Below are 72,089 nucleotides of genomic sequence, written 5' to 3' on the forward strand. Positions count from 1 at the left end.
CAAAGCCGACTCATCCAGCTCTGGATAAGATTTGCTCTCATTGTCTTCGCTCGAAGACATAGGATTTGGGTTGAGCATCACTTCAGTCACTCTGACTTAGTTCACTTGGACCCCACTTAACAGTACGGTGGTTCCTATGACTCAACAAAGAAGAAAGGAAAGCAACAAAACCACACAGTCTTCGCGCTCCATAGTCTTCACGTAATGTCTTCTCATGTCATAGTCTTCAATATGAATATCTTCTCATACCACCATTGTCTTCAATGTCTTCATACAATTTTTAGGGGTCATCTCCGGTAGGTAAACCGAATCAATGAGGGACACTACCTGCGTTATCCTGCAATTCTCACAAACGCATTAGTCCCTCAACCAACTTTGTCGTCAATACTCCAAAACCAACTAGGGGTGGCACTAGATGCACTTACAATCTCCCCCTTTTTGGTGATTGATGACAAACTGGTTGAAGTTTTCAACGGGGATAAAGTATGTGAAATTGTAAAGGATAGGGTATTGTCTTCATAAGTAGCAAGGGCTCCCCCTGAAGATGTGCATATAAGTAATTTGCTTTTGGAATGCAAATGCACATGGCAGGTTGTACTTGTGGAGATCCTCTTCAACTTATGAAGATAATTCATCATGCATGAAATGATATAGCAAGTAGAATGACATGCATAATGAAAAATGGACGTCTTCAGAATGATCTAAGTGCGGAAGTTATCATCGCACATGCGGAATTTATCATCGCATCACAGTAAAGCAAATAAGTAGCAGACGACCATCGAGTTTAGGTGTTACAACTCAAAGAACCAACTGTTTCGAAAGCAAGAGTTGTAAGCACGAGGCAAAATATAATGCAACCGCCCATATGAACCCGCTTGAAGACTATCAACTCATACACTTCTCCCCCTTTTGTCAGTAATGACCAAAAAGGTTTGAAGACATAGAGCATCTACTCGTCCTCATGAGTAGGTGAAGCAGCAGGGTTGTCGTTGTTGGTTGGCGGTGCAGACGTACTTGGCGCAGTGTCAATGCGTGCAATAGTAGGAGGCGGTAAAGTAGCATCATCTTCATCATTGACCACTCTGGCATTCACAGTTGCCGCGGAGGAAGAATAGTCAGAGTCTTCAAGGGATGGAGTTCGACGTAGGACAACAGTCCATGGAGGAGTGGAGTCAAACTTGAATCTTTCATTGAAGCCATCGTCTTGAAGATCTGCTTCAGCACTGAGCAGCGTCAAACTCTTCCATGATCTTCGGCAAGTCTCGTGAGCAACAAATTCATTCTTGGTGGCAAGATTCCGAATGCGATTGACGTCCACCAAGAGGCTGTGCATCTGTCTCTTGAGCCAATAGTGATGCTTATCTTGTTTCTGATGAAGTGCCACAAGAAGTTCTCGGTCATTGAGAACGCGAGAGCGCTTCCGAGGCCTCTGGTCAATGGTGCTTTCAGTGGCTTCAGTAGGTGCACGATGAGGCAGACGAGTATTTCCAGCCATTGGATAGATTCGTGTTGCTGCTTGGACGCCTTCAATGGGTTGAGTGAAGCTTTGGTGCTCGACATTCTGAAGACAAAGAGGCTTCTTGGCAGGGTCAGACTATATGGCTTCAACTGACATATCAACCTCTGGTAAAAAGATCAGATGATTGCGAGCAGAGGGTTGATAGTTGACAGATGAGTGTCGCTTGATGAGGCGCATGACCCATGGAGCATAGAACTTCAGACCAAATAGGTCCGATCCAGAAGCAGCAAGTTGCCTGATGAAGAATTCTTGAGTATTGAAGCTAATGCCATTGAGAATGTAAAAGACCAAAGTCTTCATGGCTCCTTCAAGCTTGGCCGCTGATGAATGTCCTTTGATAGGCCATAGAGTTCGCCTGATAATATGATATATTGTGCGCGACAGATACTCAAGGTCGTCAACAAAGAACTCTGTTGGATATTCAACATCAGATGGCAAAGGCTTCATCATGCTCAACATCTGGCTCATGTTGGGTTCTGGCTTGTGGAAGATGCTCTCCAATGCATTGCGGTGTAGTTGACAATCAGGTTCATATAGCTCTCCAGGAGTGGCTAGGCTTGTAAGCTCAATGATATCCAGAGCTTTGGCTTCATGATGAACATTTCCGGTCATCCACTCGAGAACCCATGTCTTGATATCTCTGTTGTAGCCACGAATGTGTAGAGTAGCATAGAATTGAAGCAATAGCTCTTCATTCCAGTGTTCTTTGTTTGTCACAAAGTTGAGCAGACCAGCATCACGAAAGCAATCAAGTGCTTCTTCTAAGCACGGTAGTCCAGCAATGGCTTCAGTGTCGAGGCGCATATGAGGGAAAATGCGCCCTTGATCATACAGAACGCAGGAGTAATAGCTTCGCTGTTGATAGCTCCAGAAATGATCTGATGATATCCTTGGCTTTGAGTAGGGGTTCTTGGCGCTGTCAAAGAAGGCATTGTGGCTTTTGAAGCCATTAGCATTGAAGGACCCTGGTGAGTTTGCAGTACCTGGAAACCTTGGCACTGAGGCCTATGCTCAACATGATAATCAAATTGAGGTCCAGAGGCAGTAGGCGGAGGTACCAGAATGGGCCATCGAACAGTGGTTAGCTGACCATGACTGTATGCTTTCTCACTTGTATGGGGCCTTGGTGGCGGAACAGGAGCAGTGGCAACAGCTGAGGCTTCAGGCTGCACAACAGGTGCTTCAAGAACAGTGGCCTCATTAGCTTCAGGCACACTAGTTGGTGCAAGCTCCACATTGGCTTCAGCCATGACTACGTCATTGGCTTCATTGGCGTTGGTGGTGGCAGCTTCAACATTTTCAACCTCCACTTGACGAGCTGGAGGGTCGGGCACTGGTGCGTTCACATCAGGAACAACTTCTTCATTCACGGGGGGAGTAAGGATACGTACGTCTTTTGATTTTCATCGGCTGATGCAGCCGGAATGTCTTCAGCAGCTTGGGCTTCAGACACGGAGACATTCACAGTTGGAGTGGGTTCAGAAAATACTTGACGTGCAACAGGTTGGCGTTGCACTTCTCCTTCTGGAACGCTCAACAAAGGGACTTGAGGCCTTTGTCCTTTGCGAAGCCTGCGAAATGCTGGCAACGCCTTCGGAGATGGAGTTAGCTGGGCCTCAAAGTCTTCTTCTTCTTGCACGGGTGGTGTAGCTTGTTGTTGTTGTTGGGGAGTACTGGGGGAGTCTTGTTGCCGTGGGTGATAAGCCCAGGATGCATCCTGAGCAGTTGGCGTCAGAGGACGACCAATGCTGATGAGTTCGCTGTTCGTGAGAACAGGCGATGATACCACGTTGTGTTTGATCTGAGGAAGAACTTCATCATCTTCAACATTGTCATCTTGACCAATGTCTTCAGCAGCGGTGGGTTCAGCTGCTGGAATATCTTCAGCTTCATGAGCCTCTGTGGAAGCAGGCTCATGAACTATCGTTCTTCTTTCTTGATGTTCAGACGCAGGGCGAACCACGGAAATGGGTTCAACAACTAAGGGCTCTGTGGGAGCAGCCCTAGTCTTCTTGGTCTTGCGCTTCTTCTTGGAGGGAGCAGCATCAGAGGCTTCAGGATTCTTGCAATGGGAAGCTGCAAATCTTCAAAGCTGAGATTTGGTGTGTCAAACCACTCATCAATGAAGTTATGGATGATTACCACATCAAAGAGAGGCAAATTGTTGAAGATCTCTGCTTCTTCCTTGCTTTTGATCAGTTGCTCAAGGGCATCATCTGCAAGATCTTCGTCGATGGATAGATCAATGGGTTCTTCACGCAGAATGGCAGCAGGAGTCAAGGTTTGATCAATATGCCTGGCGATTTGCTTTTTCTTCTCCGTCTTCTTGGAGATACGTGATTGATCTTCAGACTGCACACTGTCTTCAGGAGGTGCAGTGGCTAGAGGCTTCGCACGTGAAGCTTTTGGAGGTGCTGATTTAGAAGCATTTAGCTTCTTTTGCTTCTGCGGCTTTGGAGGAGGAGCTGGGGCTTCATCAGTGTCAGCATCATTATCAGAATGATCTACTCTCGCACCCTGGACCAAGATGTAGGTGATGAGGCCATCGAGGTTGGAGAAGGGGCCGATGATATTAGGTTCCGCATCACGTGAGCCGTCAGCACGGGGAGCAGAGGGACCAGGGTTGAAGTCTAATCCCAATGACTTCTTATTTTTCTTGGCCGAAGCCATGGCGTACTGAAAGTTGCGCTTGAAGAGAGCATCGTCATGACACCAGAGTAATGATGTGGGATCGGCGTTCTCAGGCTGAGGTCCACGGACCATGCAAGGATAGAAGCCTTGCGCAATAGCTTCAGCTCTGTTCTTGGGTTGAAGGCCTCGGTAGAGAATATCACCCCAAGGTCTCTTGATAGCATTCTTCTCTGCATATTCCTTTGTCACAAACTTGTACTTGAACCATTCTTCAGCCCAATAGCGTCGAATCCATTGGATTCGTGTCTTGCGCTGATGATAAGTCTCTTTAGGATCTGTCTTGTAGAGCTCTGCTAGGTCATCAGGCAGATCTTTGGATGTTCCTTCTCTGCGCTGTCTGCCACCCTTCCTTGCTGATTTTTCTGCAGCCATGAACTTCAAACTAAATGGCTTTAATACGTTCAAAGGCTTCAGAGACTTACGCTTGCTGGTCAAGCAGGAACTGGCTTCAGGAGAATCAATGTGATGCTGTAAGTATTCTGCAAACAAATGCAGACTATGAGAACCAAGGGATTCTCCCACGGACATGTACCTGTGACAGCATTAGAGATGCGAGGGAAGGGGAAGAGGTCATATGCATTCTCAGAAGATTTTGAAGATAAATCAGTTTGAAGACATTGACCTCATGATGCGAAGACATTCACTTATATGTTGAGTTGGTTCCAGATTTGTACCAATCCGTGAATAAGTACAAGTGAGGAATCAAACTAGCTATGGAGTTTAAGTGAATAGACTAGGCAGTATGAGATGCAGACAGAATAGATCTAACATTGTGTAGACAGAAACCACTTTTGGTAGATAGGATGAATCTTTAAAGATCAAAAAGGCAGTAAAAATAGAGTAATAATTACCGCACGAAGCACTACTAGATGAGATGAATAGGAGACCGAGCAGTTCAGCCCACCGTGCCCTAACTTGGCGACGGAGGACACCTACAGCGACGGCGGAGAGGACGATGTCCGTGGCCGGCGTGAGGACGGCGTCGGAGAAGTCGCGGCAGCTAAGCGCTTCGTCGCCGGCGTCGTCAAGAGCTAGCGGTGGCGCTAGGGTTTTGACGAGGTGGAGAGGTGGAAGAAGGATTTCTTTACTGTAGGGGATAAGTATTTATAGGTAGGTGTGCGGCACAGCGCAATTACGCTGGTGTCCCTGGCGGTTCACATCTGAGGGGCACGTGGCAAGCATGCAACATACTCAGAGTTGTCCCACGTTCCCACGCCCGCCAGGCATGTCGGATGGTTGTTCCGGCCTCTCCGGATTTCAACAATAAAGATAAGGTATTTAAAACAGACTTAATGTTTGTCTCTGTGCCTTCTGCTGACTAGGACGCAGAGAAGACATTCGACAGTTTCAATAGAATGCATATGATTTGGATAGATAGAGTTTGAGATTGAAAGCATAGAGAGGTTAGGGTCCGATCACATTCACTTAGTTCAAAAGATTCAACTTGAAGACATAGCTATAAGTGAATGCTGTAGAGGACAGAACACTTGTGTGTATGTGTCTATATATATATATATATATATATCAGAAAGCAATCAAATCATCATAGTGAAGAAAATCATGAAGATAAATTGAAACTGAAGTCAAACCAAATACGAAGTCATTGCAAAAATAACGCCATGAGTGAAACACTTCAAACAGAGAAATTTGGTGGTAGCGTTACCCACCGTATAGGAAGTATTAGACCCAGACACGGCGCACAAGTATCCTGGCGCTCCAAAGTCAAATTCCAAGTTAGTGTATTCACACTCAGAGTGTAAGTCTTCATTGGTTGAAGATATATATTACTTTGTGTGTTGCACATCTAAGTCATCAACATGCATAAGTGTTAGGATGTGTGCCTGTTCACAGGACATTAGAGGATTCCAAGATATTTAGCTCACACCGTAACTTGCAAAACCTTTTCTCATCCAAGGGCTTTGTGAAGATATCTGCCAGTTGCTCTTCAGTGTTGACATGAATGATGTCGATATCTTTCTTCATGACATGATCTCTGAGAAAGTGATGACGAATTTCAATGTGCTTTGTCTTCGAGTGCTGGACTGGATTGTTGGCTATCTTGATGGCACTTTCGTTGTTGGAGAAGAGAGGTACTTGTTTCAGATTGATGCCATAGTCCTTGAGAGTTTGCTTCATCCATAGAAGTTGAGCGCAACAAGATCCAGCAGCATTGTATTCAGATTCAGCAGTTGAGAGTGATACACAATTCTGCTTCTTTGAAGACCAACAGACAAGTGATCGACCAAGAAAGTGACATGTGCCTGATGTAGACTTGCGATCCACCTTGTCACCAGCATAATCAGCATCCGAGAATCCAACCAAATCAAATTTTGAGCCCTTTGGATACCATAATCCGAGTGTTGGGGTGTAAGCCAAATATCGAAGAATTCGCTTCACAGCTAAGTGATGCAATTCCTTTGGTGTCGCTTGGAATCGAGCACACATGCAAACACTAAGCAAAATATCTGGCCTAGATGCACATAGATAAAGCAAAGAACCAATCATGGAGCGGTATACCTTTTGATCGAACTCTTTACCATTGTCGTCGGGACCAAGATGGTGTTTGGCTGGCATTGGCGTCGTGTAGCCTTTGCAGTCTTCCATTCCAAACTTCTTCAGACAATCTTTGAGGTATTTTTCTTGAGATATGAAAATGCCATTTCTTTGCTGACGAATTTGAAGACCAAGGAAGAGCTTCAGCTCACCCATCATGGACATCTGATATTGCTCTTGCATCATGTATCCAAACTCATCAGTATACTTCTGGTTGGTGCAGCTGAAGATAATGTCATCCACATATATTTGGCACACAAACAGTTCGCCATCATATGTCTTCGTGAAGAGTGTGGGATCAAGGGATCCAGGTTTGAAGCCTTTGCTCTTTAGGAAGTCTTTGATCGTATCATACCATGCATGAGGAGCTTGTTTGAGGCCATACAGTGCTTTGTTTAACTTGTACAACATATCAGGATGTTTTGGATCTTCAAAGCCAGGTGGTTGAGCGACATACACTTCTTCTTCAATCTTTCCATTGAGAAATGCACTCTTCACATCCATTTGGTATAGCAAGATGTTGTGATGATTAGCGTAGGCTCGCAGTATGCGAATAGCTTCAAGCCTAGCAACCGGAGCAAATGTTTCATCGAAGTCAATTCCTTCAACTTGAGTATATCCTTGAGCCACAAGACGTGCTTTGTTTCTGACAACTTGGCCATGCTCATCTTGCTTGTTTCGATATATCCATTTTGTTCCAATAATGTTATGCTTGCGAGGGTCAGGTCGCTTGACAAGTTCCCAAACATTATTCAGCTTGAACTGTTGAAGTTCTTCTTGCATAGCTTGAATCCATTCAGGTTCCATAAAGGCTTCAACAATTTTCTTGGGTTCTGATATTGATACAAATGAAAAATGCCCACAAAAGTTTGCTAGCTGGGTTGCTCTTGAGCGAGTGAGTGGACCAGGTTCATTGATGCTGTCAATTATCTTCTCAATTTGAACTTCATTTGCAACACGAGGATGAAATGGACGAAGACTTTGCTCTTGCTGATCATTGTCATCATTGGGAGGATTGTCTCTAGTCTGAGCATTGTCTTCAGGTTGGTTAGGTGCAGAAATGATAAGTTCCTCTTCAGGCTATGCTTCAGAAGGCATGATTTCACCAGTTCCCATCAGCTTGATAGATTCGCTTGGAGAAGCTTCGTCTAGTGTACTTGGCAGAATCTCTCTCTGTGAACCATTGGTTTCATCAAATCTCACATCCACAGTTTCGACGATTTTGTAGAGATAAAGGTTGAAGACTCTGTAGGAGTGCGAGTCCTTTCCATAGCCAAGCATGAAGCCTTCGTGAGCCTTAGGTGCAAATTTTGACTTGTGATGGGGATCCTTGATCCAGCATCTAGCTCCAAATACTCTGAAGTAACTGACATTTGGCTTCTTGCCAGTAAGGAGCTCATAGGATGTTTTGTTCAGAAGCTTATGGATGTACACACGTTGATGATGTGACATGCTGTATCAATAGCTTCAGGCCAGAACTTTCTTGGTGTCTTGTATTCATCGAGCATTGTTCGAGCCATCTCAATGAGGGTTCTGTTCTTGCGCTCAACGATGCCATTTTGCTGAGGTGTGTATGGAGCAGAGAACTCATGAGTGATTCCCATTGTATCCAGATAAAGATCAAGTCCGGTGTTCTTGAATTCAGTGCCATTGTCACTTCTGATATGCTTGATCTTCACGCCATAATTGTTCATTGCTCGATTGGCGAAGCGTCTGAAGACATCTTGCACTTCAGTCTTGTAGAGAATTATGTGCACCCATGTGTATCTTGAGTAGTCATCAACAATTACGAAGCCATACAGACAAGTAGTTGTTGTGAGAGTGGAGTAGTGAGTAGGTCCGAATAAGTCCATGTGTAACAGCTCGAAGGGTTGAGATGTTGTCATGATTGTCTTCGAGGGGTGCTTTGCCCTAGTCATCTTTCGAGCTTCACAGGCACCACACAAATGATCCTTCTTGAACTTAACATCCTCGATGCCTATGACATGCTTTTTCTTGACAAGTGAGTGTAAGTTCCTCATGCCAGCATGCCCCAGCCTTCGATGCCAGAGCCAGCATTCTGAAGCTTTTGAGAGAAGACATACGGCAAGTTGTGGACCTGCTGAGAAATCTACCATGTATAGATCATCTTTTCGATACCCTTCAAAGACTAGAGACTTGTCAGATTCCATTAGTACAAGGCAGCGATATTTTCTGAATATCACAATCATGTTCAAGTCAGAAAGCATTGAGACAGACATTAAGTTGAAACCAAGGGATTCAACAAGCATCACTTTATCCATGTGTTGATCCTTTGAGATTGCAACTCTACCTAGACCCAATACCTTGCTTTTACCAGTGTCAGCAAATGTGATGTGACTCTTGTCGGATGGACGTAAGGTTGAGTCCATGAGAAGACTTCGATCACCAGTCATATGATTTGTGCATCCACTGTCCATAATCCATTCTGAAGCTTTTGGTGATGTACCCTACAGTACAGTTAGGAGGATAGGCTTCACAAGAGTGTTGTGAAGCATAAGCATTTGGCACATATAGGGATTGTCACAGCTTATATCAAGATTAGGATACATAGTATGACAGGTAAGCGATTCAGATGTGATGTATATAGTAAGACATTTTATCATGCGTCCCTAATGTGTTTTAGGTCCCCAGCAATAGCATCGGACGCCATAGATTGCAGGCTGGAGACCTTTCTCTGCAAAAGAAAGTTAGTTCTTCTTCACCACCCACATTTTGAGGGGTGGCTTAGAAGCAATGAGTCTAAGTGCAGCATATGAGAATTTCGGCTTTGGAGGCCTAGCAAATAGCCTTGTAGGAGATGAATGATACTCATATGAATAAGCAGAAAAGTTCTTAGTTCTATGAATATAGAGGTTTGAGGACACACGCTCATATTCATGAGTCTGAGTATGATTTCCCTGCAAAACATTGGCGTTAGGGTGACTCAGGTGAGTCCTGTATCTGTATGAAGCCTTTGGGCCATATGAAGCCATAGGTCTGGGGTTTGTCTTCTTCCTAGGTGGTGTCATGATGACATTCACAGGAAGATTCTCATTGTACTGCTTAGGTACCCAGATCTTCTTCATTGGTGGTCCATTCCTGCAGTTAGTACCAATATACCTGGCAAACACTTCACCATTCTGATTCTTGAACAGCTTATAGTTTGCATCAAAGGATTCATCAATGATAATAGGATTAGCACAGGTAAAGCCAGATAAAGTGGATGGATCTACTAAAGGTTCCTTTGCAGCAACCCATGTGGTTTTGGGGTACTGCTCAGGCTTCCAGTATGAGCCATAAACATTCATTTTCCTCTCGAACCCAACACCCTCTTTCCTAGGGTTTCGGTTCAGAATCTGCTTTTTGAGGACATCGCAGAGTGTCTGATGTCCCTTCAAACTTTTGTACATTCCTGTTTCAAGCAATGTCTTCAACCTAGCATTTTCATCAGCAATAGTAGTGGTATCCTCCGCAGAGGGGTTAGTAACCACATCAGTAGGTGAAGACAATGAAACAGTAGCAGCAGTGGAACATTCAGCAACAGATGTAGCGTTATCACACTCAATGCATTTTAAACATGGTGGTTCAAATCCATCCTGAGTGGGACTGATCTGTTGAGCGCGAAGTGACTCATTCTCTTTTTGAAGATCTTCATGAGCCGCTCTCAATTTCTCAAGCTCTTGTTTCCTTTGAAGATAATCATAGGAGAGCCTTTCATAAGTAGTTGAGAGCGTCTCATGACGACTTTCAAGTTCTTGGTACTTAGCATGAAGATTTTTTATGTCTTCAACTAAGGACTGTGAACGTGTCATTTCCGCATCCAACAGGTCATCGCTTTTGTCTAACAGTTTTTGAGTATGTTCCATAGCCTTTTGTTGTTCAGTTGCAATTTTAGCAAGTGTTTTGTAGCTGGGTTTGGATTCACAATCAGAGTCATCTTCACTTGATGTTTGAAAGTAAACATCACGTGATTTTACCTTGGCACCACGTGCCATGAAGCAGTAGGTGGGAGTAGGATCGTCTTCGTTATCAGCTTCAGCGTTGGTGTGGACGTCATTGTCTTCAGTGTTGAAGATGGACTTGGCAACATAGGCTGTGGCTAGAGCCAGACTTGCAACGCCAGGGTCAGACTCCTCTCCAGACTCCACCTCCGCCTCCTCAGAATCAGACTCCTCCTCTGAATCCATTTCCTTGCCAACAAAAGCACGAGCCTGGCCAGATGAGCTCTTCTTGTGTGATGAAGACTTGGAAGAAGACTTAGAAGAAGACTTTGAGGATTTCTTCTTCTTCTTGACATCAGAATCATATTCCTTGCTCTTCTTCTTCTTATCATTGTCCCACTGTGGACACTCAGATATGTAGTGACCAGGTTTCTTGCACTTGTGGTAGGTTCTCTTCTTGTGGTCATGGGTGGAAGCTTCATCATTCCTTGAGCTGGATCGTGAAGACTTTCTAAAGCCTTTCTTCTTAGTGAACTTCTGGAACTTCTTCACAAGCATAGCAAGTTCCTTTCCAATGTCTTCAGGATCATCAGAACTGCAGTCAGATTCTTTTTCAGATGAGGAAACAACTTTTGCCTTCAAAGCGCGAGTACGACCATAGTTTGGATCATAGATATCTCTTTTCTCAGAAAGCTGAAACTCATGTGTGTTGAGCCTCTCAAGTATATCAGACGGATCGAGTGTCTTGAAGTCAGGACGTTCTTGTATCATGAGGGCAAGGGTGTCAAAGGAGCTGTCGAGTGATCTCAGTAGTGTCTTGACGAGTTCATGCTTGGTAATCTCAGTTGCGCCAAGAGCTTGAAGTTCATTTGTGATGTCAGTGAGGCGATCGAACATGAGCTGGACATTTTCGTTGTCGTTTCTCTTGAAGCGGTTGAAGAGGTTGCGAAGAACACTGATTCTTTGATCTCTCTGGGTTGATACGCCTTCGTTGACCTTGGATAGCCAGTCCTAGACTAGCTTCTCTTGGGGAACGTAGTAATTTCAAAAAATTTCTACGCACACGCAACATCATGGTGATGCATAGCAACGAGAGGGGAGAGTCTTGTCTACGTACCCTCGTAGACCGAAGCGGAAGCGTTGACGCAACATAGAGGAAGTAGTTGTACGTCTTCCCGGTCCAACCGATCCAATCACCGTTACTCCGGCACCTCCGAGTTCTTGACACATGTACAGCTCGATGACGCACCCCGGGCTCCGATCCAGCAAAGCTTCGGGGAGGAGTTCCGTCAGCATGATGGCGTGGTGACGATCTTGATGTTCAACTGTCGCAGGGCTTCGCCTAAGCACCGCTGCAATATGACCGAGGTGTAATATCGTGGAGGGGGGCACCGCACACGGCTAAGGAACGATCACGAAGATCAACTTGTGTGTCTATGGGGTGCCCCCTGCCCCCGTATATAAAGGAGTGGAGGAGGGGAGGGCCGACCCTCTCTATGGCGCGCCCTAGGGGAGTCCTACTCCCATCGGGAGTAGGATTCCCCCTTTCCTAGTCCAACTAGGAATCCTTCCATGTATTAGGAGTAGGAGACAAGGAAGGGGAAGAGAGAAGGGAAGGAAGGAGGGGGTGCGGCCCCTCCCCCTAGTCCAATTCGGACTAGGCCATGGGGGGGGCGCGCGGCCTGCCCTAGGCAGCCCCTCTCTCTTTCCCGCAGGGCCCAATAAGGCCCAATACTTCTCCCCGGCGAATTCCCGTAACTCTCCGGTACTCCGAAAAATACCCGAATCACTCGGAACCTTTCCGAACTCCGAATATAGTCGTCCAATATATCGATCTTTACGTCTCGACCATTTCGAGACTCCTCGTCATGTCCCCGATCTCATCCGGGACTCCGAACTCCTTCGGTACATCAAAACTCATAAACTCATAATATAACTGTCATCGAAACCTTAAGCGTGCGGACCCTACGGTTCGAGAACAATGTAGACATGACCGAGACACGTCTCCGGTCAATAACCAATAGCGGGACCTGGATGCCCATATTGGTTCCTACATATTCTACGAAGATCTTTATCGGTCAGACCGCATAACAACATACGTTGTTCCCTTTGTCATCGGTATGTTACTTGCCCGAGATTCGATCGTCGGTATCCAATACCTAGTTCAATCTCGTTACCGGCAAGTCTCTTTACTCGTTCCGTAATACATCATCTCGCAACTAACTCATTAGTTGCAATGCTTGCAAGGCTTAAGTGATGTGCATTACCGAGAGGGCCCAGAGATACCTCTCCGACATTCGGAGTGACAAATCCTAATCTCGAAATACGCCAACCCAACAAGTACCTTTGGAGACACCTGTAGAGCACCTTTATAATCACCCAGTTACGTTGTGACGTTTGGTAGCACACAAAGTGTTCCTCCGGTAAACGGGAGTTGCATAATCTCATAGTCATAGGAACATGTATAAGTCATGAAGAAAGCAATAGCAACATACTAAACGATCGGGTGCTAAGCTAACGGAATGGGTCATGTCAATCAGATCATTCAACTAATGATGTGATCCCGTTAATCAAATAACAACTCTTTGTCCATGGTTAGGAAACATAACCATCTTTGATTAACAAGCTAGTCAAGTAGAGGCATACTAGTGACACTCTGTTTGTCTATATATTCACACATGTATTATGTTTCCGGTTAATACAATTCTAGCATGAATAATAAACATTTATCATGATATAAGGAAATAAATAATAACTTTATTATTGCCTCTAGGGCATATTTCCTTCAGTCTCCCACTTGCACTAGAGTCAATAATCTAGATCACATCACCATGTGATTAACATCGATAGTTCACATCATCATGTGATTAACACCCATAGTTCACATCGCCATGTGACCAACACCCAAAGGGTTTACTAGATTCAGTAATCTAGTTCACATCGCTATGTGATTAACACCCAAAGAGTACTAAGGTGTGATCATGTTTTGCTTGTGAGAGAATCTTAGTCAACGGGTCTTTCACATTCAGATCCGTTATGTATTTTGCAATTTTCTATGTCTACAATGCTCTGCACGGAGCTACTCTAGCTAATTGCTCCCACTTTCAATATGTATCTAGATCGAGACTTAGAGTCATCCAGATCGGTGTCAAAACTTGCATCGACGTAACCCTTTACGACGAACCTTTTGTCACTTCCATAATCGAGAAACATATCCTTATTCCACTAAGGATAATTTTGACCGCTGTCCAGTGATCTACTCCTAGATCACTATTGTACTCCCTTGCCAAACTCAGTGCAGGGTATACAATAGATCTGGTACACAGCATGGCATACTTTATAGAACCTATGGCCAAGGCATAGGGAATGACTTTCATTCTCTTTCTATCTTCTGCCGTGGTCGGGTTTTGAGTCTTACTCAATTTCACACCTTGTAACACAGGCAAGAACTCTTTCTTTGACTGTTCCATTTTGAACTACTTCAAAATCTTGTCAAGGTATGTACTCATTGAAAAAACTTATCAAGCGTCTTGATCTATCTCTATAGATCTTGATGCTCAATATGTAAGCAGCTTCACCGAGGTCTTTCTTTGAAAAACTCCTTTCAAACACTCCTTTATGCTTTGCAGAATAATTCTACATTATTTCCGATCTACAATATGTCATTCACATATACTTATCAGAAATGCTGTAGTGCTCCCACTCACTTTCTAGTAAATACAGGCTTCACTGCAAGTCTGTATAAACTATATGCTTTGATCAACTTATCAAAGCGTATATTCCAACTCCGAGATGCTTGCACCAGTCCATAGATGGCACATTTTGTTAACACCTTTAGGATCGACAAAACCTCTTGGTTGCATCACATACAACTCTTCTTTAATAACTCCATTAAGGAATGCAGTTTTGTTTATCCATTTGCCAGATTTCATAAAATGCGGCAATTGCTAACATGATTCGGACAGACTTTTAAGCATCGATACGAGTGAGAAAATCTCATTGTATTCAACATCTTGAACTTTGTCAAAAACCTTTTTCGACAAGTCTAGCTTTGTAGATAGTAACACTACTATCAGCGTCCGTCTTCCTCTTGAAGATCCATTTATTTTCTATGGCTTGCCGATCATCGGGCAACTCCACCAAAGTCCACACTTTGTTCTCATACATGGATCTCATCTCAGATTTCATGGCCTCAAGCCATTTCGCGGAATCTGGGCTCATCATCGCTTCCTCATAGTTCGTAGGTTCATCATGGTCTAGTTACATGACTTCCAGAACAGGATTACCGTACCACTCTGGTGCGGATCTCACTCTGGTTTACCTACGAGATTCGGTAGTAACTTGATCTGAAGTTACATGATCATCATCATTAGCTTCCTCACTAATTGGTGTAGTAGTCACAGGAACAGATTTCTGTGATGAACTACTTTCCAATAAGGGAGAAGGTACAATTACCTCATCAAGTTCTACTTTCCTCCCACTCACTTCTTTCGAGAGAAACTCCTTCTCTAGAAAGGATCCATTTATTAGCAACGAATGTTTTGCCTTCGGATCTGTGATAGAAGGTGTACCCAACAATTTCCTTTGGGTATTCTATGAAGACGCACTTCTCCGATTTGGGTTTGAGCTTATCAGGATGAAACTTTTTCACATAAGCATCGCAGCCCCAAACTTTAAGAAACGACAACTTTGGTTTCTTGCTAAACCACAGTTCATATAGTGTCGTCTCAACGGATTTAGATGGTGCCCTATTTAACGTGAATGCAGCTGTCTCTAATGCATGATCCCAAAACGATATTGGTAAATCGGTAAGAAACATCATAGATTGTACTATATCCAATAAAGTACGGTTATGACGTTCGGACACACCATTATGATGTGGTGTTCCAGGTGGCATGAATTTGTGAAACTATTCCACATTGTTTTAATTGAAGACCAAACTCGTAACTCAAATATTTGTCTCCGCGATCAGATCGTAGAAACCTTATTTTCTTGTCACGATGATTTTTCCACTTCACTCTGAAATTCTTTGAACCTTTCAACTATTTCAGACTTATGTTTCATCAAGTAGATATACCCATATCTGCTCAAATCATCTGTGAAGGTCAGAAAATAACGATACCCGCCGCGAGCCTTAACACTCATTGGATCGCATACATCAGTATGTATTATTTCCAATAAGTCAGTTGCTCGCTCCACTGTTCCGGAGAACGGAGTCTTAGTCATCTTGCCCATGAGGCATGGTTCGCAAGCATCAAGTGATTCATAATCAAGTGATTCCAAAATCCCATCAGCATGGAGTTTCTTCATGCGCTTTACACCAATATGACCTAAACGGCAGTGCCACAAATAAGTTGCACTATCATTATTAACTTTGCATCTTTTGGTTTCAATATTATGAATATGTGTATCACTACGATCGAGATCCAATGAACCATTTTCATTGGGTGTGTAACCATATAAGGTTTTATTCATGTAAACAGAACAACAGTTTATTCTCTTACTTAAATGAATAACCGTATTGCAATAAACACGATCAAATCATATTCATGCTCAACGCAAACACCAAATAACATTTATTTAGGTTCAACACTAATCCCGAAAGTATAGGGAGTGTGCGATGATGATCATATCAATCTTGAAACTACTTTCAACACACATCGTCACTTCACCCTTAACTAGTTTCTGTTTATTCTGCAACTCCCGTTTCGAGTTACTACTCTTAGCAACTGAACCAGTACCAAATACCGAGGGGTTGCTATAAACACTAGTAAAGTACACATCAATAACATGTATATCAAATATACCTTTGTTCACTTTGCCATCCTTCTTATCCGCCAAATACTTGGGGTAGTTCTGCTTCCAGTGACCAGTCCCTTTGCAGTAGAAGCACTTAGTCTCAGGCTTAGGTCCAGACTTGGGCTTCTTCACTTGAGCAGCAACTTGCTTGCCGTTCTTCTTGAAGTTCCCTTCTATCCCTTTGCCCTTTTCTTGAAACTAGTGGTCTTGTTAACCATCAACACTTGATGTTCTTTCTTGATTTCTACCTTCATCGATTTCATCATCATGAAAAACTCGGGAATCATTTTCATCATCCCTTGCATACTATAGTTCATCACGAAGTTCTACTAACTTGGTGATGGTGACTAGAGAATTCTGTCAATCACTATCTTATCTGGAAGATTAACTCCCACTTGATTCAAGCGATTGTAGTACCCAGACAATCTGAGCACATGCTCACTAGTTGAGCGATTCTCCTCCATCTTTTAGCTATAGAACTTGTTGGAGACTTCATATCTCTCAACTCGGGTATTTGCTTGAAATATTAACTTCAACTCCTGGAACATCTCATATGGTCCATGACGTTCAAAACGTCTTTGAAGTCCCGATTCTAAGCCGTTAAGCATGGTGCACTAAACTATCAAGTAGTTATCATATTGAGCTAGCCAAACGTTCATAACGTCTGCATCTGCTCCTGCAATAGGTCTGTCACCTAGCGGTGCATCAAGGACATAATTGTTCTGTGCAGCAATGAGGATAAACCTCAGATCACGGATCCAATCCGCATCATTGCTACTAACATTTTCAACACAATTTTCTCTAGGAACATATCAAAATAAACATATGAAAGCAACAACGCAAGCTATTGATCTTACAACATAATTTGCAAAATACTACCAGGACTAAGTTCATGATAAATTTAAGTTCAATTAATTATATTACTTAAGAACTCCCACTTAGACAGACATCTCTCTAGTCATCTAAGTGATCACGTGATCCAAATCAACTAAACCATAACCGATCATCACGTGAGATGGAGTAGTTTTCAATGGTGAACATCACTATGTTGATCATATCTACTATATGATTCACGCTCGACCTTTCGGTCTCCGTGCTCCGAGGCCATATCTGCATATGCTAGGCTCGTCAAGTTTAACCTGAGTATTCCGCGTGTGCAAAACTGGCTTGCACCCGTTGTAGATGGACGTAGAGCTTATCACACCCGATCATCACGTGGTGTCTGGGCACGACGAACTTTGGCAACGGTGCATACTCAGGGAGAACACTTCTTGATAATTAGTGAGAGATCATCTTAAAATGCTACCGTCAATCAAAGCAAGAATAAGATGTATAATAGATAAACATCATATGCAATCAAAATATGTGACATGATATGGCCATGATCATCTTGCGCCTTTGATCTCCATCTCCAAAGTACTGTCATGATCTCTATCGTCACCGGCACGACACCATGATCTTCATCATCTTGATCTATATCAATGTGTCATCACATGGTTGTCTCACCAACTATTGCTCTTGCAACTATTGCTATCGTATAGCGATAAAGTAAAGCAATTATTTGGCACTTGCATCTTATGCAACAAAGAGACATCCATAGGGCTTCTGCCAGTTGCCGATAACTTCAACAAAACATGATCATCTCATACAACAACTTATATCTTATCACGTCTTGACCATATCACATCACAACATGCCCTGCAAAAACAAGTTAGACGTCCTCTACTTTGTTGTTGCAAATTTTACATGGCTGCTACGGGCTTAAGCAAGAACCAATCTCACCTACGCATCAAAACCACAACGATAGTTTGTCAAGTTGATGCTGTTTTAACCTTCGCAAGGACCGGGCGTAGCCACACTCGGTTCAACTAAAGTTGGAGAAACTGACACCCGCTAGTCACCTGTGTGCAAAGCACGGCGGTAAAACCAGTCTCGCGTAAGCGTACGCGTAATGTCGGTCCGGGCCGCTTCATCCAACAATACCGCCGAACCAAAGTATGACATGCTGGTAAGCAGTATGACTTATATCGCCCACAACTCACTTGTGTTCTACTCGTGCATATAACATCAAACCATAAAACCTAGGCTCGGATGCCACTGTTGGGGAACGTAGTAATTTCAAAAAATTTCCTACGCACATGCAAGATCATGGTGATGCATAGCGACGAGAGGGGAGAGTGTTGTCTACGTACCCTCGTAGACCGAAGCGGAAGCGTTGACGCAACATAGAGGAAGTAGTTGTACGTCTTCCCGGTCCAACCGATCCAAGCACCGTTACTCCGGCACCTCCGAGTTCTTGACACACGTACAGCTCGATGACGCACCCCGGGCTCCGATCCAGCAAAGCTCCGGGGAGGAGTTCTGTCAGCACGACGGCGTGGTGATGATCTTGATGTTCAACTGTCGCAGGGCTTCGCCTAAGCACCGCTACAATATGACCGAGGTGTAATATCGTGGAGGGGGGCACCGCACACGGCTAAGGAACGATCACGAAGATCAACTTGTGTGTCTATGGGGTGCCCCCTGCCCCCGTATATAAAGGAGTGGAGGAGGGGAGGGCCGGCCCTCTCTATGGCGCGCCCTAGGGGAGTCCTACTCCCACCGGGAGTAGGATTCCCCCTTTCCTAGTCCAACTAGGAATCCTTCCATGTATTAGGAGTAGGAGACAAGGAAGGGGAAGAGAGAAGGGAAGGAAGGAGGGGGTGCGGCCCCTCCCCCTAGTCCAATTCGGACTAGGCCATGGGGGGGCGCGCGGCCTACCCTAGGCAGCCCCTCTCTCTTTCCCGCAGGGCCCAATAAGGCCCAATATTTCTCCCCGGCGAATTCCCGTAACTCTCCGGTACTCCGAAAAATACCCGAATCACTCGGAACCTTTCCGAACTCCGAATATAGTCGTCCAATATATCGATCTTTACGTCTCGACCATTTCGAGACTCCTCGTCATGTCCCCGATCTCATCCGGGACTCCGAACTCCTTCGGTACATCAAAACTCATAAACTCATAATATAACTGTCATCGAAACCTTAAGCGTGCGGACCCTACGGTTCGAGAACAATGTAGACATGACCGAGACACGTCTCCGGTCAATAACCAATAGTGGGACCTGGATGCCCATATTGGTTCCTACATATTCTACGAAGATCTTTATCGGTCAGACCGCATAACAACATACGTTGTTTCCTTTGTCATCGGTATGTTACTTGCCCGAGATTCGATCGTCGGTATCCAATACCTAGTTCAATCTCGTTACCGGCAAGTCTCTTTACTCGTTCCGTAATACATCATCTCGCAACTAACTCATTAGTTGCAATGCTTGCAAGGCTTAAGTGATGTGCATTACCGAGAGGGCCCAGAGATACCTCTCCGACATTCGGAGTGACAAATCCTAATCTCGAAATACGCCAACCCAACAAGTACCTTTGGAGACACCTGTAGAGCACCTTTATAATCACCCAGTTACGTTGTGACGTTTGGTAGCACACAAAGTGTTCCTCCGGTAAATGCGAGTTGCATAATCTCATAGTCATAGGAACATGTATAAGTCATGAAGAAAGCAATAGCAACATACTAAACGATCGGGTGCTAAGCTAACGGAATGGGTCATGTCAATCAGATCATTCAACTAATGATGTGATCCCGTTAATCAAATAACAACTCTTTGTCCATGGTTAGGAAACATAACCATCTTTGATTAACAAGCTAGTCAAGTAGAGGCATACTAGTGACACTCTGTTTGTCTATATATTCACACATGTATTATGTTTCCGGTTAATACAATTCTAGCATGAATAATAAACATTTATCATGAAATAAGGAAATAAATAATAACTTTATTATTTCCTCTAGGGCATATTTCCTTCAGCTTCGACATTTCCAGAGAACTCACACGGCCATACTGTCCTTTGGTCAGATGACCACAGATAATGTTCTTTGCAGTAGAGTCTAGTTGAATGAACTTCTTGACATCAGTAGGGGTGACACCTTCACCAGTTTTGGGAACGCCGTTCTTGACGACATACCAAAGGTCATCATCAATGGCTTCAAGATGCATACGCATCTTATTCTTCCAGTAGGGATATTCAGTTCCATCGAACACGGGACAAGCAGTGGAGACTTTGATTATCCCTGCAGTCAACATAGCTAAAACTCTAGGTGGTTAAACCGAATCACACAGAACAAGGGAGTACCTTGCTCTGATACCAATTGAAAGTGCTAGTATCGACTAGAGGGGGGGGGGTGAATAGGCGATTTTTATGAAAGTCTTCAAAACTTGAAAGTTTCGAAGACAAACAATCGAAATGCCCTAATTGAGATGCAGCGGAAGATAAACTACTGTAAGCAAACCATAGTGAAGTATGCAATGGTGTGAAAGCACAAGACTAATAGCAGCTAAGTAGTAAGGATCAGGATGGAAGATAGTATGAAGCCGATCAACGATAGTAGTCAAGCAATGAAGTCAAACAGGTATGACAGATAGGCAATGACTTCACGAAGACAAACTTAAGTAAAGGATGGAAAGGGATAGAACCAGTCGCTTGTTGAAGACACAGGATTTGTTAGACCAGTTCCAGTTGCTGTGACAACTATACGTCTGGTTAGGGAGGCTGAGATTTAACTCAGAAGACCGTGTCTTCACCTTATTCCCCTTGAGCTAAGGACACCCAGTCCTCGCCCAATCACTCTGATAAGTCTTCAAGGTAGACTTCCAAACCTTCACAGACTTCATTCACCGGCAATCCACAATGACTCTTGGATGCTCAGAACGCGACGCCTAACCGTCTGGAGGATTCACAGTCCTCAAGTGTAATAAGTCTTCAGGTCACACAGACAGAAAGACTTCAGTGATGCCTAACACTCTTTGGCTCTGGGTGTTTGGGTTTTGTCCTCGCAAGGATTTCTCTCTCTCAAAGGCTTCGAGGTGGGTTGCTCTCAAACGACAAAAGCCGTGCACTAACTCTGAGCAGCCACCAATTTTTGGTGTAGGGGGTGGGCTATTTATAGCCACTGGGCAACTCGACCTGATTTGTCCAAAATGACCCTGGGTCACTGAGGAACTGACACGTGTTCCAACGGTCAGATTTCAAACACACACGGCAACTTTACTTGGGCTACAAGCAAAGCTGACTCATCCAGCTCTGGATAAGATTTGCTCTCATTGTCTTCGCTCGAAGACATAGAATTTGGGTTGAGCATCACTTTAGTCACTCTGACTTAGTTCACTTGGACCCCACTTAACAGTACGGTGGTTCCTATGACTCAACAAAGAAGAAATGGAAGCAACAAAACCACACAGTCTTCATGCTCCCCAGTCTTCACGTAATGTCTTCTCATGCCATAGTCTTCAATATGAATATCTTCTCATACCACCATTGTCTTCAATGTCTTCATACAGGGTCATCTCCGGTAGGTAAACCGAATTAATGAGGGACACTACCCGTGTTATCCTGCAATTCTCACAAACACATTAGTCCCTCAACCAACTTTGTCGTCAATACTCCAAAACCAACTAGGGGTGGCACTAGATGCACTTACACATCATATTGGACGACACCGACACGGACAATGATGAAAATGATGATAGTGATGATGATTATGAATACAAAGCTGGAGCAGATGTTATGGAGTCTTCCACCGATCAAAATTTCTAGACGACCTCCATGTTACTAATAGTATTCTTCCAAGTAGTTAGTCGATCGCTTTTTGTAACAGTAGTTAGATCGTTTGTGTGAACCTTGTTTGTTATTGAGTGATGTGAATTGATTGTATTTGCCTCATAAGCATATGGGTAGTGAAATCTCTCCTAGACCTTATTCTATTCTGTTTTCTCACCCCCTCTAACCCATCAAATGCCTCCGAGACGTGACACCGGATTGGTTTTCCCGCCGGAGCTCACCCAGTTGATCCAGCAACAGAATGCCTTGATGCAGATGTTAGTCCAGAATCAGAACCAGAACCAAGGCAACAACAACAACAACCCACCGCCACCACCCCATGTGGACAACCTAGCCCATTTTCTAAGTTGAATCCGCCGGTGTTCACTAGCAGCACCGAGCTGATTGTTGCAGATGATTGGCTCCACAAGATTGGAAGAGAGCTGACCACTGCCGGATGCAGAGAGAGTGCGCTTTGCCGCACATCAGCTTGATGGACCCGCAACCTCTTGGTGGGAGAACTTCACCACCACTTACCCCATAGCTGCAGTTACATGGGATCAGTTTCAACAGGCCTTCCGCACCGCACATGTTTCAGCTGGAGCCATGAGTTTGAAGAAGCGTGAGTCTCGCAACTTACGCCAAGGGAGTCGTATAGTGGGACAATATGTGGATGAGTTCAGCAAGTTAGCACGCTATGCCCCAGATGATGTGGCCACAGATGCCGCGAGGCAGGAGAAGTTTTTTGAGGGACTCAATGATGAGGTAAGCATGCAATTGATGGTGGCAACTTTCAACAACTACCATGAGCTGGTAGACAGGGCTCTCATGATAGAAGGCAAGCAACAGTAGATTGACAATCGCAAGAGGAAGTACGAACAGGGGAGGTACAATTCTGGAGCTCAGCAGAAGCCTCGTTATTCCCCGTACTCAGGAGGACACACTCATAACCATGGAGGACATTCACACAATGGAGGAAGTTCACACAACCACAGTGGCCCTAAGAATGGCAATGGGAATGGAGGACGCAACAACCAGAGCCATTCCAACCCCGCGACGCCCGCCAAGAAGGATCTGAGTCACATTACTTGTTTCAAGTGCGGGAAGACCTGACATTACGCCACTGAATGTTCTGAAGCAAAGAATGGAAATGGCAACGAAAGTTCTGGAAAGAAGCCCAACCCCTTCACCAGAGGTCAGGTGAACCACATCAGTGTGGAGGAGATTAAGGAGCAGCCCAATGCAGTTGTCGGTAAGTTTTTGATTAATGCATTTATAGCCCTTGTTCTTTTTGAAACTAGTGCATCTCATTCATTCATATCAAGGGGATTTGTGGACAAGTTTAAGTTGCCAACCGTAGCCCTTAAGTCACCTATGTTAGTAAGTTCCCCATGAGCAGAGTATATGGCTAGTAGGGGATGTTATCAGTTGCCAATAAACCATAGGTAGACATGTTTTCCCCACCATCCTTATTGTCCTGGTGTCACAAGGATTGAACATGATCCTAGGCATGGATTGGCTATCCAAATTTGAGGGAAACATTGATTGCGCCAGTAAATCAATTCTTCTCACCACCCTAGAGGGAAAAAGGATCAAGTATGTGTCTAGGCATACGTCGAGGAGGACTCCAGTAAATTCCCTATCGGGAGTTGTTCAGGAGGAAGTACTAGTGGTGAAGGATTATCCCGACGTATTACCGGACGAGTTACCACGCATGCCACCAGATCGAGATATTGAGTTTTTGATCGAGTTTTTGCCAGGCACCGGACCAATATCAAAGAGACTGTATCGGATGCCCGCCAATGATCTGGAGGAAATTAAGAAACAGATTAAGGAGTTACTCAAGAAAGGTTATATTCGACTAAGCTCATCACCTTGGGGAGCCCCAGTGCTTCTAGTTGAGAAGAAGGATGGATCTTTGAGGATGGTTGTTCATTACCGTGCGCTGAATGAGTTGATGATCAAGAACAAATACCCTCTGCCGATGATCAATGATTTGTTTGACTAGCTGCAGGGAGCTAAGGTTTTCTCCAAGATCGATCTTCGATCAGGTTATCACCAGCTGAAGATTCGAGAGCAGGATATACCTAAGACATCTTTTACCACGAGGTATGGGCTATATGAGTACACAGTTATGTCATTTGGTTTGACTAATGCCCCTGCCTATTTTATGAGTATGATGAACAAGGTGTTCATGGAGTTTCTGGACAAGTTCGTCGTGGTTTTCATTGATGATATATAGGTCTACTCAAAGAATGAAGAAGAGCATAAGGAACATTTGCGCTTGGTTCTTGAGAAGCTCAGGGAACATCAGTTGTATGGCAAGTTCAGCAAATGTGAATTCTGGTTGAAGGAAGTTGGATTTCTCGGACATGTTATATCAGGAGAAGGAATAACAGTAGACCCTACCAAGTTTGCATCTGTCACTAAGTGGTTGGCACCCACCACTGTTGGAGAGATCAGAAGTTTTCTTGGACTCACAGGTTATTATCAAAGATTCATTGAGATTTTTTCCAAGATTGTGAAGCCCATGACGGAGTTATTGAAGAAGGACACCAAGTTTAAATGGACCGAGGATTGTGAGACCAGTTTTCAGGAGTTGAAGAAACGTTTGGTTACAGCCCCAGTGCTGATTCTCCCAGACATACGCAAGGATTTCCAAGTATATTGCGACGCTTCTCGTCAAGGACTTGGAGGTGTTCTTATGCAGGATGGAAGAGTTGTTTCATATGCCTCACGATAGCTTAGACCTCATGAGTTGAATTATGCTACACATGATTTGGAATTAGCAGCCGTAGTGCATGCGCTCAAGACATGGAGACACTTTGTCATCGGTAACCGTTGTGATGTTTACACGGATCATAAGAGTTTGAAGTACATCTTCACGCAGAAGGAGTTAAACCTCAGGCAAAGGAGATGGTTGGAGCTCATAAAGGATTATGACATGAAATTGCATTATCATCCAGGAAAGGCCAATGTCGTAGCAGATGCGTTGAGCCGCAAGAGTTATGTTAACATGCTCATAACCGGAGGATTACCTCAGGAGTTAGACGATGATCTCCGAGAACTATGCTTGAAGATAGTTCCGAGAGGTTATGTTGCAGCATTGGAAATTCAGTCCACTTTACTGGGCAAGGTTCGAGAAGCCCAGAAGACGGACAAGGAGACTACAGAGATAAAGGAAAGGATGAGTAAAGGAAAGGCTAAAGGTTTTCGTGAGGATGAGCACGAAACTTTATGGTTTGAGGATCGTATCTATGTGCCTAATGACCCTGAGATCAGGAAGTTGATTCTCCAGGAGGCTCATGGCCTTATTTGATTCACCCAGGCAACTCCAAGATGTACCTAGATTTGAAGGAGAGTTTCTGGTGGATAGGAATGATGAAGGATAATGCAGAGTATGTAGCAGTATGCGACGTATGTTAGAGAGTAAAGGCAGAGCATCAGAAACTAGCAGGGTTACTTTAGCCTTTGCCGTACCCGAATGGAAGTGGGATAAACTTCGCATGGATTTCATCACAGGATTACCCAGGACTCGTTCAGGCTATAACTCTATCTGGGTTGTAGTTGACCGCTTGACGAAGGTAGCCCATTTCATCCTAGTGAAGACAACTTATACGAGTGCTAAGTTGGCGAAGATATACATGACGAGGATCGTATGTCTGCATCGAGTTCTGAGGACCATCATATCAGATAGAGGAACACAGTTTACTTCAAAGTTTTGGAATCGGTTACACGAAACTTTGGGTACCAGGCTAGAGTTCAGTACAACCTTTCATCCGCAGACCGATGGAAAAACCGAGAGAGTCAATCAGATTCTGGAGGACATGTTGAGAACTTGTGCGCTAGATTATGGATCTAGTTGGGATGATAATTTACCCTATGCAGAGTTCTCCTATAACAATAGTTATCAAGCCAATTTGAAGATGGCCCCTTTCGAAGCTTTGTACGGAAGGAGGTGCAAGACACCATTATCGTGGGATGAAGTTGGAGATAGACAATTGTTCGGACTAGACTTAATCTAAGATTCTGAGGAGAAGGTTAAGTTGATCCGAGATAGACTCAAGATAGCCCAGTCTAGGCAAAAGAGTTATGCAGATACTAAACGCAAGGAGGTAGCTTACGAAGTCGGAGACATAGCATATCTTCGTGTATCCCCACTTCGAGGAGTTAAGCGATTTGGAGTCAAAGGAAAGCTAGCACCATGATTTGTGAGACCCTACAGAGTTTTGGAATGCATGGGAGAAGTTGCTTACAAGTGGGAGTTACCCGAAGGTTTGTCAGGAGTTCATGATGTGTTTCACGTTTCCTAGTTGAAGAAGTGCCACGCAGAGATGGCCGACATTCCTCTGAGAGATACAGTGCCACTAGAAGCGATTCAGTTGGATAGTGATCTGACCTATGAGGAGAAACCCGTTAAGATTCTCGAGTTTTCCAGCAGAGTTACTCGCAACAAAGTCATCAATTTTGCAAAGTTCAGTGGAGCCACCATACAGAGGAGGAAGCTACCTGGGAGCCAGAAGAAGACCTCCGCAAGGACCACCCACACCTTTTTGCTAACCAACCCGAATCTCAAGGGAGAGATTCATCTTAAGGGGGGTAGGTTTGTAACATCCCAAATTTCAATCTGGATGTTATACATAGATCATTCATATGCATCCATGTTTTATTGCATTTTGTTGTTTAGTTTTGCTTGCATTTTTGATCCAAAAGGCCTTAAGGAGACCAATTTGAGAGAGTTGGAGGTTTTGCAAAAATCCAATTTGGTAATTGGATCAAATTGTTTTTCAAAATATTTTAAAAATAATGACAGCAGATAATATGACTTCTTCAATTCAGTAGAAAAATATTGGAATTTGAATTTTGAATTTTTAAGTGTTTATTTGATTTTATTTGCTAGTTTATTTATTAATTAGCCGAGTAATTAGAACTGTAATGTTTGTTTTTAATTTAGGCATTTAAGTCCAAAAAATGTTCACGAGGTCACTAATAAGTCCATATAGCTACGTGATTTTTTCTGGAATTTTTAGGATTATATTTATATTTATTTCGTGCATTTTTAGTCTCTAGAAAATTGTTTTTTTAAGTTCCGAACTGGGCCGGCCCAGCTCAAGCCATGCATCGGCCCAGCTCAAGCCAGGCCTCGGCCCAGCTGCGCACCGCCTCCGCCGCCGGCTCAGGACAAAGTCCCGAGCGGATCCCCACAGCACCGCCGCCGGACTCCTCCCCCGCCATCGCCTCGCCTTGCCCCTCTCCCAAGCAGGCCGCCCCCGACCTCCTCCTCAAATAGCCGCCTCGGCCCCCTCTCCTCTCACCAAGCCACCGCCGCCGCCGTTGCACGCCGCCGCCGCTGCTCTTGCGCCGCCGCCGCACTCGCAAGCCGCGCGCCATCGCTGCTGACGCCGTCGCCGCCGCCGAAGCCCCGCTGCCGTGCCCCGCCGCTGTCGACGCCGCATCGCCGGAACCGCCGCCCCGCCTCGCCCGCTGCTACTGACCGAACAGTATAAAACCGATCCGGTTCCCTGGTTTTCTTACGTTTTTTGGGTTTATTAATTAGACCGATTTATTTTTTTACTAGTTCGCTTAATTAGTGAACGTTCACCCGTTTAGATCTGTTAACGAACGTTTTCGTTTCTTAGTCGCTATTAGCGGACGTTCGTCCGATAGATTTTTCTTTTTCTGTTTTTTTCACCCAGGGACCTATCCGCGAATAGTTTTATCGCAGTTTAGCCCCTCGTCTTCAAACTAGCACAACTTTTAGCTCGTTTGTGCAAATTAGATGAAACCAACACCTAAATCTGCAGAGCAATCTCACCTATCAAGTAAACCAACTTGAACATGATTTTGACAATTTAAAATTTGAGTTTAGTTCAGATTAGTATTTGATCTTGTTGTGTTTGTATCTTGAGTTTCATAGCTCCATTTCAGTTGATTCTTTTTGCAAATAATAGCTAATCACACGTACCTACTGTTAAGATCTAATCCACATAAATTTAATGCTGTTAGAATTTTTTCTGTTTAGTTTAGTTATTGCTTGTTTGGAGTTTTATTTGGATCTTTTCTCATGATCTTCTTGCGTCTTTTGCTTGATTGCTTATGTATGCTATTGTTTGTCTACGCTAGATTTTCCAGAGTGCAAAGCTTGTTAATACAAATTCCTAGAGTTTTCCGATCGTCAGCAAGGCAAGTTACACTTTGATCATACTCTTCAATACCCAATTTTTACTATGCATTACTATTGCACCTCAAATATTAGCATGAGTAGGATTGGGAACATGTGGTTTGGTTGTAGTACTTGAGGTAGGAACCTATTATCTTTGATCACCCCGAGAATATACATTATGCTCATTTATTGCTTAGCCATGCTCGTAGATGGGGATTGGATTGTGATGTACATGGAAGTTGTGAGAGATAATAATTTTGGATAACATTAAGGTGGAAACTTTAATACACATCTGGGTGGATTGGTTGGGGCACCTGGAGAAACCAGTGATTGCCCATGGGAATCCGGAGTTCCCGTGCGACTTTCTCTCGGTTCGCCACCCAGGCTCAAAGGGATCATATGATATTTCATGCCTACAAACTTCCGTGTGCAGCCACAAGCCATTATGGGCTCTGGCATAGTTGAGTAAGTTGTGTGAGCTCTTGAAGAGATGGACTAGCAGATGGAGGGGAAAGTAGGTGTACCGATCTACCCAGATTAGAGAGTTAATGCTTTAGAAAGACTATGTCGGGATCTTCCGATCATGGATGCATTCGAGTCTTGTGGGGAAAAGTGCGCAACCTCTGCAGAGTGTATAAACTAATCATGGTTAGCCGTGTCCCCGGTTATGGACATCTTGAGTATCTAGAAGTGGATATTATTGTTGATCTCATCACTCTCTAATTAATGAATTGGGTTTAATGATGATACTTGATTAATGGTGGGATTGAGTTGGAGTAACCTTCTCAATATTGGTATAACTTTGTAGTAAATAAAATATATTCCTTTGTTGTAGGGAAAAATTAGCTTTATGAAAAAATATTAACTTTAGAGCCTCCACCAGCCAAATATGCATGTAGATATAGTTTCTTGCATTCATTTGCTCTACAATGTAACTCTGCCAGCATATTCCATGTGCTGACCTACACGGCTGCAACGTCTCATGTTGCAGACTTTACCGACGAAGAATAAGGTGCGATAGGTCGTTGTCATGCACTCGGCTATGCCGTTGGAGTTGATGGACTCATTTATCTTCGAAGCTTCCGCAGTTATTTAGTTTAGATGGCCTTAAGCCATATTATTTGTTTAACAGATACTCTTTATGAGGACCTCGATGTAATAAGTGTGTGATGGAAACTCTGTTATAATTCCTCGAGTACTGTGTGTGTCAGGATGCCGATCCAGGGATGACACTTAAGCACAGAGACTTCGGTCCATTGGGATCGTGGTCCCTACATTTAATGTTGGTATGATCGTATCCGATATGTTACCCATCTTCGTGCCTTATGCTTGCTGTTTTCAGGTCCACTGCAAAGATGATTGTACATTCTTACTACCGTTACAACCGTTGCCTTAATATTCTATACTACTTACTCTCCGGCTCAACTACGGAGACTAGTTTACCACGTTTTCCATCCCCCCTCTAGGCTTCTCAGTTCCTTAATAGCTATGTTTCTTTTCTTGATATATTTCAGTCAGTTTTACCCTGTGCCTGGTAAAGAATATCAAATCAATTACATGCATACATAGTTACATATATTGGAGCATTGCATTGTTTTTGCTATTGAGCTTTAGAATGTTCTTCTTTTGTTTCTTACGCGAGTGTGTGCTTAGCATTGTTGTTTGTCTGGACAGCTTCCATAGAGTAATAGCTAACAATTTTGAGACCAACAAAAACAACAATAAATCCTTTTAGTGGCCAAACAAGATGGGGTATGCTAGAGCTGAAATTCATAAGATCTTGCCATCAATTGACAATTTTGGCACATGGATAGCTAGTACAACTCCTGCCTAAGCACGCTTAACTTCGGAGTTATGATGGGATCCGGTGCTTTAGTGCTGGTATGATCGCATCCGACATGTTACCCCGTCTTCATCCCTTATTCTTGCTACTCCCATGTCCACTTCAAAGATGATTGTACATTCTTACTACCATTACAACCGTTGCCTTAATATTCTATACTACCTACTCTCCCTCTCAACTATGGAGACAAGTTTACCATGGTTTCCACCCTCGCTCTATACTACAGAAACACGTATTTTTCCACCCCTTTCAGAACGCGCTCTCCGCGCCACAACACCGCCCTAGACGCGTGAGCAATGAGGAGCGAGCTAAAACATATCACAAACGTAAAAAAATAAATAAGATAACGAGGTTAATATATATCACGCAAGTGCGTTATGTTTGTCACAAGGTGCAAAAAATAATTAAAAAGAGAATGCAACATGAGGACTTCCTAGGAGGTCACCCATCCTAGTACTACTCTTGCCCAAACATGCTTAACTTCGAAGTTCTGATGGGATCCGCTACAATAGTAGGTATGATTGCATCCGACATGTTACCCCCGCCTTTGTCCGTTATGCTTGCCACTCCTAGGTTCACAACAAAGACGACTGTAAATTCTTACTACCTTTACAACCGTTGCCTAATGATGAATAATGTCCTATACTACTTACTCTCCCGCTGAACTACAGAGACGAGTTTACCATAGTTTCCACCCCTCCCTCTATACTGCGGCAACACGTATTTTCCCACCCCTTTCAGAATGCGCTCTTCGCACAGCAACGCTACCCTAGACGCGAGCTAAAGCATATCGCAAATGTCAAAAATAAGATAAAGCGGTTAATATATATCGCCCACGTGCGTTATGTTTGTCACGAGGCGCAAAAAATAATTAAAAAGGGAATGCATCATGAGGACTCCCAGGAGGTCACCCATCCTAGTACTACTCTCGCCCAAGCACACTTAACTTCAGACTTCCGATGGGATCTGTTGCTTTAGCGCTGGTATGATCGCATCCGGCATGTTACCCCCGCCTTCGTCCCTTATGCTTGCCACTCCCAGGTCTACTCCAAAGAAGATTGTACATTCTTACTACCATTACAACCATTGCCTAATAATGAATAATGTCCTATACTACTTACTCTCACGCTCAACTACAGAGACGAGATTACCACGGTTTTCAGCCCTTCCTCTATACCACAACAACACATATTTTTCCACCCCTTTCAAAACGTGCTCTTGCCACCACAACACTGCCCTAGACCCGTGAGCAATGAGCAGCGAGCTAAAACGTATCGCTAACGTGAAAAATAAGATAACAGGGTTAATATATATCGTGCATGTGAGTTATGTTAGTCACGAGGCACAACAAATACTTAAAAATAAAATGCAACAAGAGGACTTCCCAGGAGGCCACCCTTCCTAGCACTACTCTCGCCCAGGCATGCTTAACTTCGGAGCTGTGATGGGATCCAGTGCATTAGTGCAGTTATGATCGCATCTGTCATGTTACCCCAGCCTTAGTCCCTTATGATTGCCACTCCCAGGTCCACTTCAAGGACGATTGTACATTCTTACTACCTTTACTACCGTTGTCTAATAATGAATAATGTCCTATACTACTTACTCTCGTGCTCAACTACGGAGACGAGTTTAGCACGGTTTTCACCCCTCCCTCTATACCGCAAGAACATGTGTTTTTCCACACCATTCAGAACGCGCTCTTCGCACCACTAGACTCGTGAGCAATGAGCAGCGAGATAAAACATATCGCAAACGTCAAAAATAAGATAATGGGGTTAATATCTATCAAGCACGTGCATTATGTTTGTCAAGAGGCGCAAAAAATAATTGAAAAGGGAATGCAACACGAGGACTCCCAGGAGGTCACCCATCCTAGTACTACTCTCGCCCAAGCACGCTTAACTTCGGAGTTTCGATGGGGTCCGGTGCTTTAGCGCTGGTATGATCACATCCGGCATGTTACCCCCGCCGGTGTCCCTTATGCTTGCCACTCCAAGGTCTACTCCAAAAATGATTGTACATTCTTACTACCATTACAACCGTTGCCTAATAATGAATAATGTCCTATACTACTTACTCTCACACTGAACTACGGAGACAGGATTATCACGGGGTTCACCCCTTCCTCTATACCACAGCAACACATATTTTCCCAACCCTTTCAGAACGTGCTCTTCGCGCCACAACACCGCCCTAGACGCGTGAGAAATGAGCAGCGAGCTAAAACGTATCGCTAACGTGAAAAATAAGATAACATGGTTAATATATATCGTGTATGTGAGTTAAGTTTGTCATGAGGCGCAACAAATAATTAAAAAGAAAATGCAACAAGAGGTCTTCCCAGGAGGCCACCCATCCTAGTACTACTCTTGCCCAGGCACGCTTAACTTCGGAGCTCTGATGGGATCCAGTGCTTTAGTGCTGTTATGACCGCATCCATCATGTTACCCCAGCCTTCGTCCCTTATGCTTGCCACTACCAGGTCCACTTCAAAGACGATTGTTCATTCTTACTACCTTTACAACCGTTGTCTAATAATGGATAATGTCCTGTGCTAGTTACTCTCGCGCTCAACTACGGAGACGAGTTTACCACGGTTTTCACCCCTCCCTCTATACCGCAGCAACATGTATTTTTCCACACCATTCAGAATGCGCTCTTCGCGCCACAATGCCGCCACTAGACTCGTGTGCAATGAGCAACGAGATAAAACATATCGCAAAGTCAAAAATAAGATAACGGGGTTAATATCTAATGTGCACGTGTATTATGTTTGTCACGAGGCGCAAAAAATAATTAAAAGGGAATGCCACACGAGGACTTCCCAACAGGTCACCCATCCTATTACTACTCTTGCCTAAGCACGCTTAGTTTTGCAGTTTTGATGGGATCCGGTGCTTTAGTGCTTGTATGATCGCATCCGGCATGTTACCCCCGTCATCGTCCCTTATGCTTGCCACTCCCAGGTCTACTCCAAAGACGATTGTAGATTCTTACTACCATTACAACCGTTGCCTAATAATTAATAATGTCCTATACTACTTACTCTCACACTGAACTACGGAGACATGATTATCATGGGTTTCACCCTTTCCTCTATACCACAGCAACACATATTTTCCCACCCCTTTCAGAACGTGCTCTTCGCACCACAACACCGCCCTAGACGCGTGAGCAATGTGCAGCGAGCTAAAACGTATGGCTAACGTGAAAAATAAGATAACATGGTTAATATATATCGCATATGTGAGTTATGTTTGTCAAGAGGCGCAACAAATAATTAAAAAGAAAATGCAACAAGAGGACTTCCCAGGAGGCCAGCCATCCTAGTACTACTCTCGCCCAGGCACGCTTAACTTCGGAGCTCTGATGGGATCCAGTGCTTTAGTGATGTTATGATCGCATCCGTCATGTTACCCCAGCCTTCGTCCCTTATGCTTGCCACTCCCAGGTCCACTTCAAAGACGATTATACATTCTTACTACCTTTACAACCGTCGTCTAATAATGGATAATGTCCTATGCTAGTTACTCTCCCGCTCAACTACGGAGACGAGTTTACCACGGTTTTCACCCCTCCCTCTATACCGCATCAACATGTATTTTTCCACACCATTCAGAATGCGCTCTTCGTGCCACAACGCCGCCAGTAGACTTGTGTGCAATGAGCAACGAGATAAAACATATCGCAAAGTCAAAAATAAGATAACAATGTTAATATCTATTGTGCACGTGCATTATGTTTGTCACGAGGCACAAAAAATAATTAAAAGGGAATGCAACACGAGGACTTCCCAGGAGGTCACCCATCCTATTACTACTCTTGCCCAAGCAAGCTTAACTTCGCAATTTTGATGGGATCCGGTGCTTTAGTGCTGGTATGATCGCATCCGACATGTTACGCCCGCCTTAGTCCCTTATACTTGCCACTCCCACGTCCACTGCAAATACGATTATACATTCTTACTACCTTTACAACTGTTGGCTAATGATGGATAATGTCCTATACTACTTTCGCGCTCAACTACGGAGATGAGTTTACCACGGTTTCCAGCCCTCCCTCTATACCGCGGCAACACGTATTTTCCACCCCTTTCAGAACGCGCCTTTCGTACAACAACTCCGCCCCTAGGCGCGTGAGCATTCAGCAACGAGCTAAAACATTTTGCAAACGTCAAAAGTTAGATAACGGGGCTAATATATATCGCGCACATGTGTTATGTTTGTCACGTGGCACCAACAATAATTTAAAAGGGAATGCAACACGAGCACTTCCTAGGAGGTCACCCTTGATAGTACTAGGATCGCCCAAGCACGCTTAACTTCAAAGTTCTGATGGGATCCGCTGCTTTAGTGCTGTTACGATTGCACCCAGCATGTTACCCTCATGTTTGTCCCTTATGCTTGCCACTCCCAGATCCACTGCAAAGACGATTGTACATTCTTACTACCAATACAACCGTTGCTATATGTTTCACAACACGCCCCTAGACACGTGAGGAATGAGCAGTGAGCTAAAACATATCGCAAATGTAAAAATTAAGATAACAGGGATAATACATATCACAATGTGCGTTATGTTTGTCACGAGGCGCAATAAATAATTAAAAAGGGAATGTAACAGGAGGACTTCCCAAGAGGTCACCCACGCTCTTCGCGCCACAACCCCGCCCCTAGACGCGTGAGCTATGAGCAGCGAGCTAAAAACATATCACAAACATAAAAAATAAGATAACGGGGTTAATACATATCACACATGTGCGTTATGTTTGTCACGAGGCGCAAAAATAATTAAAAAGGGAATGTAACACGAGGACTTCCCAAGAGATCACCCATCCTAGTACTACTCTTACCCAAGCACGCTTAACTTCAGAGTTCTAATGGGATCCGCTAATTTAGTGCTGGTATGATCGAATCCGACATGTTACCCCAACCTTCGTCCCTTATGCTTGCCACTTCCAGGTCCACTGCAAAGACGATTATACATTCACTACCTTTACAAGCGTTGCCTAATAATGGATAATGTCCTATACTACTTACTCTCCCGCTCAACTACGGAGACGAGTTTACTACGGTTTCCACCCCTCCCTCTATACCGCGGCAACACATATTTTTCACCCCTTTTAGAACAAGCTCTTCACACCACAACACTGCCCCTAGATGCGTGAGCAATGAGCTGCGAGCTAAAATATATCGCAAACGTCAAAAATAACATAACATGGTTAATATATATCGCACACGTGCTTTATGATTGTCACGAGGAGAAAAAAATAATGAAAAAGGGAATGCAAGAAAAGAGCTTCCTAGGAGGTCACCATCCTAGTACAACTCGGGCCCAAGCATGCTTAACTTCGGAGTTCTGATGGTATCCGGAGCTTTCGTGCTGGAATGATCGAATCCGACATGTTACCCCAGCCTTTGTCCCTTATGCTTGCCACTCCCAGGTCCACTGCAAAGATGATTGTACATTCTTACTGCCTTTACAACCGTTGCTTAATAATGGATAATATCCTATACTACTTACTCTCACGCTCAACTACGGAGGCGAGTTTACCACGGTTTCCACCCCTCCCTCTATATCGCAGCAACACGTACTTTTTCTCCCCATTCAGAATGCGCCCTTCCTGCCACAACGCCGCCCTAGACGCATGAGCAATGAGCAGCGAGCTAAAACATATAGCAAACATAAAAAAATTAAGATAACTGTGCTAATATTTATCGCGCACGTGCGCTATGTTTGTCACGAGGCGCAAAAAATAATTAAAAAGGGAATGCCACACAAGGACTTCCCAGGAGGTCACCCATCCTAGTACCACTCTCACCCAAGCACACATAACTCCGGTGTTCAGATGGGATCCGATGCTTTAGTTTTGGTATGATCGCATCCGACATGTTACTCCGTGTTCATCCCTTATGCCTGCCACTCCCAGGTCCACTGCAAAGACGAGTGTTCATTCGTACTACCGTTACAACCGTTGCCTAATAATGGATAATGTCCTATACTACTTACTCCCCTGCTCAAACACGGGGACAAGTTTACCACGGTTTCCACCGCTCCCTCTATACCGTAGCAACATGTATTTTTCCACCCACTTCAAAATGCGCTCTTCGTGCCACAAAGCCGCCCCTGGACACGTGGGCAATGAGCAGCGAGCTTAAACATATCACAAACATTAAAAATAATATAACATGGTTAATATATATCGCGCACATGCGATATGTTTGTCACGAGGCGCAAAAAATAATAAAACAGGAAATGCAACACGAGGACTTCCCAGGAGGTCAGCCATCCTAGTACTACTCTTGCCCAAGCACGCTTAACTTTGGAGTTCTAATGGGATTCCATGCTTTAGTGCTGGTATGATCGCCACTCCCAGGTCCACTTGATTCTCCTTCTCGAAACAAACAAAAAGGAAAAGAAAGAGAAAACAGAAATCATGATCAACTAAGCCCTCTCAAGGGCTTGCTTAAGAATAAGAAAGAAGAATCTTATGGAAATAGCATGGAATAAGGTTTGATCCTATTCATGGGGATTCCGTAATATCCCATTTCCAAAATCGAAACAATCGGGACATTTCAGAGATTGGATGCAGTTACTAATTCATGATCTGGCATGTACAAAATGAAAACTTAATAATGAAGAATGTCTTATCCTACTTACTCTCCCGCTCAAACACGGAGAAGGGTTACCACAGTTTCCACCCCTCCGTCTATACTACAGCAACACATATTTTTCCACCCCTTTCAGAATGCACTCTTTGCACCACAAAGCCGCCCCTAGACGCGCGAGCAATGAGCAGCGAGCTTATACATATTGCAAACGTCAAAAATAATATAACATGGTGAATATATATCGCGCACGTGCGACATGTTTGTCATGATGCACAAAAAATAATTAAAAGGGGAATGCAACAAGAGGACTTCCGAGGAGGTCACCCATCCTAGTACTACAATCACCCAAGCACGCTTAACTTCGGAGTTCTGATGGGATCCGATGCTTTAGTGCTGGTATGATCGCATCCGACATGTTACCCCATCTTCGTCCCTTATGCTTGCCACTCACAGGTCAACTGCAAAGACGATTGTATGTTCTTACTACCATTACAACCGTTGCCTAATAATGGATAATGTCCTATACTACTTACTCCCCCACTCAAACACGGGGATGAGTTTACCACGGTTTCCACCCCTCCCTCTATACTGCAGCAACACATATTTTTCCACCCATTTCAAAACATGCTCTTCGCGCCACAAAACCGCCCCTGGACGCGCAAGCAATGAGCAGTGAGCTTAAACATATCACAAACTTAAAAAAATATATAATAGGGTTAATATATATCGCGCACGTGCGATATGTTAGTCACGAGGCGCAAAAAATAATTAAAAAGGAAATGCAACATGAGGACTTCCCAGGAGGTCACCCATCCTAGTTCTACTCTCGCCCAAGCACACTTAACTTCAGAGTTCTGATGAGATCCGGTGCTTTAGTGTTGGTATGTTCGCATCCGACATGTTACCCCGTCTTCGTCTGTTATGCCTGCCACTCCCAGGTCCACTTCAAAGACGATTGTACATTCTTACTACCATTACAACCGTTGCCTAATAATGGATAATGTCCAATACTACTTACTCTCCCGCTCAATCACAGAGACGGGTTACAACGGTTTCCACCCCTCCCTCTATACCGCAACAGCACATACTTTTCCACCCCTTTAAGAATGCGCTCGTCACGCCAGCAAGCCGCCCCTAGACACGCTAGCAATGAGCAGCGAGCTTAAACCTATCGCAAATGTCAAAAATAATATAATGGGGTTAATATATATCACGCAGGTGCGATATGTTTGTCACGAGGCGCAAAAAATAATTAAAAAAGGAATGCAACACGAGGATTTCCCAGGAGGTCACCCATCCTAGTACTACTCTCACCCAAGCACGCTTAACTTTAGAGTTCTGATGGGATTCGATGCTTTAGTGCTGGTATGATCGCATCCGACATGTTACGCCGTTTTCATCCCTTATGCCAGCCACTCATAGGTACACTTCAAAGACAAATGTACATTATTACTACCATTACAACCGTTGCCTAATAATGGATAATGTCTATACTACTTACTTTCTCGCTCAAACACGGATACGGGTTTACCACGGTTTCCACCCCTCCCTCTATACCACAGCAACACGTATTTTTCCACACATTTCAGAGCGGGCTCTTCGCGCCACAAAACCGCCCTTGGATGCGCGAGCAACGAGCAGCGAGCTTAAATATATCGCAAACGTCAAAAATAATATAACATGGTTAATATATATCGTGCACATGCGATATGTTCGTCACAAGGCGCAAAAATATATTTAAAAAGGGAATGCAACACAAGGACTTCCCAGAAGGTCACCCATCCTAGTACTACTCTCGCCAAAGCACACTTAACTTCGGAGTTCTGATGGGATCCGATGCTTTAGTGCTGGTATGATGGCATCCGACATGTTATGCCGTCTTCGTCCCTTATGCCTGCCACTCATAGGTACACGTCAAAGACGATTGTACATTGTTACTACCATTACAACCGTTGCTTAATAATGGATAATGTCCTATATTACTTACTCTCCCGCACAAACACGAAGACGAGTTTACCACGGTTTCCACCCCTCCCTCTATACCGCAGCAACACATATTTTTCCACCCATTTCAGAATGGGCTCTTCGCGCCACAAAACCGCCCTTGGACGTGCGAGCAATGAGCAGCGAGCTTAAACATATCGCAAAAGTCAAAAATAATATAACATGGTTAATATATATCGCGCACGTGCGATGTTTTTGTCACGAGGCACAAAAAATATTTAAAATGGGAATGCAACAGGAGGACTTCCCAGGAGGTCACCCATCCTAGTACTACTCTCGCCCAAGCATGCTTAACTTCAGAGTTCTGATGGGTTCCGACGCTTTAGTGCTGGTATGATCGCATCCGGCATGTTACCCCGTCTTCGTCCCATATGCCTGCCACTCCCAGGTCCACTGGAAAGACGATTGTGTATTCTTACTACCGTTACAACCGTTGCCTAATAATGGATAATGTCCTTTACTACTTACTCTCCCGCTCAAACACGGAGACGGGTTACCACGGTTTCCATCCCTCCCACTAAAAAAAATACACTTCCGTGATGATACGTATTTGTCACAATAGGTCGCATTTTTTGTCATGCATGTACATCCATGACAAATTTATGACAGAATCAAGATAGTCATACCTGTGCTATCGTAGAAGTGTTCCATGACATTACCAAAATTATCATCACGGAAGTGTCCACTTCCATGACGATAAATCGCGCGTCACAGAAGTGCTTTCGTCAAGGGTGACTAACACGTGGCATCCACCGTAACGGAACACCGTTAAGCTATCGGGTCAGGTTTTGGATCCGATAACCCGTTAACAGCCCCGACCAATGGGGATTTTCCACGTGTAAAATCATCATTGGCTGGAGGAAACACATGTCGGCTCACTGTTGAGACAGATGTCATCCACTCATTGGACAGAATGTGCCTATGATACATCGACACGTGGCACGGCCCAACAGAGGCCCATTCCTGTGAAAAGGCCGGCCTGTTTGACTTGGTTAAAAGGTGGCGGGTCGGCCCATGTAAAGCCTGTTAACGGCCTGTTCTCATATAGCCCATTTACAGCCCGCTAACCCAAGGCCTGTTACGCCCTATCCGAATTAGGCCCAGTAGCATCATCTGGGCTACCCAATATGATTCCAGCCTGTTTTCACTTCTGGCCCATGTATGGCCCATGACGTCTTTCGACCCATATGAGGCCCTATGTAACTCTTGGCCTATTAACGGCCCGTGGTGAAACTGGCCCGTAATGAACATTGTATTACTTTACACCCATTAACGACCCGTGGTGAAACTGGCCCGTAATGAACAGTGTATCACTTTATACCCATTAAGGGCCCGTTATTCCGTTGGGCCGTTTCCAGTCCATGTTATCTTTCGGCCTTCTCAGAGCCCATTTGTTCTTGGGCTCATTTCCAGCATTCATTTACTTACGGCCCGTTACTGTCATTTTCTGCTTATGGGCCAAATTCAGCCCGTGGTTACAGTCGGCCCGTTTGTGGTCCGTTAACACGTTGGGCCATTTTCATAGCGTCATGAAATACGGCCTATTAATGATGGCACGTTATGGTCGGCCCATGAACGGACGATTCCAACTCTAGCCCGTTTACGACCATAATGCGGCCTGTTATTGGCCCATGTTTGGCCAATCGATCATACTGCCCGTATAATGCCCATTGACGATACAACCCGTAGAAGGCCGATTGTTTCTACGGCCCGTAGAAGGCCCACTGTTTATACGGCCCGTAGAAGGCCCACTGTTTCTACGGCCCGTAGGTCCAGTGTCACTACTGTAAATATTAGCCCATGGTTATTGTGGCCTAGTTTTAAAAAATAGGTTATTGCAGCCACTAGCAAACCGCAGAAAAAGAACGGCACTGACTACAAGCAAACAAATAAACAAGACAACAAGGAAATAACTAAGCAGGCAACTTACACTAGGCTATCACGACTATGACACATATTACATCCACTGGGCATCAAAGTTCGCCACCAGTGCAAATATAGGGAACACAGTAGCATATAAACGCCGCAGCAAAACAAGTCCAGAACTGAAACCACTTCAGAAGAGCTCAAGAAACAATATCCTGGGTACCCATAATGCTGGCAAGATGCTTAGCAAGCTTATTAACTTTCTCTTGTTTGGCGCTTAAGTCCTCTAGCGCTTGCTATTGCACCAGAAAGTATGCATCTGAATTCTGCAGGGACTTCCTCAGTCCTTCAGCTTCCTGTCGCATAACATCTGATTGATGTCTTTCAACTTGAAATTGAGACTCAAGAAGCCGAACTGATTTAGGCAACGAGTTCGAAGAGCTGGTGCCAGTAGTGGTAGCCAGTAACTCGAACACTACATCAAGACAGGACTTTGGGGTTGTCTCAGTGTCCTCAATATAGTTTTTATCAGCTTTCTTGGAGACCAATTGGGATGTCTCACTATCTTGAACCTTATCTGCATTACTTCCTTTACCATTGCATAACAGGGTACTCTTCTCCAATATTTTATCCGCGTTCTAAAAGAGAAACAAACAAACACATCTCAGGTTTACAATGTAGTATATGAAACTCATTTTGGTAAACCAGTTCAGTTGTAAGGTGGACAGGATAACAACATGAAACAAACATATATCTATGTAGTATGGTCACTGTATGGTCTATATCATTCTAGTTTATGTTGCCAAATCAAGATAGATACAATTCTAATCATATCTATTTAAGACAAAGCAGCATAGACAGAATATAAGTGTGGGAAACCACACAGCAATAACAACACTTGTAATGTGCATGGCATGAGAACATAACTGTTTATTCAATTGAAACTGAAATCAACATAGAGCAAGTTACAACAGCAAACATCCAAACACGTTGAAGAAACAGGTTTAAAACATACCTGTTGCGCCATTGGAGTTTCAATTGCATCCTTCAAATTTGAAATTGGTTGGTATCAGTAAATACAGTGATGCAAGAGCAAAGTAGTATGAACCATAGCTACGGAACCTGACCTGAGAAAAATTCTTCTTCTGCTTTAAGCATTGACTTCGGGTTCGGAGTGGTGGTCCTCGTGATTTGGGCACTGCAGTTGCCTTACTAACTACTTGTGTTTGGGTGCTCTGTGGTGGAGACGGTGCTGTGTCAACGGGAACTGGGTGTCTATCTGCTGGGGTTTGGGTTAGAAGGGGTGTAGCTGGTTCTCTGTCCAACTGGGTAGGGGTACAATCTGCATGAGTGTGGGTTATGTGTGGTGGGGCTGATTCTTGGGCAAGTACAACCGTGGTTCTATCTCCATCGACAGGTAGCACGATCTTTTCCGAAGACCGTGTTTTTACTCCCACAGATACTGCCATCACTCCCTCCAATTGAAATGGCTGATAAACAAGAAAAGTAATTGAATGTACATACATTGTAAGATAGACAGGTGCAATGGATAGTAGGGAAGAAAACAGGGCATGAAATAATTCACATTTATGTTGTCTAAGCAAACAGAATAGCTGGACATAATTTCATATATATGATGGCTAATTAAACAGGATAGCATGACACAATTTCACATGTATGATGGCTAACTAAACAGGATAGAATGACATACTTCAAAATATGATGACTATGTAAAAAGGATGACATGATATAACTATACGATGTGTCTATTAAAGTGGTTGGCATGCCATAAATCACAAACATGCCGTCGATGGAAACATGATGGCATGATATAATTCACGGATAGAATGACATAATTTAAATATGATGACTATGTAAACATTATGAGATGATATAACTATATTATGTCTTTAGAAAATGGGTTGGCATGCCATATTTCAGATACATGCTGTCTAGGTAAACATCATGGCATGACATAATTCAAATATATGATTTATATACTAAGGAAGTGAGCAGAGGGCAATTGCATATATGATGTGTCAACTAAGGAGATGGCATTCAATATTGTGTATATGATGTAAAAACTAAGCACTGCAATACAACATATGCATTATATGAGTAATATAACCCTGCCAAGTTTGAGCATACACCTCAGGGGGATAATAGGACTGGTCATCCGCCTCTGAATTCTCCTCTGAAGAGCTATCTGTAACCAGTAAGATATCTGCTTCAGCAAGTAGCATTGTCTGCTCTGAAGACCTTGTTTTCACTCCAGATTTCTCCATCACCAATTCAAATGGCTGATGCACAGGAAGAACAGTTGAATATACAAACATTGTCGACAAAAGCAATGAGAAATACAAAAAAAGGACGGCATGATATAATTCACATATATGATGCTTGCCTAAACAGCATGGCATTGCATAATTCACATACATAATGCCTTGCAACAAGATAACATTGCATAATTCACATACATAATGTCTTGCAACAAGATGGCATTGCATAATTCACATATATGGTAATTAGACACTAAACAGGTGGCATTCACACAAAGCATGTCTAAACTAAGCAAATGACATAGCAATGCAAGATACCATAAGCACGATATGAGTAACATAACCCTGCCAAGTTAGGGCATGCACCTCAGGGGGGAAATATGACTGGTCATCTGTCTCTGAATCCTCCTCTGAGGAGCTATCGGTAACCAGCAAGACATGCGCTTCGTCAGATAGCATTGTCTGCTCTGAAGACCTTGTTTCCACTCCAGATTTTTCCATGTCCGTGCCGAATGGCTGATGCACATGAAGAGTAATTGAATGTACTAAAATTGTTGACAAATTTAACACATAATAAAATAATGATGGCATGATATAATTCACATATAAGATGACTGGCTAACCAGGGTGGCATTGCAAAATTCACATATATGATGCCTGGCTAGACAAGATGGCATTGCATGATTCACATATACGATAAAGAAACTAAACAGATGGCATTGACACAAAGCATGTCTAAACTAAGCAGATGACATCTTTAATGTATACAGTAAGCAATGCAAGGCACCATATGCATGATATTACCAACATCAGCATGCCAAGTTAGAGCGAAGACCTCATGGGGCAAATAGGAGTGGTCTTCTCCTTCTGAATCCCCCTCAGAACAGTTATCTTCCTCTTGATTACGATCCGAAATGGGTGGAGGGGGGGCTGCCTTTGCGCCCACCATGGAACGACGTCTGCATGAAATTTTATTGCCACGCAAGGCTCGTCTCTTTTTCTCTACATGATCAGTTCCATTGTGTACAATAACTGGCATGCATAGGAATAAAACATAGTGAGATTATGTAAGGAGTGCATGCACAAATCCAGAGTGATGGTAGCAAACTGTGGATAGACCCAAAACCAATGACAGCAGGCAAATAATAGCTTTAGTTAAAAAATACAGATAATGGCTCCTTTAATGTTTGTTTGCACCCAACATGAAACTCATAGTAGACACCGGAGATTAACCAAATAGTAGACATATAGTACTGATTGCTGCCCCAATATGTACCCCACAACCATTTAAAAACTCAAGTTTCAACATTACTTTGGACCTGACTCAGAGTCTAATAGGTGAACACGACGATAATGTAGCATGTCATCATATTAAGTGACACATAACGTAAGCAGACATGGAAGAGTGCGACCTCTCTTGCGGACCCGTGTAGTCCTCAAGGTCATCTGCTCAGTTGATGATGGTAATGCAGTTGTCGTGGCTGCCGGCGGCGGGGAAGAAGATCTGAGGCGGCAAAAGACAGTCTGAAGAGCAGACCCCTGCTGTGGTGAACCCTTCCATCACTGGAGCAGCTGAGCTGGGGTGGAACATAGCGCCGCAGGAGCAGGACAAACCACACAAGGTTTTCTTTGACACATATCTATAACAGAAGTATTTGAGTAAGGGCTTGTTTGAATTTGAGGATTCTAACAATGCAGGGATAGGAAATAGACAGGAATATAATAGGAATGCACGTGCAAAATAGAGAATTTAAAAACACAGGATTTCTGCCAATCTGGGTGTTTGATTCACAACAATTGGAAGATCACAGGATGCAAAAAAGCATGGTGAGATTAAGTCAAACCACAAGAAAATGTACGGTTATAATGCTATTATGCTACTATCTCTTAGTCTTGTGCTTGATGAATAGGAATATGAAAAGGAGGAGAAGTGGAAATTAGAATTCCTACGGTTTTTCTTTCAAGGAGACACTAAAGGAACAAATCCTAAAGTTTTCCTTTGCTCCATTCCTTTGCACCAAATTCATGAAAAGTAGTACCATAGGAAACTTTCCAATTCCTATGTTTTTCATTCACTTTTCCTTTCAAGCACTGGCGATTCTAGTAGGCAGGCTTGAGCAAGGAAAATCCTACACTAAAAAAATGTTTTTGTGCTACTTCTATTACTTTGGACCCAGGCCACTGCCATACTAGCTCAACTCCCAGGCCCATCGACAAATGCACAGCTCAAACGCGTATAGATAAATAATGATGGCGTTCAAGAGAGTCCATCACGGATAGCTAAGTTTCCTGGTACCTCACTGCTTGTCATATAGTAGGATAAAATAATCGTATTTCCCGTTACTACGAGTGCTCAGTGGACAATATATATAACATGTAGAGTAAAAAAGAGATGCAACAAGTGTACAACCTCTTTGGTGAAGCCATGTCGATCTCAGCGTGATTGGGTTGGCCGGTGAGGATGCTCTGGCTGACTTTGCTGTCGGAGGAGGGGAAGAAGATCTTAGGCGTCTAGAGATGGATCCCGAGGTACTGCTCCGCCGTGATGGAGGGTTTCATCGTTGGAGCAGCTCCAGTGAGTTGTACGACGCCGAGGCTGAAGCAGGACAAGAGAGACAACGAACCGCGTTAACCTAAGTGGAATTCTAATAGGATCTCCAATACATGACGTAAAATACATAACCACAAAGTGCTAGATGTAAAATACATCAGCCGCTCATCTCTGAACTTAACTGTCGAAACTGAACTTCACTGTCGAAACTGAACTTAACTGTTGAAACTAAATTTTGCCGTCGAAACTGAATTTTGCTGTCGAAAGTGAACGCACTAGCAAGGTGAGGCTACACGTCGGTCAACTGATTTTTTTCATCTCTGGTCAGTCGATTTTGCAGCCGTTGGATACGAAATCAAGGGCCTAAGGTTAATCTTCAACCTCCACCCCCTGAGCTGCCAGCCACCACCGGCCAAACAGCAGCCCCCCGCCGCCCGCGGCCAGTGGTGTGCCGCCCCGCCTGCCCCAAAAACACTCGCCACCGCCGGTCTGCCGCTGCCCCGGCCATCCCTCTAGACCCCCCGTGCCGAGCTTTTTCTCCGGCGATCCCCACGCCACCGCCCCACCAATGCCGGCGACCACCGCCCCCATCCTGAACCCTAAGATAGATAGTGGGGTACCTCTCCGGCAAGCCCCCCTCCCCGCTGTGGCTGGTTCTTCCTTCACCCAGGCGAGCCCACCCCTTGAAAATCGACTGATCCAAAAGTCGATTCAGTCGACTGAAGTGTAGCCAAATCGGAGCAGCATCGCAAGCAAGAGCAAGAGCGAGAGCAGCAGCACGAGCAAGAGCAATAGCAAGAGCAGACCAGGCAGGGGACCGAGAGCAAGAGCAGAGCAGCAGCGCGAGCGAGAGCTAAAGCAGCAACAGCTCCTACTGATGTGGACGTCGGCGCCGAGGGAGTGACGCCGTGGAGGAAGTGGCCGGCGACGCCGCCGTGGATGGAGCCGCGCCGTGTAGGCTCGGGACCGAGCGCCGACAGCACCGTGAGATCGAATCAAGAAGAAAATGCGGAGATTAGTGTACAACCTCTTTGGTGGCGCCAATTAGGCCGCAGCTTCATCCGAGGAAACGGTGATGATGATGCTCTTTCGCTGGTGCAGGTGAAGACGACAGTGTGGGAATGGAGGTGGCACGAAAGACAAGGGGAACGTCGGGGCAGCTCCTTGGAGGTGGAGGACGGGGTGGCTGAACCGGCGGGACGATGAGATCGACGACAGATCCTCATCCGGTACGATGGATGAGGGACGTCGAGGTGTTGTTGTGGACAACGTCGTCGGGGAAGAAGCTCCGGTTGGGTGGCGGACGGAGCAGGGTGTGGGGTTTCATCGTGGGTTTTCGCGGCCTCGGTGTACGAATGGGTGGGCGGATGGGATGGCAGTGGGGAACCATGGCTTAGAGACGCACTTGTCCGAAATGTGGGGCAAGTTACGAAAGTACCCCCACCGATTTGAGGCAGTTCTTTCGGTTCAGGGGTACCACGGGCATTTCACGTGTCGGGATTTCACACGAGGTGGGAGTTTTCACGCGCGTTGTAATTTTGGAATAGCAAGGCGCGGGTTGAGATGGAGGGAGTTGTCGGAGCACAACGAGACAAAGATATATGTTAAATATTTCGAGCTAACAAGGCGCGGGTTGAAGAGGCGGGAGTTTTGCTGCACGATAGACAGAGACGCTAGCTTCAATTTTCGGCATAACAAGGCGCGGCTTGAAATTTCGGAAGAACAAGCTTAACGTGTACCCAAAAAAAAGACAATTTGCACCTCAATACGCACAACACACACACAAACACCATTTAGACTAGAGTAAGGTACACGTGCATTGCACGCATGAGGTTTGGCAACCAAATTATGAATAAATACCACATTATATCATGCAAGCTTTGAGTCATATATGCATGATGTAGATGTTCGTTTAATTCTTATAGTTCATTTCAATCAAAATCATCTAGTTTTTATAAGAAAGATAATCTATTTTAAGATTCATGGAATTGTGCGTTGTAAGACATAAAGTAAAAACAAATAATGGCAAATCATGTAGAAAAACATTTGGGCAATTCTGATACGGAAGATTCTAGAACAAATAAGAAGTGCTTGTGTTTTGATGTTTGTGAATTATGCTTAAGTTCAACCATGGAGTCTTCTAGATTATACATGTGGCGAAATCTGGTGGAATCTAGATGATATCCAACGGCCAATAGTGCTCAAATTTGCCATCTTTGGACCATCGGATTTGCCTCATCCAACGACCATCTTTCAAAGTTAAAGTTACCCGCACACAATATATATATATATATATATATATATATATATATATACATATATATATATATAGGGTGGGTCTATTATGATAACACCCTCTAGAGTCTTATTCTGCACACCAAATCCTTATTCTGATAACACCCACCGACCCGAACACCCCGCACCGGAATCCCACCCGAACTTCAAAAAAACAAAAAAAAAAACACCCCGGTGGCCAGCCCCACGCACCCCACCCCCACCGAACCCACCTTCTTCCCCGGTCAAGCCCCACCCACCTCTCCCCCGATGCCCACCTCCCAACCGCCACCCACGCCCCAGCGCCATCACCCCAGATCCACATCCCCACGAGCATGGCGCTCCGGCAACCACCCGCCGCGCCGCCTCCCTCCCCGTGCTGCCGCACCGCCCCCTCCCCCGCGCCGGATCCGGGTTCGGTGGCGCCTCCCTCCCGCGCTGCGCCGCCCCCTCCCCCGCAGCTCCGCCTCCCTCCCTTGCGGCGCCACACTCGACCCACGCTGCTGGGTACGGTGACCCAGGGCACGGATCCATGCATCCCCGCGCCGGATCCGGGTTCTCCCCTCCTGCATCGTCCTCTTCTCGCACAAATCGAGCGAGCTTGAGCCGTGCCACCCTCGCCGTGGTCCTCCCTGCATCCCCTTCCTCCCCCAATTTGCGGCTCCTTTGTTTTTTTTGCAGCTCGCTGAATTTTGTTTTGCAGTACACTGAGATCCATGGCGCCGAGAACCAGGGTGTGGCGCGACACCGGTCAACACAGCACCGCGGGCTCTGCTGCATCATGGGCGAGATCCCTCCATGTCCTGCCAACGAGCTTCTCTCCACCCCTTGTATTACGAACAATGACGGCATGCAGTGCGGCCAACAACGAGTTGCAGTGTGGTTCAGTGCCCGTGGAGGTGCATTTCCCTAGTGTTTTTTTGTCAAAAACAATTATTCGCCGATGATGTCCCAGGCGCCCTCGACAAAGCAGTACAGATGGCGACCCCGACCTCATCAGCGACATACTCGTTATTTTTGTATTTCTTTTGCTGTGCGGCGTGATCTCTCTGTGTTATGCCAAGTGCTAGGTTCGCTTTGTAAAAAAATAGCAAAGAAATTCCCACAAGAGGTTCACTTCTTTTTCTAATGCAAATTGTTTCGTTTGTGGGATGATTGAAAATAAATGTTATTGAAGTTCACTAGCAAAAAATAATACGGTTCACTTTGAAGAGTGATGTTGCTCACTTGCGCCCGACGTGAAAAGTGCGGAAATATTAGGGAAACAACAAAAAAGTAATGCGGTTCACTTTGATATATGTCACGGTTTACTTGCCTCCTCTCTACGGTCCACTCTTGTTCATAAAAAAAGTTTAGAAAAAAGACAACAAAAACTCGTATGAGAAAAACTACGCCCGACAAAAGAAATTATGCAGCTCGCTTGCCCGTCCGATGCAGTGCGGTTTTCATTCTGAAACAGTGCGGTCGGCTGTGTGATGTTGTTCATCACGTAAGTGCAAAAAAAATTGTTATGAAAGCGAAAAAAAGTAATGAGGTTCACTTCTTGATAGTGTTGTGGTTCATTTACACCCGATGTGAAGTGCACGCTACTTTCTCGTTCTTGAAAAAAATAATGTTTATATAAAAAGAAACCATGCAGTTCTCTTACCCGTGCAATGCAGTGCGGTTTTCATCTGTTGCAGTGCGGTTTTCAGTCGAATGAAGTACCCACGTCGATTTGGGTGTCGCGAAAAATAGAGTGTCCGCTTTTCGGTAAATTCGAAATTCCTCTTAAACCGTAAAGAATTAGAGAGAGTGTTCTACATGAAAAAGTTGTGTCTCGACGATATCTTTCCAACAGCGTACAATTTGAATCATTTCGACCGGCGGTTTGTAAAAATTTCTCGAAAAACGGCCGCTGCCTCTAGTAGTCAGCCGCACGATTTTCAAAATTAACTAAAAATTGTAAGGAATCTCAAAAACATTTCTACATATGAAAGTTGCGCCTTGTCCATAGCTTTCCAACGACGTATTACATGCCTCGTTTCGACAAACCGTTCAAAAACTAGAGCGAAAACAGTACCGAAAATTGCAAAATTTTCAAAAAAACGCAATTCCACGATTTAGTAAATTTGAAACTGCTCTTAAACCGTAACGAATTAGAAAACATAATAGATATGAAAAAGATGCGCCTTGACGATATCTTTCCAATGGAGTATCATTTGCTTTATTACGATGAGCGGTTTAGAAAAAATCACGAAAATACACTCGCTGCCACTCGTCATCCGTCGCGCCGTTTTTGAAACTGCTCTTAAACCGCGAGGAATCTCGAAAAGTGTTCAACATGGCGAAGTTGCGCCTAATCCATAGCTTTTCAACGGTATATTATACGCCTCGTTACGATAAACAATCAAAAAGTTAGAGCAAAAACATTACCGAAAAAACACTGCATGCAGTTTTTTCCGACGCGAAGTTCACTAGTCTATATTGCAGTGCTCGTCGTCAAGAAGATGCAGTGCACCTGCGTTCAGCGTGCAGTGCGGAAGTGGTGTGCAGAATAGTTATTCTGCTAATATTAGCAGAATAGACCGTCTGTATAACACCCTCTAGAGTCTTATTCTGCACACCAAATCCTTATTCTGATAACACCCACCGACCCGAACACCCCGCACCGGAATCCCACCTGAACTTAAAAAAAAAACAAAAAAAACACCCCAGTGGCCAGCCCCACGCACCCCACCCCCACCGAACCCACCTTCTTCCCCGGTCAAGCCCCACCCACCTCTCCCCCGATGCCCACCTCCCAACCGCCACCCACGCCCCAGCGCCACCACCCCAGATCCACATCCCCACGAGCATGGCGCTCTGGCAACCACCCGCCGCGCCGCCTCCCTCCCCGTGCTGCCGCACCGCCCCCTCCCCCGCGCCGCCTCCCTCCCCGTGCTGCCGCACCGCCCCCTCCCCCGCGCCGGATCCGGGTTCGGTGGCGCCTCCCTCCCGCGCCGCGCCGCCCCCTCCCCCGCAGCTCCGCCTCCCTCCCTTGCGGCGCCGCCCTCGACCCACGCTGCTGGGTACGGTGACCCAGGGCACGGATCCATGCATCCCCGCGCCGGATCCGGGTTCTCCCCTCCTGCATCATCCTCTTCTCGCACAAATCGAGCAAGCTCGAGCCGTGCCACCCTCGCCGTGGTCCTCCCTGCATCCCCTGCCTCCCCCAATTTGCAGCTCCTTTGTTTTTTTGCAGCTCGCTGAATTTTGTTTTGCAGTACACTGAGATCCATGGCGCCGAGAACCAGGGTGTGGCGCGACACCGGTCAACACAACACCGCGGGCTCTGCTGCATCATGGGCGAGATCCCGCCATGTCCTGCCAACGAGCTTCTCTCCACCCCTTGCAGTACGAACAATGACGGCGTGCAGTGCGGCCAACAACGAGTTGCAGTGTGGTTCGGTGCCCGTGGAGGTGCATTTCCCTTGTGTTTTTTTGTCAAAAACAATTATTCCCCGATGATGTCCCAGGCGCCCTCGACAAAGCAGTACAGATGGCGACCCCGACCTCATTAGCGACATACTCGTTATTTTTGTATTTCTTTTGCTGTGCGGCGTGATCTCTCTGTGTTATGCCAAGTGCTAGGTTCGCTTCATAAAAAAAATTGCAAATAAATTCCCACAAGAGGTTCACTTCTTTTTCTAATGCAAATTGTTTCGTTTGTGGGATGATTGAAAATAAATGTTATTGAAGTTCACTAGCAAAAAATAATACAGTTCACTTTGGAGAGTGATGTTGCTCACTTGCGCCCGACGTGAAAAGTGCGGAAATATTAGGGAAACAACAAAAAAGTAATGTGGTTCACTTTGATATATGTCGCGGTTTACTTGCCTCCTCTCTATGGTCCACTCTTGTTCGTAAAAAAAAGTTTAGAAAAAAGACAACAAAAACTCGTATGAGAAAAATTACGCCCGACAAAAGAAATTATGCAGCTCGCTTGCCCGTCCGATGCAGTGCGGTTTTCATTCTGAAACAGTGCGATCGGCCGTGTGATGTTGTTCATCACGTAAGTGCAAAAAAAATTGTTATGAAAGCGAAAAAAAGTAATGAGGTTCACTTCTTGATAGTGTTGTGGTTCAGTTACACCCGATGTGAAGTGCACTCTACTTTCTCGTTCTTGAAAAAAATAATGTTTAAATAAAAAGAAACCATGCAATTCTCTTAACCGTGCGATGCAGTGCGGTTTTCATCTGTTGCAGTGCGGTTTTCAGTCGAATGAAGTACCCACGTCGATTTGGGTGTCGCGAAAAACAGAGTGTCCGCTTTTCGGTAAATTCGAAATTCCTCTTAAACTGTAAAGAATTAGAGAGAGTGTTCTACATGAAAAAGTTGTGTCTCAACGATATCTTTCCAACAGCGTACAATTTGAATCATTTCGACCGGCGGTTTGTTAAAATTTCTCGAAAAACGGCCGCTGCCTCTCGTAGTCAGCCGCACGATTTTCAAAATTAACTAAAAACCGTAAGGAATCTCAAAAACATTTCTACATATGGAAGTTGCGCCTTGTCCATAGCTTTCCAACGACATATTACACGCCTCGTTTCGACAAATGGTTCAAAAACTAGAGCGAAAACAGTACCAAAAATTGCAAAATTTTCAAAAAAACGCAATTCCGCGATTTAGTAAATTTGAAACTGCTCTTAAACCGTAACGAATTAGAAAACATAATAGATATGAAAAAGATGCGCCTTGACGATATCTTTCCATCGGCGTATCATTTGCTTTATTCCGATGAGCGGTTTAGAAAAAATCACGAAAATACACTCGCTGCCACTCGTCATCCGTCGCGCCGTTTTTGAAACTGCACTTAAACCGCAAGGAATCTCGAAAAGTGTTCAACATAGCGAAGTTGCGCCTAATCCATAGCTTTTCAACGGTATATTATACGCCTCATTCCGATAAACAATCAAAAAGTTAGAGCGAAAACAGTACCGAAAAAACACTGCATGCAGTTTTTTCCGACGCGAAGTTCACTAGTCTATATTGCAGTGCTCGTCGTCAAGAAGATGCAGTGCACCTGCGTTCAGCATGCAGTGCGGAAGTGGTGTGCAGAATAGTTATTCTGCTAATATTAGCAGAATAGACCATCTGTATATATATATATATATATATATATATATATATATATATATATATATATATATATATATATATATATAGGGGTATAGATATAGATATGTGATGCGAAAGCCGCCCATCATCTCCAATTAGAATATTGTGTCCATGCACGGATGCGACGTGGGCAAATGATGTCTGCCATCGGTATCTCAAATTCAAATCAGTCTGACCTTGTTCAATGTGTATATATTACAACATGCTCGTTTCCAAACCACACCGCGCAGATCTCCGTTATATTCATGCATGCATGGGTTTCAAACATCAGGATCTCTTATTCAAATATTTGAATTCAACTTTACATTGATTATGACCTCACCTATTCTTTTACACCCACACAGTAGTCTTCTCTTTATAATTGTACCACTAACTTTCTCTCGTGCATGCATGCACACACACTACCAGTCGGCATTATCCATCGCACGCATGCAATCTTTTTCTTCAGGTTGGTCTCCCATGAAGGCACACACCCACACACACCCCCCTCTCCATCATATCGGGCATTCTTTATCTCTCACGTGTGCATGCGCAACGATCAATGTTCCTCTATGTATGTGTGTATATAGCTAGGTCTTTCATAGTTTTCCTCACAAACCGATCAATCGATATATCCAGTGAGGTCTCACCCTCTTTTCCACGTCCACATCGATCAATCTATACCTCTCTATATAGGATTAACATATATAGCTAATACACCCACATTAATTATATATCCAACGTACCCCTCTCATCATCCATGCCTTCCACTTCATCTCTCAGACGCGTGCACAATGGCGAAGACAGGGGCAGTAAGGGCCCTGCCCCCCTAACATCACTATATATCGAGGCTAATATGAATGTGATCATTAGACAATTGCTGCTAAAAAGGTTTAATTTCATGAATTGACCCTCCTCGTAAAGGATTAGCAATGCTTGGCCCCCTAGCTCATTTATTTTTCATGGCTTCGCCACTGCGTGCAACAGCGCACGTCTTCGCCCCCTCTCTCTAAATATCGATCTCGCACTTGTGCATTCCTTTATAGTCTCCCTTCACTCGGCCCCTCGCACGATCTTCTAGCCCCCCACCGGATTTTTCCACATGTACAATCTAGCAGGTTCCATGGTTGAACTTAAGCATAATGCACAAACCTCAAAACAACAGTGGTTCTCTTTTGTTCTAGAATCTTCCGTATCATAACTGCCCAAACTTTTTTTCTAGTTGAATTGCCATTATTTGTTTTTACTTTATGCTTTACAACGCACAATTCCATGAATCATAAAATAGATTAAGGGCTTCTTTGATTCAAAGGATTCTCAAAGGAATTTCGGAGGATTCTAATCATTAGGAATTTTTCCTATCTTGGTTGTTTGATTCGTAGGATTGTAAACCATAGGAATTTTTCCATATGATTCATTTGCACTTGATTTCATAGGAAACATCCCATCCACTCAAACCTCTTTGAAAGAATTCTGCGTTTTTTCTATGCACAATCAAACACTCGTACAATCCTGTAGGATTCAAGACGACATTCCACTCTAATCCCATGTTTTTCCTATTCACATGTTCTTAGTTTTTTTATAAAAACTAATTGATTTTGAATGAGATGAACTATAAGAATTAAACGAAGGGCTACATCATGCATATATGACTTAGAGCTTACATGCTATAGTGTGGTATTTATTCATAATTTGGTTGCAAAATCTGATGCGTGCAATGCACGTGTACCTTACTAGTACTTCGAGTATGTGCAAAACACGTAAACTAGAATACCAATGGCATGCTACACAGTGTCTCTCTTACAGTTCATGAAGCCACGTGGCACATGTGGAGGCGTTGTCGCAACCTCCTTGCATGGATTGATCACAGTGACGTGCTGCTGGTTCCACAAGAATGTACTCGTGCTCCCTGAGCCATACTGGCGGTACATGCACGAAGCGAAGATGTGCACGCACGCCACGCACGCACTCATTCCCTCGCACGCACACGCGGGTACACGGGCGGACGCAATTTTGTACCAAGATCCACCCCATGTGATAATTTGACGCGTGTAAAGTCGTTCACTTCATTGATGGTCAATTAATACAACGCATGCAAATTGAGTGGACGTGAGGGCGGAAGAAAGACATTATTACTCCACTGCGCGCATGCGAGTGTTAAATTGTGGGTTGCTAGTAGTACTTCCATTGGTCTCCTTCATATCTTGTGCCAATTTTTAATAGTAACATAATATTATGCATTTGAGCAGTGTAGTACTTGAAATTTATGTTCCGCTAAACTCATCGGGAGCCGTTTCGGGCCTCGAAACCAAAACCATCAATTAATCTTTACCTTGTTCCCATCACATTCGAAAGCCTGCTCACACCTACTAGTACGTACCAAACCTGAACATGTTCCCACTATGCAGGATTAGTACTACTAGTGCTAGTACTTAGGTTATAAAAAGGCTAACTACCTAACCGAAAATTACTCTACCTTTCCTCCTCATAAGTGCTTCTTCTTCGTCCGTCGTTGCCATGGCCGGTGAGCAGAGCTCTAGGTCAAGAACTACTCGTAACAAGGGAGCGGCAACCAAGGCTGCGAAAAAAAAGAGAGGGCTCGCCGCCACGCAGAGACCTCGAAAGATCTCTCACGGGCAGGCGATGGCTCCCAGGAGCGCCCTAGCCGCGGAGGCGAACATGCCGAGCCAGCGGAGCTGGAGTCGTTATCCCTCAACGGCATGCCCGATCGGCTCAATAAGGAGAAGGAGTTCATCCAAGGCTTGACGGAGTTGCTGAAGGAGAGCCTCGACGACATGCCCGCTGAGCTCAATCAGCAGGGGGAGTTGACCGCCGGCTTGGTGATGCTGCTGAAGAAGAGCATTGCCTCGGAGAAGAAGGCGACCGGCGAAATCCTGCGACTTCAGGAGGACAAGGCGAAGCTCTGCCACGAGATTGACCTGTTGAAGGAGAAGAACGCCGGCTGGAAGAAGCTGCATGAGAATAGTAGTTCCTCGATGAAGATGCTGCAGGCCCTTGTCATGGAATAGAAGGAGGAGTTGGCGAAGCTCCACATCGAGCACCCGGCTGGAATAGAAGGATCGCGTCGAGAAATCCCGCGTCATGGACAGAATGAAGAAGATGGCGGAGGAGACGTGCAAGGAGATGGAGGTCGTGGAGGCGTTGAAGAAGCAGTTACGACTCCGCGGCAAATTAGATCATTTGGGGTGATAATCTTCCTTCTTCTTTTGCTGCTGTGTTTCATCTTTTGCTTCGGGTGTTTCGCCGCACGTGTCACGTTCTCTGCGAGGCATGAATAGAACAATGGTTTTTGTTTTTTGAGGGAATGAATAGAACAATGCTAACAATGAGATGACTAGCAAATTAGATCATTTTTTATCGCCATATGGCACTGGGCTACCGTGTTTCGTGCTCCTCTGTCGTAGTACTACTCCAGTGGAAAACTTGAGTATAACGCACGGTTCTTAGCTCCTCCTCGATCAGGTCGTCGGCGCATTTATATGAGCAGTCAAATCACAAGGCCCCACCTTCCAGCAGTGATGAGCCGTCAAATCACAAAGGCCCCCGCCTCTCGTGAAACCGACCAAGCTAGACTGCCCCACCCTCTAGCCTTTTAAAAAATGTATACTTTTGTACAGCAGTAGTATCGATGGATTGCGCCATGGAGCAAAACTTGAAATTAAAAAAAAGGTGGTACATATAGAGAGCACTTGTCGCCAAATTATGCATATAGTACTATTAAAAAGGCTAGTCACAATAATGGTGTCCAGCACAACCCACCGCTCAAATAAAACTAAGCACCCTAGAATTCTTTAACAAAACTAAGCACCCTGAAATTCTTTGACAACTAAAATGCTGGCTATATGATGTTGGCCATATATATTGTACGTATATAATGTGAAGAAACGAGTGGTAGTACTATACCAACTAAAATATGAAATGTAAGAAATATAGTATGTATGGTACTGAAGAGTTAAAGTAACAAGAAGAAACATAACATAGTTCTGCTGGGGGCTCAGCACAACACACCCCTCAAATTAAATTAAGCACACCTGAAATTAAACTTTGCAACTATTCCGGTAGACACTGCATTAGAACCACCATAAGCAACGACACTGCCACCTTACTCGGAGTCCTCGTCCACGTCCTCGACTTCGTCCTTGTTCCTCTTCCTCTTGGCCGATACTTCTTTGCTTGAACTGCCAACTTGGTTGTTGCTCTTCATCCAACCCTTGTAGATATTGAAACAAAGGTAGCCATCCATTGCAGCGTACTGGATGTGGTCTATATCTAGTACATTCCGGTGCCATGCATGACGATGAAACGTGTATGGAGGTTTTTCCAGTTTACCGTCCAAAGGATGAACCATGGCTCCTGCCAAGGTCAGCATTGAAGGCTGACGAGAGGACACCAGCTGATTCTTTTGGAGGTCTATCCGACGCAGGACTTCTTTGTTGTTACCGAAGTCTACAGTAATGAATTTGACTAGGTTGCTCTCGAGGAAGTCCTTAAAATCCTGGCACTCAACGTCGGCATGGCATATGTGGTAGACCAAGCATAAGTCATGCACGCAAACCTGGATCACGGCGGGCTTCTTCCTCTCTTCGTCCTTTAGATCCTTCTCTCGTTCCATGACTGTGGTGTACTCAACATCTAGCCCAGCGACCCACTCATCATCTGAGTCTTCGAACATGCGTTTGAAGTGAGAAAGGCATCCTGTCACCGTCGCGAAAGAACGGGTGTAGATGACATCGAACTCATCACCGGTGATGGTTCTAACCTTGTACTCACCACCGATCGGGGAGATTTGGGACGCCATGGATTTGGGAGGATGGTTAGGATTAGTGGAACTGCCGTAATGTGAATGGACGAGACGACTAGGAGCGAACCACCGTAGTATTAAAGGACGTGCGGGGACGAGTAGGAGCGAACTGCCAGCATGCGAACGGCAGGGTAGTGGCTTTCCATTCTCCCATGATACGGGCTTCCGAGAGCCCTTGGATCTGAGATCGAACGGTTGCATGGCGTGATTCTAGACCTATGGGTGAATATCCTATCCTGGAGGGTTATTCTGCAAATTTTCAGCAACTTAGCATGCGACCGTTTGATCTCAGATCCAAGGGCTGCCAGCAGCCCGTATCATGGTTGCGCCTACCACGACCGTCGCGTCGCTCACGCGGTCGCGCCCTTGGAGATTTAACACGGTGCGTTAGGCTATCTGATGTTGGCATGTCATACATAGTCATCACTTAGTCACTCATACTACAACAAGGTTAGCTATAAGGTTGGCTATAAGTGTATTTTTTTACTCCTTTCTATCTCTTTCTTCGTACTCCCTCTGTCCCATAATATAAGAACGTTTTTGACACTAGTGTAGTGCCAAAAACGTTCTTATATTATGGGACACAATGAGTACTAGTATTTATTGCATTTGCCAAGGAGTGACCTCTTCCAATGAAATGGTGTTGCTAAGTTTGCTTCATTTAATTAGCTATAGACTCAAAATTGTCTTTTCACCTAGGTACATGCACTTAGCACCGTTTCTTCCTTGGGTCACCAAACTAGTCTCTCTCTTCTTGATTAAATTGCCACATCAGACTTTATGCCTATGTGGCAAGCTTAAGCACCTATAGGAGCAAGTAAGGTGCCCGTCCGTTGCACAGAGGAGTGAAATGCATTGATCGGGGTGTTGTTTATTTTGACAAAGGATGTGGGGGTCATCTCATGTGTAACAGGTATCGATAGGTTTCTTCGGATATTATTTCATCTCTAGAGCTCAGAAACATCCGGGTGAAATAGATAAAAAAGTATCTTTTGCAAACAAAAGCATTCAACTGTTCAACCTGCATCCAAAACTTGTGAAGAAATAACTCTTATTGTGCTTTGCAGGAAATGGTTCATCATAAGTCTTTACCGGTATTGTAGTAAAAATTCATACATGGAAGATTCTAGACTAAACCATAAATGGATACACTTTTATTCATGCGCGATACTCCAATAGAGCAAGATCATGCATGGAAGTCTCCACATGCTTAGACAGCGGATTACATTGAGTGAAGAGTAATGATCAACATTTAACTTAGTAATGCATATGTCCAGGTGAACCTCCTTGGAGTCCCCATGCACATTGTTGGGGGTCAAATAATACCATGCATCTTCCATGTCCACATCAGCGGGAAGGTCCCAGCTCGGCAGAGTCCAAGTCAGCTTGACGTAGCCAGTGTCGCCGCCCACGGACCTCCGAGGGGTAGTAATAGTGAGCCCGCACCCGTACATCGGCCTCGTGTCGGTGTCAGCGTTAGCGGCGTTGCCCCTGACGCACACTATAGAGATGTGGCGGCGGCTTGCGCGGGCCTCGCTGGTGGCCACGATCAAGAGGAAGGCCATCCTCCTCTGAGACTAGCAGGCGGCGCTGATCCTCCAGGACTCCGGCACGGTGAACGGGTAGCACGTCTCGTACTTGATGTTCTTCGCCAAGGGCCAGTAGTGATCACCGCACGCCTGCGTCAGGTGATGCACGATGTCCGCCGGCGAGCCCCAAAACGGCACCGGGCACTCATCGCAGTAGACGAAGGGCTCCCTGGAGGCATCGACCAGGCTGTCCATGAAACGGGAGTGGCTGTAGGGGACGTTCTGCCAGTTAAATATATGAGCAAGTTACTACGAGATTTACTACAAAATAAATCGTGATGGCTATAACAAAGATTAAACTAACCATGCAGACTAGCATAGTAAATGAACAGATCGAGTCTAGGACACATAGTAGAAACATGAATTCTACCACGATTTCGAACAGGAAGGACAGAAACACATACGGTGCAATGGGAGCAGCACCATTGGCGTTGAGGTTGTCGCCCATGTCATTGAGGAAGAGGTTGCCGAGGTCGGGGAAGAAGTCGTCGTCGGTGAAGTCGTGGCTGCTAGCAGTCGCGAGAGTGCGCTCCCCAAATGTCAACAATGCCCGTCGAATGGAGCACAGGAGGGAGTGGCTGTAGGGGATGTTGCGGCCGCCGAATGGAGCGCAAGAGTAGCCCACGAAGCAGTAGACGGTGCTCCTCCCTAGTCTCTATTGTTATCTCTATCTCTACTACTCTTCTTTGTTTTTTATAATATACTAGTTGTAGTTGTCAAATCGAATAGTACTGCGCCCGGCTGAACACGCCTCCTCGCCTCCATTAAACCCGCATGCAAACTGAGAAACCTACTCCGGCCCGCGGGAGGAAATTTGTCGGTTGCCGCGGAAGGGTTATTCTGCAAATTTTCAGCAACTTAGCATGCGATCGTTTGATCTCATATCCAAGGGCTGCTAGCACCCCATATCATGGTCGCACCTACCACGACCGTCGTGTCGCACGCGCAGTCGTGCCCTTGGAGATTTAACATGGTGCGTTAGGCTATCTGATGTTGGCATGTCATACATAGTCATCACTTAGTCACTCATACTACAACAAGGTTAGCTATAAGGTTAGTCATCACTTAGGAGAAAATTTTACTACTCCCTCTGTTTACTCCTCGTCCCTACTACGTACGTACTTTGGTTAGTACTCCCTCCATTTACTTATACAAGGCCACTATAAAAAAATACATTTTGCATCTATACAAGGCCACAAATAGTAATCGAGCCTTTCTAGTTTATGGCTCAATTTCAAAATCTCTCCAACCAAGGTAGACGGTGAGTGGTCGAATTAATTTCGTAGTTTGCACAGTACACTCGTTTTTCTCAAGAAGTTATGTTTACCGAGGCATTAATTAGAACAAATGCATGAATGACCACTAAATTTCCATGAACTTGTACATGCATTGGTTAGTTTCCTCTTGACACTGCTTGCGTCGGGTGATCTAACGCACCTCGAAATCCAACATGTAATGGTACTACTACTAGTATAGTAGAATTGAGACTTATCAAACGGAAAAACGAATGTTTTTTAGATGAGCCCTATAAACCCTAGTGGGTACGTACTCCGTAAAAACAGATTTTTCCAAAACTAAGTCGCTCCCTTTCATGAATTCTATAGTATACTCCTCCGTCAATGCTCCCTTTCATGAATTCTGTACTTCCTGTCGCCGACATGTGGGACATATAGCAACCGGGTCGACGTGTCAAGCACCAAATAACAGTGCAGAACAGCAGGGGGGACGCACGCCACTCGTACCGGCCCAGTAGTAGTAATGAGCAATGAGACGTCAAATCACAATGCCGCACCTTCCCAGACGGACGAAGCAACCATTATTTCACACTTCAGTTCGACATCATCTCAAACCACGTACTAGTATTGCTTCTGCCTCAAGAGGGACACGCGCATCGCCTTGGTACATCATGACACGTGGGACCGCATGACAGGCCATGCTCCCCCGCCGATCGCTCGGTAAAATCACCTCATTTTTTACTATACTTCCTCCGTATCGGTTTACTACATGGCATGCACGTCGTTCTAGGTTGAGAATTTAACTGCCTATATATATATGTGATGAACAGTATGCTAGCCTTTTAAAAAAATGTATACTTTTGTACAGTAGTACTATCGATGGATTGCGCCATGGAGCAAAAATTGAAATTTTAAAAAAAGGTGGTACATATAGAGAGCGCTCGTCGACAAATTATGCATATAGTACTATTAAAAAAGCTAGTACGTGCTTAATTGGGGTGCTAAATTCTATTAAAGAAATACTAGTACAAGTATGTACATACTGAAGAGTTAAAGTAACGAGAAGAAACATAACATAGTTCTACTAGGGGCTCAGCACAACACACCCCTCAAATTAAACTAAGCACACCTGAAATTAAACTATGCAACTAATCCGGTAGACACTGCATTAGAAGTTTAGAACCACCATGAGCAACGGCACTGCCACCTTACTCGGAGTCCTCGTCCACGTCCTCGACTTCGTCCTTGTCCCTCTTTCTCTTGACCGATACTTCTTTGCTTGAACCGCCAACTTGGCTGTTGCTCTTCATCCAACCCTTGTAGATATTGAAACAAAGGTAGCCATCCATTGCAGCGTAGTGGATGTGGTCTATATCTAGTACATTCCGCTGCCATGCATGACGATGAAACGTGTAACGAGGTTTCTCTAGTTTACGGTACGAAGGATGAACCATGGCTCCTGCCAGGGTCAGCATTGAGGGCTGACGAGAGGGCACCAGCCGATTCTTCTGGAGGTCGAAGGGGTTGCCTACAACGAGGCCTATCCGACGCAGGACTTCTTTGTCATTCTTAAAGTCTACAGTAACGAATTTGACAGTTTTGTCCTCGAGGAAGTTCTTAAAATCCTAGCACTCAACGTCGGCATGGCATATGTGGTAGACCAAGCAAACGTTATGTACGCAAACCTGGATCATGGCGGGCTTATTCCTCTCTTCGTCCTTTAGATCCTTCTCTCGTCCCACAACTGTGATGTACTCAACATCTAGCCCAGCGACCCACTCATCATGTGAGTTTTCAAACATGCATCTGAAGCGAGAAAGGCATCCTTTCACCTTCGCGGAAGTACGGGTGTAGAGACGTCGAACTCATCGCCGGTGATGGTTCTAACCTTGTACTCACCGCCGAGCGAGGAGATTTGGGACGCCATGGATTTGGGAGGAGGGTTAGGATTAGTGGAACTGCCGTAATGTGAATGGACGGGACGACTAGGAGCGAACCGCCGTAGTATTAAAGGACGTGCGAGGACGAGTAGGAGCGAACTGCCAGCGTGCGAACGGCAGGGTAGTGGATTTCCATTCTCCCATGATACGGGCTTCCGAGAGCCCTTGGATCTGAGATCGAACGGTTGCATGGCGTGATTCTAGACCTATGGGTGAATATCCTATCCTGGAGGGTTATTCTGCAAATTTTCAGCAACTTAGCATGCGACCGTTTGATCTCAGATTCAAGGGCTGCCAGCAGCCCTTATCATGGTCGCGCCTACCACGACCGTTGTGTCCCTCCCGCGGTCGCGCCCTTGGAGATTTAACACGGTGCGTTAGGCTATCTGATGTTGGCATGTCATACATAGTCATCACTTAGTTACTCATACTACAACAAGGTTGGCTATAAGGTTGGCTATAAGTGTATTTTTTTACTCCTCTCTATCTCTTTCTTCGTACTCCCTCCGTCCCATAATATAAGAAAGTTTTTGACACTAGTGTAGTGTCAAAAACGTTCTTATATAATGGGACACAGGGAGTACTAGTATTTATTGCATTTGCCAAGGAGTGACCTCTTCCAATGAAATGGTGTTGCTAAGTTTACTTCATTTAATTAGCTATAGACTCAAAATTGTCTTTTCACCTAGGTACACGCGCTTAGCACCATTTCTTCCTTGGGTCACCAAACTAGTCTCTCTCTTCTTGATTAACTTGCCACATCAGACTTTATGCCTATGTGGCAAGCTTAAGCACCTGTAGGAGCAAGTAAGTACAATAGTGCACTTTAGATGGCATTTTTGCATATGTGGAGGAAAGAGAGGCAAGGAAAAAGTGGAGAAGTGGGCTCTCATGCAAGAGCTAGCCTCTAGTACATGGTGGAGCATTGGGAGAGGCACCTGTATGGAGGTGGTCACGAATCAGGAGACTCACGCCGGTCGTAGCGCCGCAGTTAAAATGTTAATGGCAAGTCAAATCACGGGCCCCCACCTGTCCAGCAGTAACTCGCTGTCAAATCACACAGCCCTACATTTGCAGCAGCCTACTCCCTCGTCTTCTCGTGTCTCTGTCGAACCGACTAGGCGGAACTGCCCTGCCGCCTACCGGGCAGGAAAAGCCCCGCCCTCAACTTTTAAATAGTATACAGTAATACTAATTTTGTATCCATGGATTGCGCCCGCGCCATGGAGCAAAGCGTCTAGAAAATGGCGGTACACATGTACGGAGTATACAACACGCCTGTCGCGTTCGCATCACACCCCAGACGGTCGGTCGGTCTGGCACGCTGCTCTCCAAATGGAACACGCGTCATATTGCATTCGCACACACATGTGGGACGGCAATTGAGAACCGACCATAGGCACACTCCCCAGCCCCGCAAGTCGGGTGACTTAATAGAAGAGGGAGACGAGCGATAGTACTACAGAAGTGTTGTACTACGTTGGTGCCTGGACGATCCCTGCAAGACACAGAAGACAGTTCGTCCATGCATGTGACAAGACTCCAGCGGACATGCCTGGATTGGCTATCGTCTACATATCTTGCAGGCTGTGTTGTACATGGCTGTAGTTGTGGTGAGAAATCTAAAAAAAGGTTTCTTGTCATCTCGCAAAATTAGGTGTCATGTGCTTCGGATCACTACGAGGGTTAAACAGCGACAACTGAGTTGGGCTAGTCATTTGGGGCACATGCACAAACAGTGACTACTCGGCTGCCATCTAGGTCAAGCCGGCTATGTTAATTAGGACATCTATCGACGGACCCCTTTTCTACGAGTTTATCTTTAATTTGAGCTTTGTTCCTCGTCTAGTTTGTCCGTCGGGATTCATGTTGTCTCCTTTGGGCAGTGAGGTTATGATTTCTTGTCATGTGGCATTTTTTCGTGTTATATGTTATAATCCGGCGCTTCAGATCAAAATGACGACAACTGCGCCTCCGGGCCACGTGCATGAAGACTCCTTGACAATCATTGACGAGGTCAAGCCGGCTCCGGTAGACAAAAGAAAACTAAGTACTACTCCACTATATAGGCAGGAGCCTCCACGCTTGCTTGCTAGTGTTGCTCTCTTCACACTGTCTCGGCCTCTCCAGATCTAAACACGATAGTGGTGGCCACACACACACTCTCTCTCTGCTCACCGCTGGTCACAGATCCAGCCGGATCCTCTCCGCCGGGGAAGGTGAGAAGGTGCAATGTTCACGCGGTCGTCCTCGGCGACGACTCTTACCCACTGCTGGGCGCGTCCCGATCAGCCTGCCTTGCCGTTCTCTCCCAAGCACCGTTGGCGAGGGAGGGCCTCCGACCCCTTCTTCATCGCTGCCGTAGTGTGGGCAGATCCGGCCTCCCGCCGCCCACCTAGCGATATCCCGGCGACCATCAGGTATAACTTCCTTCGAAACCGGCCTTGCTCTACTTCCCGAGCTCCCGACATCGCTGCATTTGTAACTTTTACTATTTCTCAGACCCCCTCGTAGATAGGATCGATCGGCTGTTCGAAAACCACCTAATTTTTTTATGTTTAAGAGGTAAAACTAGTTCATACACTCGAATCTAGTATTACTTGGTTCAAACAAGGAAGAAAGGGGGTGGGGGTGGGGGAGGATTTGTTACCTGAATCTAGGACTTGATCGAAAGAGGAAATAATGGGGGCGAAAAGTAGCAGAGACTGGCTATCCAACTGGTCTCTAGATCTAATAGGGAAATAAAGGGAAACGCAGTACAAACTCAATATAAACCCGATCTATTGGTTGAAAAAGGAAAGAAAGTGGGGACTGGGGGACAAGTCAACAGAGTAAGTCTAGCACTAGATTTGCTAGCCTCACACAGTATAAGGTGGCTATACCGAACAAAAATGGGACCAACCCAGATATCTTGTTCTGATGTTTGTTGCCCCGAGCCACTCTTATGTAATGCCACTGGTAAAATATAGCAGTCGCACTGTTAAAAGTAAGTGAGGGAGTCCCGGACTAGGGGGTGTCCGGATAGCCGAACTATCATCTTCCGCCGGACTCCTGGACTATGAAGATACAAGATTGAAGACTTCGTCCCGTGTCCGGATGGGACTTTCCTTGGCGTGGAAGGCAAGCTTGGCAATACGGATATGTAGATCTCCTACCATTGTAACCGACTCTGTGTAACCCTAACCCTCTTTGGTGCCTATATAAACTGGAGGGTTTTAGTCCGTAGGGCGAACAACAGTCATACCATAGGCTAGCTTCTAGGGTTTAGCCTCTCTGATCTCGTGGTAGATCTACTCTTGTACTACCCATACCATCAATATCAATCAAGCATGAGTAGGGTTTTACCTCCATCAAGAGGGCCCAAACTTGGGTTAAAACATCGTGTCCCTTGTCTCCTGTTACCATCCGCCTAGACGCACAGTTCGGGACCCCCTACCCGAGATCCGCCGGTTTTGACACCGACATTGGTGCTTTCATTGAGAGTTCCTCTGTGTCGTCATCTTTAGGCCCGATGGCTCCTCCGATCATCAACAACGATGCGGTCCAGGGTGAGACCTTTCTCCCTGGACAGATCTTCGTATTTAACGGCTTTGCACTGCGGGCCAATTCGCTTGGCCATCTGGAGCAGATTGAAAGCTACGCCCCTGGCCATCAGGTCAGATTTGGAAGTTTAAACTACACAGCGGACGCCCGCGGAGATTTGATCTTCGACGGGTTCGAGCCACAGCCAAGCGCGCCGCACTGTCATGATGGGCATGATCTAGCTCTGCCGCCTAACAGTGCCCTGGAGGCCGCACTAGTGTCCGCTCCGACCCTTAGCTCGGAGCCGACTACGCCGATCGAGGACGGGTGGCTGGACACCGCCTTGGGGGCTGCGATCTCTACGGCGATTGAGCCGAACATCATCCCTGTCCTTTGCAAAGCCTGTAACTCTAAGGTGCCGGACTCCTCTCCGGACTCTAAACCTGCCGCGCCCCTGCCAATCGAATCCGATTGGGCGCCGATCATGGAGTTCACTGCTGCAGACATATTTCAGCACTCGCCCTTTGGCGACATCCTAAATTCACTAAAGTCTCTCTCTCTATCAGGAGAGTCCTGGCCGGACTGTGGTCAGGAAGGTTGGGATGCGGACGACGAAGAAATTCGAAACCCACCCACCACCCAATTAGTAGCCACTGTCGAAAGTTTAAACGACGTGCTCGACTTCGATTCCGAAGACATCAACGGTATGGACGACGATGTAGAAGACAAACATGAACCAGCACCCATAGGGCACTGGACAGCCACCTCATCTCACGATGTATACATGGTGGACACACCTAAAGGAAGCGACGACAAGGAACAACGGGACGTCACGAGGGATCATTCCCTCGAAAAGCAGTCAAAACAGCGACGTAAGCGCCGCTCAAAATCCTGCCTCGACACAGAACGCAGCCATACAGACCCAGCCATAGAGCAGGGCGAACCGGTGGACGATGGACATGCTATTGAGCAACCGTCCGAACAGGACAATCCGGATAAACAACCCGTCCCCGGCGAAGATAACAGTCCGGACGATCTCACGCCGGACAAGTTACAGGAGCAGAACAACCTCCATAAAAGGCTCGTCGCCACTGCACGTAGCTTGAAGAAGCAGAAGCGGAAGCTCAAAACAGCAGAAGATGCGCTCAGAATCAGATGGAGCAAAGTACTCAACACCGCAGACAAATATGGCGACAGTCGCCGAACAAAGAGCTACCTGAAGCGAAAACTACTGCCAGAATTTGACGAGGAGGCCGTAGAGCCACCACAATCAAAGAACAAGGAGACCACCCTGTCGGATAGACAACCCCATGGCAAACATAGAGCGGCAAACGGCGCCGCACACAAGCTGGCATGCGATCCGCACACGGATTCGCATCAAAAAGATGGCCCAGTTAGATCCATCTATGGGCCAAGAAAGCAAGATCTAGTAAGCAATGCAACACGTCAAGTATCCGAATATTACGGTACACCTAAATATAGGGGTGCCGCACATCCCCTATGTTTCACCGATGAGGTTCTGGATCATGAATTTCCAGTGAGATTCAAGCCCGTAAACATAGAGGCATACAACGGAACAACAGACCCTGGAGTCTGGATTGAGGATTACATCCTCCACATACACATGGCTAGAGGAGATGACCTCCACGCCATAAAATACTTACCCCTCAAGCTCAAAGGGCCAGCCCGGCATTGGCTCAAAAGCCTCCCCGAAAACACCATTGGATGTTGGGAAGAGCTCGAGGATGCTTTTCGGGCAAATTTTCAAGGGACCTATGTCCGACCTCCGGATGCAGACGATTTAAGTCACATAACTCAACAACCCGGAGAGTCAGCCCGAAAATTCTGGAACATATTCCTTACTAAAAAGAACCAAATAGTCGACTGTCCGGACGCCGAAGCCTTAGCAGCTTTCAAACACAACGTCCGAGACGAATGGCTCGCCAGACACCTCGGCCAAGAAAAGCCAAGAACAATGGCCGCATTAACAAGCCGCATGACCCGCTTTTGTGCAGGAGAGGATAGCTGGCTGGCAAGATGCAGTACCAGCAACCCAAGTACATCCGAAGTTAGGGATGGAAACGAGAAAACGCGACGCAGCAAGGACCAGCGCCGGACCAAGGGTAACAGCCCAAAGAGCACGACAGTCAACGCTGGGTTCAAAAGCTCACAGCAGAATCATAGAAAACTGCCCCCTAAGGATAACAGAGACGAGCTATCTAACTTAAACAAAATCTTGGACAAGGTATGCCAAATCCACAGTACCCCTGGGAAGCCTGCAAATCACACCCACAGAGATTGTTGGGTCTTCAAGCAGTCCGGCAAACTCAACACCGAACACAAGGGGCTCGACACACAAAGCGAAGACGATGACGAACCTCACAAGCAGAGCACCAGAAAACGAAAGAATTTCCCACAAGAAGTCAAAACAGTAAACTCACTTTACGTGACAAAAGGGAAAAACAGAACGGCGCCCATAGAGATACGCGCCATACGGCCTATCCCAGAGGAGTCCCGCCACTGGTTGTCAAAACCAATCACCTTCGACCATCAGGATTACTCTAGAAGTATCCAGAATGTTGGATGGACTGCCTTGATATTAGATCCGATAATCAACGGACTCCAATTTACACAAGTCCTAATGGACGGCGGCAGTGATCTAAACCTGCTATATCAGGACACAATCCGCAAAATGGGGATAGACCCAACCAAAATTCGCCATAGCAACACCTCCTTTCAAGGGGTAATGCCAGGTCGATATGCCCATTGTACGGGCTCTTTATTGCTAGAAGTTGTGTTCGGCTCACCCGACAACTTCCGCCACGAAAAATTAACCTTCCACCTCGCCCCATTTACAAGTAGCTATCAAGCACTACTGGGGCGCGAAGCTTTCGCCCGCTTTAACGCAATACCGCATTATGCATCCCTCACACTTAAAATTCCCGGTCCATGAGGCATCATCTCCTTAAAGGGAAAGATCGAGTGTTCCTCGAGCGCGGAAGATTGTGTGACTGCCTCGATAGCCACACACTAAACCGGCTTCACTAATTCAAGCGCCCAAACAGGTCGTTCGGACCCTGAACACGGCTAGACGAGTTCGACGTAAACATACAGGGGCTTACCAACCGCACACCCTCGCACTAGGGGCTCCGCACATATACAACAAGAGACAATAAAGCTCAATTTTATTTATTTTTATTTATTTTTTGAAACGTACTTTGTTTATTTTAATATAACGTACATCTTCGCACGATCTTTTTCAACTAAGTTCCTCTCTTTTACAGATGAACACCATGTGACACCCGTCCAAGATACGGCACAACGGAGACACAGGCGCAGACGTGCAGCAGGGACCCGTTGCAAGGATTCTTTTCAGATTAAGACCCTGCGTAAACCTATTTTACTGTCTCTTGTTGATACACATCCCCTGGTTTCTTACTATAACCGAGGAGGAGGCTGGCGTTTTGGCATAGGCCACGTCAGAATTTTGTGCATACCTGGACACCAGGGGCTTATTACCAAGGACGTTGTTCGGCCCATTTTCATAAAGACCGAATACCTTAGGGAGTGTTCAGCGTCTCGAGTTAGGCCTTATATGCATCATCTCCGAATCATGCCTTTGGTGAAATGTTGGGTTTGCCCGGCTCCTGTGTTTTGCTGCCTTACGTTCCGCTCTATCGGCTAACGCGGCACCAGGAGAACTACTGCGATTGTGCCCCGGTTCGGCCAGGAGAGCACCTCAGTAGAGAAAGCCGAAAACTGACTGTCATGATATAGCATGAGACTGGTCAACCACTCGATGACCCACTGGAATCTATAGGATTCCTCCGCATTGACGAAGGGCCGTTTCCCGGTCAGGCACATACGGGCCCCGAATTCAGGTGAGCGCGGTGCCCCTAGGGGCTATATAGTAGTCCCATTGTCAAACTCCTATGGCTAAGTGAAAGTGATAAAGCATTATAGTCCGGTTGCCTAGTTTGCTACGCTACCACCTCCTTTACAGGACCAAGACATTGGATCAAGTGTGAAAATGCACCTTTTGCAAACACCCCCGCATTATATGCGTGGGGGCTGAAGCCGAAGACTGCCATCTTTCAGGTTATATACACATATACATTACCGGCCGCACAGGGGGTATTTTAATTCTTGAAAGCACAAGTATAAAAAGCTTCTATATTTCATCGAAACATTGTTTCACAATAATACATGTTACTCGAACATAATATCCTTCGAGCACTGCGTCTCTATTAAACAAGCTCCCGACAGAACTTCCTGAAAATAGTGCTCAACAGGTACTTGGCTTCCGTCCGAATCTTGGGTTGCAACATCGGTGGCCTTCATCTCCGCCCAGTATGTCTTGACACGGGCAAGAGCCATCTGTGCACCCTCTATGCATGCCGACCTCCTCATTGCATTGATATGCGGCACTGCACCAAGGAACTGCTGCACCAAGCTAAAATAACTCTTCGGCTCAGGCCTCTTTGGCCACAAAAGACTCACGACATCCTTCATGGCAAGTCCGGATAACCTATTCAGCTCCGCCCATTCGGCCAAGCGATCGGTTAATGAAAGTGGGCGCTCTATATTATGGAACTGCGACCAAAAAACCTTTCCCGCTTCATGATCCTCTTGATCCCGGAAGTGTTCAGCCGCGTCCACCGCACTTGCCGCCAAGTCCAGATAAGCATCTTCCGCACTCCACAACTGGTCCAACTGAGCATAATTAGGGTCTAGGAATTTCCTCCGCAGCAGACAGGGCTTTCCAGCCGCGATCTCTCCGGCCTGACGTAGCTCCTCCTTCATAGCTCTCATCGCAGAGCGAGCATCCTTGGCCTCGGCAGTGGCCTTCTTCAGTTCCTCTCGTACCGCCCGATCTTCTTCTTCAAGAAGCTTGCAGCGGTCGGCAGCATTCTTCAACTCCACGGCCATCTCGGCCATCTCCTTCTTGCTTCGGCAGTGAGCAGCCTGTTCGGCTTTTAGCTCTTCGGCCACCTTTAAGGCAGCCGCGTCACTCTTTCTGGCCTGCTCCTTGGCTTGGGCGAGCTCCGCCCGCAGGTTCTCCATGGCAGTGGCACCATTTGCGTCAAGCATACTGGTTGTAAGGCACGGGCGTCAAGCTCCCTTACCAGGTGTCCGCGGGGAAATTGCATACCTTGTGACTCGTCAAATCGCCTATTGACAAGCGCGATGTCGACACCCGCCACGTCAAGTTGCCGCTTTAGTTCGGCAAAATCATCAGTCCGGCCAGCCACCGGACCCTTCGCCACCTGCATAGGAAGGGTGACACATTATACCTGGGATTATGATGCTCGACGCGCTGTCATTTTTGACAACACACCGAGCCTCAGGGGCTACTATCTACACAGGGTGCATTTTATATGCGGAACAGTCAGAAGGTACATCATTTTGCATACCTCAAAACCTGTCAGTAAACTTCTGACGGCTTCATGCAATCCGCTCTTAGTGGATGAAATCCTTTCAATCACCATACTCATTAACGCACGGTGATCTTCTGAGATAAACGCTCGCCCGAGCAGATCCTTCAGCTCCTCCAACCGTACACCATATGGTGCGGGACTCGTCCAATGGCCTTTTTCGAAGGCCGGACACGGAGGGCTTTGAGGGGACATACGACTACCTTCCGGCCCCGCCGGACTCGGAGAAACCCGACACCTCAGGGTCGCCCGCCTCATAAGACTGTACGGCAGGGGGAGGCGTTTCACTCTCTATCATCTCCGGACGAAGATCCCCTGAAGATGAGCTCTGCTGAGAAGGGCTGAGATCTGAACTTCAAGGTAAAATTTTGGTTATTAGAAATAGGGTAGGGATATCCTTTATTTTGATAAAAACTCCCCTTTTTACTTACGGCTCGATGGAGGGCTGATCCCCTTGGGGTCATAATGCGGCCGAGGCATCTCTCAGCGCCGGACCCTCTGACGAAGATTTCTTCCCCCGCTTTGAGACCATGGTCTCCGGGTCGTCAGAGGTGTTCCTCTTCTTCCCTTGGATGGAGGGATTCTCGATCCCTCCCTTCCTGGCAGCCTCTTTCACGGAGGCGGTAGCTTCCTTGTTCCCTCCTTCACCTTCTTCCAAAGGCGCAACCTCCAGCATCCT

At 45.4% G+C, this 72,089-nt stretch overlaps 10 non-coding genes and 8 pseudogenes across 10 annotated transcripts; all 18 read right to left on the reverse strand.

Annotated features, from left to right (window-relative positions):
* Positions 1-30,573: 30,573 nt before the first annotated feature.
* Positions 30,574-30,690, reverse strand: LOC123118794 (uncharacterized; annotated as a pseudogene).
* A 350-nt stretch (positions 30,691-31,040) lies between these two features.
* LOC123118779 (5S ribosomal RNA) lies at positions 31,041-31,158 on the reverse strand. Its single transcript, XR_006458315.1, has one exon. It is a non-coding gene; the product is annotated as a 5S ribosomal RNA (ribosomal RNA).
* A 366-nt stretch (positions 31,159-31,524) lies between these two features.
* LOC123118797 (uncharacterized) lies at positions 31,525-31,643 on the reverse strand (annotated as a pseudogene).
* Positions 31,644-31,999: 356 nt separating this feature from the next.
* Positions 32,000-32,117, reverse strand: LOC123118718 (5S ribosomal RNA). Its single transcript, XR_006458261.1, has one exon. It is a non-coding gene; the product is annotated as a 5S ribosomal RNA (ribosomal RNA).
* A 366-nt stretch (positions 32,118-32,483) lies between these two features.
* LOC123118778 (5S ribosomal RNA) lies at positions 32,484-32,602 on the reverse strand. The gene has a single exon (XR_006458314.1). It is a non-coding gene; the product is annotated as a 5S ribosomal RNA (ribosomal RNA).
* A 365-nt stretch (positions 32,603-32,967) lies between these two features.
* LOC123118796 (uncharacterized) lies at positions 32,968-33,086 on the reverse strand (annotated as a pseudogene).
* A 366-nt stretch (positions 33,087-33,452) lies between these two features.
* LOC123118789 (uncharacterized) lies at positions 33,453-33,571 on the reverse strand (annotated as a pseudogene).
* A 365-nt stretch (positions 33,572-33,936) lies between these two features.
* LOC123118785 (5S ribosomal RNA) lies at positions 33,937-34,055 on the reverse strand. The gene has a single exon (XR_006458321.1). It is a non-coding gene; the product is annotated as a 5S ribosomal RNA (ribosomal RNA).
* Positions 34,056-34,417: 362 nt separating this feature from the next.
* LOC123118792 (uncharacterized) lies at positions 34,418-34,536 on the reverse strand (annotated as a pseudogene).
* A 426-nt stretch (positions 34,537-34,962) lies between these two features.
* LOC123118791 (uncharacterized) lies at positions 34,963-35,081 on the reverse strand (annotated as a pseudogene).
* A 364-nt stretch (positions 35,082-35,445) lies between these two features.
* On the reverse strand, positions 35,446-35,563 carry LOC123118801 (uncharacterized; annotated as a pseudogene).
* A 368-nt stretch (positions 35,564-35,931) lies between these two features.
* On the reverse strand, positions 35,932-36,050 carry LOC123118795 (uncharacterized; annotated as a pseudogene).
* Positions 36,051-36,416: 366 nt separating this feature from the next.
* On the reverse strand, positions 36,417-36,535 carry LOC123118782 (5S ribosomal RNA). The gene has a single exon (XR_006458319.1). It is a non-coding gene; the product is annotated as a 5S ribosomal RNA (ribosomal RNA).
* Positions 36,536-37,066: 531 nt separating this feature from the next.
* On the reverse strand, positions 37,067-37,185 carry LOC123118739 (5S ribosomal RNA). Its single transcript, XR_006458280.1, has one exon. It is a non-coding gene; the product is annotated as a 5S ribosomal RNA (ribosomal RNA).
* A 366-nt stretch (positions 37,186-37,551) lies between these two features.
* On the reverse strand, positions 37,552-37,670 carry LOC123118784 (5S ribosomal RNA). The gene has a single exon (XR_006458320.1). It is a non-coding gene; the product is annotated as a 5S ribosomal RNA (ribosomal RNA).
* A 365-nt stretch (positions 37,671-38,035) lies between these two features.
* On the reverse strand, positions 38,036-38,154 carry LOC123118735 (5S ribosomal RNA). The gene has a single exon (XR_006458278.1). It is a non-coding gene; the product is annotated as a 5S ribosomal RNA (ribosomal RNA).
* Positions 38,155-38,520: 366 nt separating this feature from the next.
* Positions 38,521-38,639, reverse strand: LOC123118728 (5S ribosomal RNA). Its single transcript, XR_006458272.1, has one exon. It is a non-coding gene; the product is annotated as a 5S ribosomal RNA (ribosomal RNA).
* Positions 38,640-39,005: 366 nt separating this feature from the next.
* Positions 39,006-39,124, reverse strand: LOC123118756 (5S ribosomal RNA). The gene has a single exon (XR_006458295.1). It is a non-coding gene; the product is annotated as a 5S ribosomal RNA (ribosomal RNA).
* Positions 39,125-72,089: the final 32,965 nt, after the last annotated feature.

The sequence above is a fragment of the Triticum aestivum genome, chromosome 5B (assembly GCF_018294505.1).
Source record: "Triticum aestivum cultivar Chinese Spring chromosome 5B, IWGSC CS RefSeq v2.1, whole genome shotgun sequence".
NCBI classification, from domain to species: domain Eukaryota; kingdom Viridiplantae; phylum Streptophyta; class Magnoliopsida; order Poales; family Poaceae; genus Triticum; species Triticum aestivum.